Raw genomic sequence first — 72,089 nt, 5'->3', positions numbered from 1 at the left:
TATATTAAATCAGCTATAATTGTAATATGTTATGTATATCTTAAGTATAGTTTTGTCAAAATTATGTATGTGCGCACGTGCGTGCGTGCGTGCGTGTGTGTGTGTGTGTGTGTGTGTGTGTGTCCGACTCATTGTCTGTGTAAAAAGGTAGTAGATAACTATATAACTCACATCAGAACGCACAGTTGTTAACCATACAGTTTAAATGGATAGAGAATTGCTGCATAAATATGTATATTCCTGCCTGAGCCTATACTATAATTGGATATCTAGTCTCTCCTGGCGGGAAAGTTAAACTTTACTTAACAAGCTCTTTAGCATTAAATTTAATTCCCGAAGACAGTTTGATCGAAAGTCATTATAAGAAACGAGTTGTTTTAAAACTATTTACTACGCATTTCATTTCTATTGTCCAAGGAATGGGGTTACGGGTTAATGATGCTCTCGAACATGACTATGAACAAAATGAAAATATGAACAGTGACTGTCTGTATTCAGTGAATCTTGTTTATTTATTACACTACAAGAAAATATACTAGCTAAACGAGAAATAAATACGTGTATATTTTGTAACATATTTATATACTACAAGATGTTTAAAAAATCTAATCCTAAGAGGCAAAATAGCGGTGAGAATTACAGGAATGGATCACTAAATATCAGCAAAAACCGTTTTAATGTACGGCATTATGGGAAATATCGCTCTATCGCTTTCTCGCTTTATCGCTTTATCGCTTTCACGCTCTATCGCTTTCTCGCTTTCTCGCTCTATCACTTTCTCGCTTTATCGCTTTCTCGCTCTATGGCTTTATCGCTTTCTCCCTCTATCGCTTAATCGCTTTCTCGCTTTCTCGCTCTATCGCTTTATCGCTTTATCGCTCTATCTCTCTATCGCTTTATCGCTCTATCGCTTCTTCTAATGACTAACCATAGTCATATAAAGGAATCGGGTGTTCTTTAACTTCTTTTGAATAGTATTTACTGTAAATCTTGAAATTAACGTTAAAGTTAATTATAAATGCAAAAAACATCAGCGTAGACATAATTCCCAGATTCGACGTAATAAGCGCCCAGGGCGCTCTCAAAATTAGAATATTTTTTTGGTGTAAAAAAAGTTGAGTTGAAAGATAAATTTCGTGGTTTATGCTGACAGCCTGAAATGTTTATGCACGACAGATATATTTTTCCCGAATTTAATTGCCCATAATTAAGTGTGCATATAACGCACGAGTGCGTATTATACGCGAATAAATAAGTTTTGTGTACATTAATCAATCGGAAGGGGTGCTAATTTGGATTGTTCACTAGCCAATATATTAGCAAATACCGCCGTGGGCGTTTATCAGAGCGCGGCGCTTAATACGTCGAAAACGGTAGTTATACTTTGCATTTATGTCTCAGAAATGACTGTTGATAAGACGGCCTCACTGTGAATAGCGGAAATACCAACTTGAATATAAAACCTATCTACTATCTATTTCCACATTACGGTTACTGAGAACAATATGTCAGCCAAAAAGTAGAAATTACAAAATGGACATCCGGTAGTATTGCCATTGCTTTGTTGAGGACTTCCACTTTGATGACATCTACTCCGCAAACAGAATAAACATTGATATAAGCGTTGTTTTTAGGAAAACACTATTGCTTTTTAGGAAGTACGTACTACTCAGCGCTATTGAGCGGTGCTATATTCATAATGTCTGTACTGTCAAAATATATTTAAGTAGATAGTGAGAACATTTCAACATTCCGTCCATATGTATAATTTGAAATGCGACTGGAAAAATCTCAGCTCTCTTTTATGATTAAAACCCATATCAGCCGCCGCCGCACACACACACACACATACACACTGAGGACAATTAATTAATGTTGTTTTACGTATATACTTTTTATCGTAAAGAAACACATAACGCATGCGACCCATATCGTGGCCAAGAGGGAATATTGCTATACCGCGAGAAAGCGATAGAGCGATAAAGCGAGAACGCGATAGAGCGAGAAAGCGAGAAAGCGATGTCACCTCTCGGCCACCATATGATTCAAGTCTGACATGGCCCGTGTTTAGTGAATGTTGTCCAAACCCTGATTTTTTCCGAGTACACTGATTTAAAGCATTACTTTCACTGTTCAAGCACTGACGGTATACCTGAGCACACAGTGCCGTCCTCAGTTATCACTTCTATGGGGACCACTTTCACGAAGACAACCATGACGAAGAGCACACACACCCCACTGGTGCTAATACAACAAAACATACTTATCAGTGAAATAACTTCTGTCTGTTAATGTTGTTGTCTAGGTCTACGAAAGCTTGATGATGAAGGACAATCCAGGTGAGCTCAACGGTTGATGCCCTCATTACACTCAGTCACGGCATTCTCAAACAGGGGCGGTCGGGTAGCCTAGTGGTTAAAGCGTTAGCTCGTCATGCCGAAGACCCGGGTTCGATTCCCGACATGGGTACAATGTGTGAAGCCCATTTCTGGTGTCCCCCGCCGTGATATAGCTGGAATATTGCTAAAAGCGGCGTAAAACCATACTCACTCACTCACTCATTCTCAAACAACACGACCTGTGTCTGGCCGGTAGGCGCTATAGCGGACAACCTGGTGTTGGAATGTTTGGAGTGGCTTGTCATCCTTCCTGTTGTCCTCGACGTAGAACTTGACATGACTTGTGATGTGGTACACTCCTGCTGCTGGTACTGTGATGGAGCCGTTCTCGTAACTCATTCCGTTGTACAGGAGCTTTCTGTCAGAACCATCAGGGTTGGCCCAGTTTCGTGTGAGGCTCAGATTGCCTCCATCCCCTTCAAATAATACACATTTTATCATGTCAGGTATACAGAAACAATGGTTGTGTGTTGGCTTTGATAATCCTACCCACCATGATTGATCATTATCAAAATAAGTCTAAGTCTTGTGTGGTGATATAAAAATATATTGTACATGAAACCTTAAAGTTACTTTTGATAGGTATCTTCTTTATAGTTCATACAAATCCATGTACCTTGAGTGCCTTCGTCAAAGTCAAGTCCAGAGAAGTGTGCCACTGGTTTCAGCAGATTGAGAAACTGTAAGTCAGGGGGGTCATCCTGCTTTCTGTCCTCATCTGCAGATGAACTGTTGATATTAACGTCCGTCTTAAGGGTGTTCTGTAGCCATAGATCAAAGATGCATATTCATAATGTCTTTTTCTCAACATTACTAAGGGGCACATGTGGCCCGGTCGTCGAAGGAATCGCCATTCGCTGTGCAGAGTTGCGTCCCCTGGGCACTCCAGGAACTTATGATTGGTTCGCCCCGATTATATTTCTAGGTTTGTCAGCATCATACCCGTGCTCGTGGGTTTCACCGAAGTGGTAAACGTCTGAGACATGCATCACTTCGGGCTTTCCTCCCACATCAAGCTGACACGCCGCAATATAACTGGAATACTGTTAAAAGCGGCGTTAAACCCAACTCACTCACTCACTTTCCTCCCACATAAAGCTTACGCGCCCTGATATAACTGGAGCACTGTTCAAATGGGTGTTAATCCCAACTCACTCACTCAACGTCCCTAGAGTAATTCTTGCAAATATGTAGTATGTGCACATGTATTACATAATAACTAAATCCCATTTACCAATAAATCGAAATGATGCCCTAACAAAGTTTCATGGCGAAATAATGAAAGTATATGGATATATGTATTTGAAACATACCCTACCCTTATTTGAACTGGGAGATGCAAACATGTATACCAGATATAACAATTCCTGAAAAGTAAATGTCACCAGGTCACTTTTCTGATATGTATTCAAAGTTTCAAGAAGAAACGGTTGATGCTCTGGAAACAAACCCTTAAGCCCATTTGAAGCCCATCTTGTTACATTGGAAACGCAAACAAATGTATGTTTTTTTAGTTCCCGAACAGGAAAATGTATCATTTACGAGCACGGCGTTTCAGGAAAGCATATTGAAAGTTTATGAGTTCTGCTCCAGGAACGAAAGGCGACGGACGGACCGGCGAAACCCCGTTTCTATATTCCATGCTAAACTCCGTTCAAGTTAGGGATAATAATAGTATATTTCCGCTTATGCAAAATCACCTGTTTACATTATAGCAATGTTATTCAGTTTACGTTCTTGATAACTGAGCTGTCCAGAAAATATGGTAGCAAAAATTGTAAATATATCATGGGAAATCATGCTTTTACCTTCAGGCAGGACCTGTCTGTAGAGGGTGTCTGATTTGGTGTTATAAATCTTGACAAAAAGAAAAACAGTCATGTTATTAATTAAGGTATGTTGTTGAAATGCATAAAAAAAACCTTTTCAAAATCGACGAGACTGACCTCGGTGTAGACGTTTCGTTCATGTGTTTTTTAGATGTGATTAACGTTAGTTTTATTCACAACTCCCTTCTTCCTTGGATATATATTAAAACAACAGTACACGTTTGAATATACAAACATGGTCATTAATTACGGGAAAGCGATTTTCTAAATTGTTTAAAGATATTACGTCATCTGTTCTAAGGCATGGCCCGCCGAGGGTTGGTACTTACCTCAGCAAGCATTTGTCCCAGTCTTGTATCATTCTGTCTGATGTGCGACTGAGGTAAGGTAATGTAATTGTTGATCATGAAGATGGAAACAATTGAAATCACACAGGTAAGGATGTTGATGAAAGCAAGAATACAACTAAAACCTGTTGTTAACTTTCCGCAAGTTTGGTTGTCCATGTTGAAATCTAAAAGTCGATAGATGCAACAGATGTCACACAGGGGCTTGTTGTGATGCTGATCCCGATCAATTCGTGTGTGATTGTACGAGTGACTTAGTTTGGTTCAACGCCGCTTTTAACAGTATTCCAGTTATATCGCGGCGTGTCAGCTTAATGTGGGAGGAAAGCCCGAAGTGATGCATGTCTCAGACGTTTACCACTTCGGTGAAACCCACGAGCACGGGTATGGTGCTGACAAACCTAGAAACATAATCGGGGCGAACCGGGCTTCGCCAATTCGTGTGTGGAGATGGGTGGGGACGTTGATTATGTATGTGAATTTTAGTCAAGAAGTTTAACCAAAGTTTCAGGTCTATCTATGATTTGGTATCGTTAAATAAATGTCAAATAGGCAATTCCCTTCCACTGATTTACTCTCGTGTCCAAATTTCTTTCTGCAATTGCCTCAAAAGGGAAACATAATATGCTCCGTTTTTTGTCTGGCCTTACCACCATGACAACGCTCTCGGCACCCCAGTACCCGGGACTCTTTGCCTTCTTTGGTTGTGGTGATGTCAAATGCTTCCACTGATTTTATTGTTGTTTTTACAGTGGTCCGCACGGGTTTCATCAAAAGACAGACATCGTTGCAAGAACCTTTCTAGTACAGCTTCAATCACAGCTAGAACATCACGACGCACGATGTTGTGTCTGGGGCGTTTTTAATCAGATGTCAAAAGCTTTGGAAAACAACATGCTTTTACTTTCTCCATTGCCAACGTTACTGTGATAATGGAATGTACCCTATCATGGGAAATGCCGACTGAACTGACAATATGACACTCAGTCGTTCGCTGTTTCAGTCAAAACCGTGTATTCAAATCGTGTTTCGGCTCTGTGAGGTGTGTGTAAGCCGTAAATACACTGAAGCATTTCACATTTCAGGAATAACAAACAACAACTGAATTATTCAGGGAAACTTGAACTATAATGAACTGTTATGCTTCACTTCATTTAAGGGGCACACAGATAATCGAATAGTGTTTGGCAGCTAAGACAAGTAACGCCATATATCTTTATGGTCTGATGAACATTCAGCTCTTGAGTTGTATGATGTCCTTGACGTTATCAAACATTTATATAACCCATTAGTCTGTCAAACTGTTCAGGGCGCTCTCCGGTCAGAGAGATCAAGATACGAATGAGTTTTGTCAAACCTCCTGTAAGCGTGTCGGTGCTGAAATTGATATGCATTTGACAAGGAGCACACAACATGTAAACAGACTATCTGATTGGTGGACGTGGCCTTTTAAAAATAATAACAATAGACCAAAGCGAAGTCACCCGTCGCACTTCTCCCGATATCAATTGAGAGCATTAAAATGAATGGCGTTGCGTAAACTTGAATTGATTTCGCATAAGGAGACGGGTATCAGCTGTGGCAACAACATCCCCCATATACGCGCTAGATAAACTGAACTGTCAACTTCTTTATTCCTAGTTTTAAATATGCAGCACAAATACAAACCCAATAAGTAGCTGCCACAGTTTTGAAATATCTTGTCCAAGATGTAACAATTATTAAAATAGTTCTGATGGATTTGTCCTTTGACGGGCGTGCCAGCAAATAAAATTAAGATTTAGATTGCCTCTTAACCCTGAAAGGACGATTGTGTTATAAACAAGCTGTGTGACCCCATTTACAGGTCATCCTAACCTCAAAACGTGTACTTCCCAGTTTGCTGTTTTGCACGGGACCTAGGCCTGGTATTGTGACAGGTAGACAAGTAACAACAGCGTTGCGCTAAGTGATGCTATTCCACACGACCCAATTGCCATCTCAAATTACAGAAATAAACCAAGTATTTCTCCACTACTTCGAGATAATTTGCACTCAAAGCAGTCATCCTATATCCGTGAACTGAGCCCACAGGGAATCGTGTTTGAGGTGAAGCTTATGTCAGGAGGACGATGCTCCATGTTCTGATGTACAATTTCAGTCGTGTCTGGATGTTATTATAAGTGCCGTGTGTGGAACTGAGATATTGTGGTTTTGAATTACACCTCTGTTTGGTTGGTACGCTTCTGTTGGATTGATACGCATCCATTAGATTGAAACGCACCTGTTACATTCATACGCATCAACTACCACACACACGCACGCACGCACGCACACGCACGCACACGCACGCACACGCACGCACGCACGCACACACACACACACACACACACACACACACACACACACCACCCCAAAAGTGAGGAATAAAGCTTTTCATCCGACATCGAACTTTTGAAGTGGTCCCTAAAGCTTTCAAAAGGTTTTTTGGTAGACATGTGGAGGACATTTCCATAAATCACTGACAAAAATTATGTTGCAGTTTCCTAATTTGACTTGTATGTTATGTTCCCGTGTTGTTGTTGTTTTTTCAGTTGAGCAGTTGACTTGCCTTTGCATGTGTTTGTGATAGATGCCACCAATAGGGAAGGATACACTCACCGTTTCGTGAAAACCGATATCATCACTATTTGTGATTCAAAAACACAAACTCATGATAAAGTCGGAATCGTATAATCAAATCGTATAAGAAAATGAAACTGTTGGTGATTCCTGAAATTTGAAATATCATGGGCATGACCTTCAAATCATGATGTTTCAAAGATTTGCTCCCCACCTTGTACATCTGTTCACACTATATATATTATTCTGTTTATAGGATTACAGGTACTATAATGTTGTTGGTGTGGAATGGTGTTCGTATAATATGATCACGAAACTGGTGGTGGTTCCTGAAATTTGAAATATTTAGGGAAAATGATTGTTCATGAGTTATGAAATTGCTTGAACGAGATTTGATTGTATATATAACTTCCCAAGATACATTTTTTTATTCTGGATTTATGTTAATACTCCATGTACATCCATATTGGCTATTGTATAACATACAAACATACAAAGAAATGTACAAAAACATAACTGTATAATACAACTGGAACGATACATTGTTGAAGCTACATTCGGATGTGATTCATTTTTAGTTTTCGAAAGCTATTTAATGGAGTCATTTGGCCCACGTGGCAAATATAGATGTATACAAATATAAGATTAAACACATACTGTGTAGCAGGAATTATGGTTCCTGAGTCAGTTCCAGAGATGTTGCAAATGGTTTCAAGCAGGTGGATGTTTCTACTCGCCTTCCTCACAGAGGGTATATTTGTGGTCAACAGTATTAATTTCGTTATGTAACATTGTGTCATGCTAGCATGGGTGGAGTACATTAAATTATTCACAAGTACGGGAAGGATTCAGAGTAACCTAGAAATGTTCTTCAGAGAAAAGGAATGACATTTTGAAATACAAGATATTCAGATAGCGCCAGCAATGTGATTGTCCAAAATGATTACATTTTATCATCGTTAGTGAATACCTCTTGCTGCTGATATATAAAAAACATTCCTACGTATTTGATATATTGTGGTTTAGTTTTGTCACATGATTAACGTATTAGCATCTCAGATAGAAACACCAATTCTCCCTACATACCCAGAGCACTTCAAAATTATAGAACCAGTTACAAACTACATTGTAAATAGTGAATGAGTGAGTTGGGTTTAACGCCGCTTTTAACAGTATTCCAGTTATATCGCGGCGTGTCAGCTTAATGTGGGAGGAAAGCCCGAAGTGATGCAGGTCTCAGGCGTTTACCACTTCGGTGAAACCCACGAGCACGGGTATGGTGCTGACAAACCTAGAAACATAATCGGGGTGAACCGGGATTCGAACCCACAATCATAGGTTTCTGGCGTGCCTAAGGGACGCAACTGTGCACAGCGAATAGCGGCGCCTTAGACGACTGGGCCACCCGTGCCCCCACATTGTAAATAGTGTTCCTATCTCTAGGCAATATGTGTCCTGAAGTACACAGAATACTTGTACGTGGGTATCATTATGGCGTTGCCTTAAAATATCATAACTAGCGCAAAAAGACCAGAAATGTTATTCGCCGAACACTACGTCATGGTTGCAGGATATGCAGATGTGATCTAGGAGATCGATGGTGTTTGCCTTTATATTATACCTTATCATGGCATCTTCACCGAAACACGTGTCATGTTCTTATGTTGTCCTCATATAAGTACGACGTTGAACCCCATTTCACCTCCAAGATGTTTCAGCTGATTTTTACCCATGCTGTTACCATTATAGCATATAGAAATCAACCTGATCACCAAAGGAGTTTATGTTTATTGCACCGAAGAGAAAATCACAAACGTGAGTCGGCCAGCATGTTACATCGTGGATAATATTTTGGAGTCATCCGGGCGAACCTGGATTCGAACCCACAGTCATAGGTTCCAAGGGACGCAACTCTGCACAGCAAATCGTGACGCCTTAGACTACTGGGCCACCCGCGCCCCCTGACGTACTACACTAACTACACGTGGAGGGTTGTGTATGTGGGGGTACCCATGTGTTTGTACTCGCGGTAAATACCTGTCATGCTTTGATACTTCCGTGTTGTGGCTTGTGACCTACATACAATTTAAAACTTGAATTTGAACGAGCCTAACGGTCAGAATGAGTCAACTGTAATATCGCCTTTCATATAACGCCCTCTCTAGCGATACACTTCATTTTAACTGGGACAATGCCTGTTATAATGATAAGATGTTATCCAGTCACTATTTACTTCACTCCCGTCGTCGACCATGAAGTTCGCCTCGTCGAGGGCGACACCAACCCAGAGTGAGGAGGAGCGGATACAACAGTTAGCGAATGCAATGTAAGGGAGACAACTCTTGCATCCTCATAGTTGATTCGCGGTTTGAAATGCAGTTTTAGTAGTTTGTGTCGTGTATTGTGATGTAGCTTGTCACACGCGGGTGGGTCGGGTGTTGCGAAAAATGCATGGAAATATGACCTATACCATTTGGATGGCTTCGTATTTGAATATTTGTCCGAGACTCGCGCACATTGAGGCTATAAGAGGGAATTTTGTTTTGTTTATGTTTCTTGGAGACTGCTGAGGTTCGAATGATGCTTATGGCATTTAGTTCAGAATGACCATGTTAAGTGTTGATTAAAGTTTGAAATCAAACATATTGGTAAGAATGGCAATGAATGTTTTTCGAGTGTGCTCTTTTTACCACGATTTCAAACAGCGTCATAAGACTCTTGCTAAGAAATTGTTTGATCAAGGTTACCATATTTAAGTCCTCAGTAAAGCTTTCAAAAAGTGTTTAGGTTGACATGTGGGGGACATTTCAAAATTTGACTCATCACTGACAAAAATGATGCAGTTCCCTCTTTTGACTTGTACTATATGTTCCCGTGTTTTTTTTCAGGTGAACAGTCGACTTGCCTTTGCATGTGTTTGTGACGGGTGCCGCCGATGGGAAGGGGTACGCTCACCTTTTCGCGAATACCTGGTAACATTACTATTTAATAATGATTCATAAACGCATGCTCTTGATAGAGTCAGAGTCGTTTCATCAACTCTGCTTTTAGCAGAACTATCTTAAGAATATGGAAATTGTTTTATCGCTTTTGCTCTTATTATTCTCTTGAAATGACTTGAAGATTGTTAAGATAGTTAGAGTGAGTGAGTGAATTTGGTTTAACGTCGCTTTTAACAGTATTCCAGTTATATCTCGGCGTGTCAGTTTAATGTGGGAGGAAAGCCCGAAGTGATGCAGGTCTCAGACGTTTACCACTTCGGTGAAACCCACGAGCACGGGTATAGTGCTGACAAACCTAGAAGCATAATCGGGGTGAACCGGGATTCGAACCCACAGTCATGGGTTTCTGGCTTGCCCAAGGGACGCAACTCTCTGCACAGCGAATCGCGTCGCCTTAGACGACTGGGCCTCCCGTGCCCCTTAAGAAAGTTAGAAAATAACGAGTAAATGACATGAGCCGTTATGTTAAATTAACTCTTATTCTCTGAAAATATATAATTTTGATGGAAACAAATTACTCCATTTAAATTGAAAAGGAGTCCCAGTGAGATGGGAGATCCAGAACCTTAGGGAAATCAGCTTGCTTCTTTAAGGGCTATAGCATTACAGGAAGGGCTGGGAGGAAAGGAAAATAATATGGTTCAGGGACTGTGAGACAGACTACATTGGTGTTAACTGTTTGTTTAAAAATGGGTACCTTCGTGGTATAGCCTCATTTTTGAGTGACCGGTTCAACGTGACGTGACCACATTGATTAATCTTTTGCTGAGTTCGTTTAGCGAAATGTTTAAAACAATAGACAATCAAAGACGCACTGAAATGTGTGAGTGTACATCTTTATTCCCTGAGCTGCTGATCACACAATGAACTGAGGTAGAATCTAATCATTCCAGACCGAAATCATTATATACTCGTGGAAATATTACATTTTGCACGTCGGCACTTTGGCAATCGGTGTTTTACACCTCGCATTTAGTGTATTAAACGAGGTGAATATCAGTGAGTGAGTGAGTTGGGTTTAACGCCGCTTTTAACAGTATTCCAGTTATATCACGGCGTGTCATCTTAATGTGGGAGGAAAGCCCGAAGTGATGCAGGTCTCAGACGTTTACCACTTCGGTGAAACCCACGAGCACGGGTATGGTGCTGACAAACCTAGGAACATAATCGGGACGAACTGGGACTCAGAACCACAATCATGGGTTTCTGGCGTGCCCAAGGGACGCAACTCTGCACAGCGAATCGCGGCGCCTCAGACGTTTGGGCCACCCGTGCCCCCCAGGTGAATATTAACATAGTGCCAGTCCCTGTCATGTTTCAAAAGATTGATAGTGGATACTTTCACCAACACCTGATCTCGAACTTCTAAATAAGCCAGTCCGCCAGCATCAGTCATGACATTCTCAAACTACCCTGTGTCTGGCTGGAGGCGCTACCAACCTGGTACTGGAATGTTTGGACTTTTCGTCCCTCTTATTGTCCTCGACGTAGAACTTGACATGACTTGTGATGTGGTACACTCCTACTGCCGGTACTGTGATGGAGCCGTTCTCGTAACTCATTCCGTTGTACAGGAGATTTCTGTCAGAACCATCAGGGTTCTTTTGGCAATCACTATTAAACCACGCATTTGGGACAGTGCATCAAACGAGGTGAATATCAAAATAGTGCCAGTCCCGGTCATGTTTCAAAGGATGAATATTGGACAGTTTCACTATCACCTGATCTCCAGCATCTAACTGAGCCAGTCCACCAGCATCACTCGGGTACTCCAGGTGAGCTCCGTCGTTGATGCCCTCTTTACACTCAGTCACGGCATTCTCAAACAACACGACCTGTCTCCGCCCCGAGGAGCTGTAGCTGACAACCTGGTGCTGGAATGTTCGGAGTGGCTTATCGTCCTTCCTGTTGTCCTCGACGTAGAACTTGACATGACTTGTGATGTGGTACACTCCTGCTGCTGGTACTGTGATGGAGCCGTTCTCGTAACTCATCCCGTTGTACAGGAGCTTTCTGTCTGACCCATCAGGGTTGGCCCAGTTTCGCACAGCTGTGAGGAGGCCGTCTTGCCCTGAAATATACGGACGTCAATGTAGAAGTGTTCAGTGAGAGAGTTAAGATATGGCGGTTTCACTGAAATATATTTCGGGGATTATGGTAAGTTTCGATGAGAGAAATGACAATATTGAGTCAGTATATTACAGTTATGAAAGAAATGATACACATGTTATCATTATACATGTAAAGTGTTTCGTGGGTCTGTCTGTCACTAGTTTTATTTAAAAGCAGTGTTGCAGCTTAAGTTGTAATGGTTGTATTGAAAGTCAGCCATGTATGAACACAAACCTGATGTTCTCATGTCGAAATCTAGCCCTGAGAAGTGTGACACTGGCTTCAGTAGATTGAGGAACTGTAGATCAGGTGAAGCATCAGCGTCACTCTCTGTACAGACCAACAGAAATCCATATTGTTATCATATGTGTTCCATCATAGTGTTCGACAATAAATCAATTTCAGTATCTGTTTTGACTTTATTGTATACAACGGACGACTATGCTATGCTATGCTATGCTATGCTATGCTATGCTATGCTATGCTATGCTATGCTATGCTATGCTATGCTTTATACTCGAATACTCTTAGTATATCTATCTTTATACACACACACACACACACACACACACACACACACACATATATAGCATATCATTGTAGTATAATAGTCGTATATATATACATACATACATGCATGCGTGCGTGCGTGCGTGCGTGCGTGCGTGCGTGCGTTTGTGTATGTATGTGTGTATGTATGTATATATATATATACGACTATTATACTACAATGATATACTATGCCATGCTATTGCAAAAACTCGGATAATGCCATGACATGTACCCATGCTATATGCTATGCTATGCTGTGCTATGCTCGAAAACTTGTAGTAAATCTATTTATATTTATTTACATATACACATACAGACATACAGACAGACAGACAGACAGACAGACAGACAGACAGACAGACAGACATACCTTGCAACTGCTCCTGATTCATCAATTCCACCTCCTTGTAAGCCTGTAGACAATAAATGTAACAAGAGTTAAGTGCAAAGTGTTACAAGTACATTTGTCAACAAATCATGTAAAATAATGTTGCAGAGACTGTAAACACCGCACACATCAGTCAGACATTATTTTGTATTACTCTTTGTATTTTGATACTCGAATATCATTAACATGTGTTGTGTATGTTTATTTCTACAGAATACTAGTATATGGATTAGTATACTAATCCAAATCATTTATATTCACTCAAATTTAGATCAATGAAACAATAAAGAAAGAAAGCATCTTGTAGAACATGCAAACAGGACGACACGCAAACATAGATATTATATACTTTGCATGACAACAAGAACGTATTAGAGTTTAAAGGATCTTAAATACATTTTGAATTACCCATTCACATATATTTCTCTGACTCTCTGATATAAAAGCAACTGATTTCATCCCCGTATATAAATAAAATGTTCAATGAAAGGTCAAGACCTTACACGTGATTTCGTCATATTTACCTACCTTATCCAAGGCTTCATTCAACCCTGTATGATCCTGTTGTGTGCGCGATGAGGTTGCACTGTTAACGATGGCAAAGACGGCAATAATACCAATCACAAACGTGTTGAAGAGAACTATCCCACTGATGACGACTTTGGCAGTTCTCCTTTCAACTTTGCGACACATACCAAGACAGTCCTCTGACAGAATTCCTTTTGCGTTCATGTTTAAATTACTCGTTTGATACACAAGTAACCACAAAGAATAGCATATGACTTTATCCGATGGCGAAAAACTTGAGAATGCCGAACGAAAGACATTACGATTTCAAATTATCCGCTCTTGTGTCCTGCAACCATCTGATTGGTTAATGTTGCTATTGATTATAGGAACCAGGGTATACGACTGGCTTGCTGCTGATGATAAGTCAATGGGTGTACAGTTATTCAAACCTTATAATAGGCAAGTCTAGATAAACGGATGTTATAGTGACAACTTGTTCTTATTATTTATGTAATACAGAAATTAAGTTTTAAACTAATCAGTTTAACCTAAAAACCTTGTGCAAGTCAAGTATACGATCAGAAACTAGGTTTGCCGGCTACACTCGTGACCTTTTCAAATGCTATAAATATCCTGGCGAGACGAAGCTTCGGTCCGACCCAGAACATGTCCATAACAAAACATGCACGGGAACATGTAGGAACTAAAATTTTGAAGTGACAACAACAAAAATCGCATGAATTGTTCGTTAGATGGTCTTGTGAAAGGAGTTGTTAATATCGTTCATAATACCTCCTACATTATTAGACAGTGACAGTTTGTGACATGTATGCAACATACCGTGTGTAACATCTACAAGCAAGACCCAGACCGTTAAGTCCTACATTTTACAAATAACATTCTTAGGTATGTCACATGCTTGTTAAGCATCCACTGTCAAACCACATCTCAAATGCGCAATCAGTCCTTATTGTCTCCCTATATTCTTGCACCCAGCTTGCCTGGGTCTCACCACGTTGGGTCATGACCTAGCTTTTCCCTCTGACCCTTTGAAATTTGCAAATCACGTGACAGGCGTATTTGTAAACAAACGCACGTGTACTCAAATCTGAGCAGGTTTAGTATAATAACGCATATACTTATCGGTACTATGACTTCTGTTAAATTTTACTGCAATAATTCGTATATAAAATATACATACGTCTGTGTAGAATTAAAATAACACGATAGATAGATATATTATGTTCATGCGGGTTCATCACATTGGTTAAAAAAACAGTGACACAATATTGGTAACAAATAGACTTAGTGACCATTTCTTAATTATATTCATCATCATAAAACATTAATTTTCGTCAATATTTCCAATGTACACAAATAGCATATACGTATTATCGCTTTTACAGTCTGTACAGCTGCTTTATCCACGTAGGCACCTTGTGGTAGAGTTGGACATGCTTACCCTTTCGCGAACAGGGTGTCATTACTGATTTCCATATATCCGTTCATAACATTTTCATCAGTATTTGTATTTTACGCCTATGGAATCTGTTTCGGCAAATATTCGAGACTGATTATACTCCCGCGGTGACGTTTTTGAATGTATTACTCGTACTCTTACCAATGTACACACATAAAAAGTATTCTGTATTTACTCAGTTACCCGTAAAGGAGGTTACCCCGTACAACTGCTTTATCAATAATGTTAATGACATTTACACGGAGTTTTCATAGCTCTTTACTCACTAATCTTAGTAATACTTGTAAATCAGGACATGCTTACCCGTTCGTGAACCTAACCCTAACCCTGGTATCAACACTGATTTTCACTAATTTATTCATATTATTTTAATCACTCCTTTTGTCTCCTGGGCCCAATGGAACCCGGTCGACGGATAATCGAAACCGATTCTCCTCATACGTTGCCGTTCTAATCTTACACATCACTGACGACGATAATCAATAGAAACTTTTAAAATGTAAACTTGTAGACCAAGATTTCTATTGAATCCAGCATTTGCAAATAAATAACCCAAGGGACATACAAGTAGCGTTGAAATTCAAACACATTCACTTTCGAGATATAGGGCGGTCGGGTAACCTAGTGGTTAAAGCGTTCGCTCGTCACGCCGAAGACACGGGTTCGGTTCCCGACATGGGTACAATGTGTGAAGCCCATTTCTGGCGCACCCGCCGTGATATTGCTGGAATATTGCTAAAAGCGGCGTAAAACCATACTCACTCACTCACTTTCGAGATGCTGTCCTATGTACGATATTGTTTACTCAATCAACCATACCTTTTTCTGAACATAATATTATTTAGTTTTGTGTTACTTCCATGATGCGTAGAAATGTTTGTTTTAAGATTAACAACATTCTTTCTATTTGATATTATCAATAATGTATCAGTAAATATACTCATCTTTACTTGTTTAAAGCTTTGACTGTATGAATTAGAGGTTGTATACAGAAAATGATAGGTACATGCAAAAAAGACGTCTGAAAAATAGGAGAAATCTCTCCATAAAGCAGAGTCGATTGTACGATTGCGAGTAAATCATGAGCATGTGTTTATGAATCACTATCAAATAGTAATGATACTAGGTGTTTTCTGCCCAATCGGTGGCATCCATCACAAACACATGGAAAGGCAAGGCAATTGTTCACCTAAAAAATCACTGGAACATATGGTATAAATTGCATGTCAAAATAAGGAAATGCATCAGACATCATTTTATCACGGATGCGTACAATTTGGAAATGTCCTCCACATGTCTACCATAAAACGTTTTGAAAGCTTTACTGAGTCCTTGAATGTTGTTACTTCTTGGCCAAATTACATCGTTTTGACTTTATCAACCCGAGCAGAAATTCCGATCCATAACGCATAGAGAAACAGATCCACAAGAAGGGGAGCACAATTGGTGCCCATGGGGATGCCTCGTTCTTGCTTAAATGTCTTACATTTTACGTAGATGTTATCAATGAGCGAGTGAGTGAGTTGGGTGTGACGCCGCTTCTAACAGTATTCCAGTTATATCACGGCGTGTCAGCTTAATGTGGGAGGAAAGCCCCAAGTGATGCAGGTCTCAGACGTTTACCACTTCGGTGAAACCCACGAGCACGGGTATATGATGCTGACAAACCTAGAAACATAATCGGGGTGAACCGGGATTCGAACCCACAATCATAGGTTTCCCGCGAACCACAAAAGAACCATGGATCAAATTCCTTACGTTTCCATGTGGAGTAGTTGTGTACAAAGTTAAAAAATCAAATTTTTTTTACAGAATTGAACTTGGTTCTTTTCTGAGATTGCAAAAAGTCAAGCAAATCCTTTGTGTTTTTGAGAATCCACATGGTATTAATTCCACTTGTACCAAATACTTTCTATAAAGATAATATAAAGAAAAACCTTCCATGATTGTATTGAGGATTATGGTGGTACATTTGCTGGACCCAGAAATATATCTCTCTTTGTGCGGATTTTTATGGAGCTTTGGAATCCAGTACAAAAGTAAATGGGCATGACTTCGGGTTTTAGAGTCAAGTCAAAAGTTGACAGTACTGATTTATGGTTTTGGTAGATTTCATCCTCAGTTAACATACTGGCCTTATGTGTGGCATTATGTGATATGTTATTTATACCAAGTTCTTGTAGTGATGCTTACACATAATGTTTATGTTATTTTATGCCTAATCAGTAGGAACAATTACAAACTTTTCGTGTAGGGCAGCCAGACTTTGGATGACAGATGGCTTGGAAAGAATGGGTTTATTCCAATTCCATTTCATCTTTTAAAGTGTGTACATTCTACCAATGATAACATCCTCACTGACTCAACCAACTCTGAAAAAAAGAGGTTCCGTTTCTTTTCTTTACTTCTTTTTTTTTTTTTTTTTTGGGGAGGGGGGGGGGGGGGCGCTTTTTTGGGGGAGGGGGGGAGCATATTCTTCGACAGCTTCCATAATGATTTAATCGCAGTTAAGCAAAGTTGTTCGAGGAGATAAGGTCATACGGCATGCTAAACTCTTGATATTGTCTACTTCGGGCCTGCCCCACATTAAAACACATGTGGTGTCATCTGAGGCAAACGATTTTCGAAATTTACCTCTATTGACCCAGCAGTGGTAAAAATAAAATGGTAATGTTGTATAATCACAGGGAGGTGATGATATAATTCGAGTGCACACTGGTCCGTTGACCGGGATGATAATAACGTAGCGCCATTACAAATCTACTTGTACCACAAGAAGAAACAGATCAATTATTACCCTGTGCACGTCAGCAGAACACGATAAGATGATCATCTTCAGCCTTTTAGAAACAAAGTGGGCGTATTCTTTACCTCTTGAAAACAGAAATAGAAAATCTAAAGTGCATTCTGTACTTAATGGTGCTAAGGTTGCTTAAATAGCATCATATCCTGAGCTATCATTAAATTTATATATCAATTCCTTACAACACAGTTTGTCTGAAATGTATTCAAATAAAACGATCGTATTACGAACACCTTGCTTCAACCAAACATCTCCATAACAATGTGCATATTAATGAATAACGGCACACCTGTGTGACTTTTCCTAACTCACCCGGATCAGTAACCATCCTATACCAGTTCCTTGGCATATTCTTCATTTCCAGAAGCTTGAACCGGCTTCCCCTGAACAATGCAGGCAGATTTTGAAACTCTATTTGACACTAATGTTAAGGACGTTTTCCCAAACTTAGAGAACCTTTCCAAGACCATCATCATGTTATAAGCACATCTACCAACTAGAAAACATAATTAACTGTTTGAGTTTACATGGGGGTGTTTATATATTGTCATAAATAACATAAATGATCTAATGGGCTTTATTTCTCGACCACCTACCATTGTAGTGCTTAGTCTGCGATATATATATCATATAACTTTTATAGTGCAACTTTTCCACTTTTCGCAACAGCGTGACCTTTCCTAAAAAGACATTCAGAATCATAATTCTAAGTTTGAATTAAAAAATCTAAATGAATTTTAAATTCACTGTTTATTCCGTTCCAGTGTGTACTGCTTCAAGATATTGTCCTGGGAATGCACTAAGACATCTGATCTATATCAGATATCGGCAATAACGACAAAAGCAATAATAGGGTATTAAATATATATCAATGATATCTGGAAACAACTGAAAGCCACGTTTGTCATATGTTCTTCATATGCATATTTCAGTTAAATCACGGCGTGTCATGTTGATGTTGCAAGTTATGTAGGTCCCAGGCGTTACTACTTTGGGTGAAACCCACGACCACTGGTGTGGTGCTGACAAACCTAAAAGCATAATCTAGGATTAAAACCGGCGATAAAAGGCTTCAAGTACCCCAAAAGGACGCAACTCCACACAGCAAATTACATGGAATATGTTATTCAAATTCCATTGTGAACATTTTGTACACAAGGAAGATAAAGTATCTCATGAGCTGTAGTTATTTACATGTCAGTGTTTAAGTTCGTGTGTTGTATCTATTTATATAGTTAAATCTGTGGCGTTGAAACGTGAGTATGACTTATGAATGTGTTTTGTTAGAATATCAATAGAAATTCATTGTTGAAAACTTCATCGGTAGGTTAGATTTTGTTGGGAAATATAACATGTAAACACCATCGGGGACCTATTACCTTCACCGTCTGAATATTTGTTTCGTGTTTGTAGCTATGTCTGTGTCGATATTCGGGACAGCCTTGGAAGTATGATTCAAGTATATATCTGAACATACATACATTCCATGACCATAGAATGAGGTAGGTGTGACAGCATTTGTGTTAGTATGATCGTGCCAATGCAAAACTATTTCAAATCTACACTAGATATATTACTGAAAAACATGAGAAAATATGTGATTTCTAACAAAGAACAATGTCAGGCCATCGTGGTTGTCTTTCTATTGACATGTCATCTTAACTTAGAACAATATCTAGAACCATATCAGGGCTGAGTTAATACTGAATGAAAGGCAAGCGAAAGAAATTGGAGCATGAAGAGAGAATATTTGTAACAAGTCAAATCGTTATGGCCAAAAGTAAATCTACAAACACGTTAAAAACAATGCAAGAGCATAAGTATTATCATGCTGAGGCATGCACCATGACAACATAGATCTTTAGCGGATTTGTGCACAGCACGATTTACCGAGTGTGCTTTTAAAAACGCGTATCGTCCTCGTGATACAAAATCCGTCTCGGTCAATACATACAGGATATGAGATATGAATGTTCATGTTATACTACGTTTATGACACGAGTGTCAAAGTCCTGTTCTTCCCGAGCGATAACGAAGGAAAAACCGGAATTTAGGCACGAGTGTCGTAAAGATAGTATGACACGAACATGAATATAATGTTCTGTTTATTACCGAAGAAGGTGGTTACATACAGAGACGAATTTTAGTATTTACCTATAAGGACAGCAAGTTGCAACAACAGCGGAACAACAATTTGTCGAATGACGTCGATAATCTTCAGCTGTGACATTATTTCTAGCGTGACGTCATTCCGACCTCACGTCACAATGAGATTCGAATGACGTTAACAGTGCCGTCCTGATGAAGGAAACAATACACTGTTGACGCGATATGACCCTAGGGTACATATGATTTTTATGAACCCCGATATGTTTGCCCTGTAAATTACAATTAAATAATTATACAACATTGCTTTAGTTGAACAATCTAAACAATGTAGAGTCATCAAGTGGTGGGGTTTAACGTCGTTTTAAACAGTATTCCAGTTATATCGCGGCGTGTCAGCTTGATGTGGGAGGGAATCCTGAAGTGATGCAGGTCTCGGACGTTTACCATTTCGGTGACACCCACAAGCACGGGTATGGTGCTGACAAACCTAGAAACATAATCGAGGCGAACCGGAATTCGACCCAACGATCATAGGTTTCTGGCGTGCCCAGGGGGCGCAACTCTGCAACGCAAATTGCTCCGCCTTAGACAACTGGGCCACCAGTTCCACATCAAACAGTCACGTGTCATGTGTAATGTCACTTGTGTTATTTTGTTCAATTTCTCAGTTGTGTTGTCTTTGTATTTACGAAAATATTGTATTTTATTCACCACATACGCAACTCTACAAAGCGGCGCCTTTGACGACTGTTCCAACCGTGGTCATAGCTATACAGTAAACTACGGTTATAACGAACACGCTTATAACGAACTGACGGATATAACGAACTTACTTTTTGGTCCCGACTATTTACTGTAGTTATGTTGTATATATGCTTATGACGAACTAAGGTTATAACGAACTAAAATTAGTAGTCCCTTTGAGTTCGTTATAACCGTACTTTACTGTATATCAAATACTCCAACTATCCACGCAAACACCTCGCCATTAGGTAGCAGTAGGATCTGCTCAAGATTATTATTCGTGGAATACAATATATTATTTTCGTTGTACATATTGTTCTCTATTATCACAAAAGAAAACACAATTGAGTAGTTGAACAAAATGAGACATTAAACATGACACGTGACACATGTCACATGTCACATGTCACAAACTAGTCGACCTGTTTGAGATAGCCAATACATCGGTTATTCACGACACTCTTTGAATGAGACGCCGAGGTCATCAGTGGCCACCCTTTTAGTAACATGCGATTTATACAACGCACGAGTATGTGATTAAATGCCATCATGTAAATTACATGTTTTTTAATTATCATCAACACATGTATTCGCGTTACATAGCATGTCTAGCGTGTACGTCCTAGGTGCACGTGTCTATACATGCGTACATTCTATGTACAATGAGGTATTCGAGACAGGCAGTATGTACATGCGTTAATATCTATGCGGATCTATTTCAAACACTTCTACACTTTCTTTGTATCAGTATTACTGAAATACATGGGAATATATGGGATTTCTATCAAAACGCCATTGTAATATAGTGTATACCATAGCGATGTATTGTTATTGGCTTTATATACTGATTAAAAGTTACAAATCGGTAATATTTTGGGGATTGTTTTAAGTGAAATTTGAGCCTATATTTCATAAAAATATCCCAAAAAATATGTATGATCCCTAACTATTTCCGTTCAGTATATTAACATGTCATCCTCACACAGTACAATTTTGCCAACAACTGGTATCATCACTATTTGATAGTGATTCACAAACACATACATTTGACATCGGAGTTAGATCGTACATACATCCTGACAAATAAGCTTACACTGTGAATGTCAAATACGGGGTCAATTATTTTTTTCGATAAAATCCCAGCCCCAAGTCCCAAGCTCCACACCCCTCCCCAGAATATCAAATAGTCCTTTATGTGTGTCTCCAAGCAATTTAACTACGGCTATACTATACATTTATGTTAGCAATTAAAGGAAAACTTGTTTGAAATGTTTCTTAGAATGCTACCTTCCAATAACATTGCAGATGACGGAGAAAACACGTCCTGCTTCAAAATACAGGAAAATGGCTGAGTCAACTTTGGGCAACAATTCTGATGTGGTCTTCCTGGTCGGACCTGAGGAAGTTGCCATTGTGACCCAGAGAGATATTTTGATAAATCAAAGCCCTGTCTTCCGTGCCATGCTTTGTGGTCCCTTGTCAGAGAAAGGCGAGATCAAAATACCAGATGTAGAGGAAGCGGTATTTGCTATATTTGTGGGGTAAGAGTTCATCGTATTAATTAATAATTTCATTCCCATTGTCAAAGTGCAAAGACATATTTTGTATTAGAAACGTAATATTTTGTCAAGGAAATGACAGATCATGATTGGTTACGTACATGTAGAAGAGTTTAAAGCCATTCTGGTTTGTATTCTAGTTCATCACAAGAGCTGTATTGCTATCGTGAAAACCAAGGAGAGCTTAAGGATCATAATCTGAAACAAGAACCCGTGGATACTTGCAACTAAGGCTCGCACATTTCTCCACCCCACCCCCCTACCACTGAGCAGGGGGCACGGGTGGCCCGGTCGTCTAAGGCGCCTGTGCAGAGAGTTGCGTCCCTAGGGCACTGCAGAAACCTATGATTGTGGGTTCGAATCCCGGTTCGCCCCGATTATGTTTCTAGGTTTGTCAGCACCATACCCGTGCTCGTGGGTTTCACTGAAATGGTAAATGTCTGAGACCCGCATCACTTGGGGCTTTCCTCCCACATCAAGCTGACACGCCGTGATATAACTGGAATACTGTTAAAAGCGGCGTTAAAACCCAACTCACTCACTCACTCACTCACTCACTCACTGAGCAACTTGTGTCTCCAGAAAGAAAAATGGATGCACATTGTAGATGCATTTATGAGAAGCATAATTTTCTTGTTTTCAGTTATCTCAATACAGGAAGATGTGAAGAGTTGCCAGAAAACGTTGGTGATTTGCTGTACATAGCCGAGAAGTATGACATTGAGAATCTGTCAAACCTATGTGTTTCGCATCTTGAAAACAATGTATGCCCTGAAAATGCATCCGATGTAATGCAACTTATGGTAATGTTTGACGAAGGCAGTCTCCTCTATCACAAAGCCATGCATATCATCATTGAAAGCATTACACATAGTTCGGATCCTTCTGGGTTTACAGATCTCTCTCCCGAATTGTTTGACAGGATCATATGTTCCCCGGATCTCGATATCAATATCGGAAACGTGTTGAGCGCTGTGTCGGCATGGGCAGAAGCGGAGTGCAATCGAAAGGATTTAGAAGTAACATCAGACAATATACAGGCAGTCATAATGGGCACATCGTCTGTTCCTGAAACTCATGATATCACTTTCTCGCCTCCAGTAGGATGGATATCCTTGCAAAGTTCTCACGACGCCGTATTTCACTCTCTAAAATGTTACGTTTCTCACAAAGAAACAAGCCTCTGCCATATTGAGGTGGGAGCTTTCAGGAACAGTGAAATAGTGTATCTCCTTAACATGCAAGTAACGATACCGCCAAGTTCTGATGAAAACGGCATTGTCACCGTCCGTTTTTCAAAGCCAGTTTTTATCAAACAGGAAAACTTACACTATGTGCAAGTCAGGATAAAAGGAGGTGGGGAAATACAAAAAAAAAAAATCAAATCCACCATTCTATCTGCAGGTTATGCTTTCGTCATTTCGCCAATGCCACTACGAGTAAGAACGGGCTTGATAGCCAGCATCACCTTCAGTGATGGGGCATTGTGGCAACAGTGGCATCAGAAGCGTAACTTGGCTTCAGCGATCAAGCGTCAAAGCCTTGCCATTGAGTGAATAGGTCCAAATAAACGGACACCTTATCCATAGTTGTCCGCATACACCAGACACATCGTGTCCAATATCATTCCACTTATTTAGCGACGTGCATGTGTGTGTGTGCTCTACCACTCCACCACGGAGGCGATCCCAGTCATTATAAACTTTATTCCTATAATGGAATTAACAGTTATATCAGGTTCTGCAACTTGCCACCCATGGTGTATTATGTATTCCCTTCCATATTTGTGTATTAGTTATAGCAACTAAACAAAAAATATACGCAACGGTATGTATCTATTGCCAGTTTGGACTAAATGAGGACAGTGTCATTTAGTGAGTGAATATATGCGTGTAAAAGTCGGCAACGCCGTATCCATCAATCGAGCCTGGACTGACTAACAGAAGTTCCCGGGAAACGATTGTAGGGGGCAGGGTTTCAATGTTAAATGTGTTTTCATTTAATGTTAAGTTCCTGGTGTTTCAAATTTCATTTTTTTATATAATAGAGTAGGATATGACCTACGTACTTACGATAAAGGATCTTGACATTCATACAACCAGTCACCACCCATAAGCTTCACCACAAGTCCACATGTTTAATACCAACTAATAAAAACCCGCTCTTCATAACTGTTGACGCAATATAAAGACCATTGTGTATGCACTACAGAGACAATTGTTGTTGAAATACAGACACCATCGTGACGCAATAAAGACACCATTGTGACGAAACAGAGACACCATTGTGACCAAATACAGACACTATTGTGACGAAACATGGACACCATTGTAACGAAATACAGACACCAATGTGACGAAATACAGACTCCTTTGTGACCAAATACAGACACCATTGTAACGAAATACAGACACCATTGTGACCAAATACAGACTCTTTTGTGACCAAATACAGACACCATTGTAACGAAATACAGAAACCATTGTGACCAAATACAGACACCATTGTGACCAAATACAGGCACCATTGTGACGAAATACAGACACCATTGTGACCAAATACAGACACCATTGAGACGAAATGCAGACACCATTGTAGCGAAATACAGACACCATTGTGACCAAATACAGACACCATTGTGACCAAATACAGACACCATTGTTGACGAAATACAGACACACTTCTAAAGTTACTGAGGCAACATTGTTGATTCAGCACTATACTGCTGTCACTATCAGTAAATATTGCCTTTTTGTGTAGTGTAACTGTGATTGTGATGTATGTGAAGCCCTCCTACTGCGACCTGATTTTCGTCTGTCTGTTAGCCCGGTGCAGATACGACAAGTATCGAACATCACCGGTATTTCTTCCTGTTTCCAACACTGGTTCCTGGATTCAAGTCGGACCTCATGACTCATCCAAGATGCAATTACTGGACATTTGTGTTTCTTTGATTGTTTCCTTGTTGCTAAACGTCGGACTCAGCAGTATTCAAGCTATATGACAGCGGTCTGAACACAATCGAGTCTGGACCAGACAATCAAGTGATTGATATCATGAGCATTGATCCACACAATTGGGATACGATGACATGCATCAGTCAAGTCAGTGAGCCTGACCACCCGCCTTTTACGACAAGCATATTCGCCTCTTGTCGCAGATATCTTATCCATTGTATTGCCTTGTGTGATGTAAACCTTATCCTGAGTATTTCACTATAATCTGTTGATTAGTCATTTTGATCCTGTGTGGTTATTTACTGATCTCTGTACGTACCGATTTCTGAATTAACTTTCGAGTTTCCATTTGGGAATCTACACGTAACAATAGAGACAGCATTATTGACAATTGATCATTGTAACAAATGTTATATTTGGGATAACATTTTCTTTGTAAAGTACAGATTCTCGATTAGGTGCCTCACTCTGGCAGTGTGGGTTCGAATCCCGGACTGGACTCAACCCAAAAATGTACGAGAATCTGTACTTTACTAAGACCACATTGGACCACTTTCTAAATGGCATTGTTTTCATAGCTTTCGGCTGTGGGAGCCGGGCCAATTTACACTTTTCAGAGGGGTACACAAAGTACGTGATCTAGACTATTTTTTGTGGAATCATTTGTGGATTTTTGTGGAATCATCGGCGGCTGAGTGGGTTAGATCGCTGACTTTGTGTGCTGGCGATTAGGTGCCTCCCTCTGGCAGTGTGGGTTCGAATCCTGGACGGGACTCAACCCCAAAATGTACCCGAATCTGTTCTTTACAAAGAAGGTGTTATCCCAAATATAACATTTGTTACATTTGACCACTTTCTAAATGGCATTGTGTGTTCATATTGATCATTGGTTTCCTCCCTGACGCCTGTCAGTTGTACTCTTACCTCTAAATAAACCTCTATGTCGGTACTTGCCATTGAACCAAAATATGCTTTCTACAGTGGACCTGGGATACAATTCTACTTTTCCTAGTAAGACCGGATATGACGTTTTACTTTATCCTTGTGAGACATCATCTTTGCTATGATGAAGTTGTTGTTGTTGTTGTTGTTATTATTATTATACTGATTGCGAAACTACTGGCATACACACACTCACGTACTCATCTTCCATCTATGTTTATATGTGTTCTTGGAGTGAATGAGTGAGTGAGCGAGCGATTTGAGTTTGAACGCCGCGTTGGAGTGAGTGAGTGAGTATGGTTTTACGCCGCTTTTAGCAATATTCCAGCAATATCACGGCGGGGGACACCACAAATGGGCTTCACACATTGTACCCATGTCGGGATTCAAACCAGGGTCTTCGACGTGACGAGCGAACGCTTTAACCACTAGGCTAACACGCCGCGTTGGACAGTATTCCAGTTATACTTCAGTTTAATGTGGGGGGAAAGACAGAAGGGATGCAGGTGTCAGGCGTTTCCAACTTTGGTGACAAACCTAGAAACATAATCGGGGCGAACCGGGATTCGAACCGACAATCATAGGTTACTTGCGTACCCAAGGGACGCAACTCTGCATAGCGAATTGAGGTGCCTTAGACAACTGGACCACCTGTGCGTCCTTGATCAAGGAAATACCATGTAACATACACAACAGATTAACTTGTTGAAATGTACGATTATGCTACATAGTGTCATTTGCAGTTTCTCATTATACTGTTAGCATCCTCAAGACGACGAAAATGAAACAAAAAAATAGACTAACCTTATGTGTTTTTACGGACCACAGTTTGTTTAACACGCTGACATTCTTGCTTTTATATGATCTATTACGATTATGTCTGGGAAGTTGGATCACATTTTTTTCAAGTGAACAATCAGAAAGTGCGAGGAGATACGAAATCAGCCATGTTGCAGCTTCAAAACTGGTCACTGGCACAAAGCTGAAATTTTTGTTCTGTGAAAGAAGCCGAATTTTTGTTTCAGGACATCCATCATGTCCAGTGAACACTTTATGTTTTGTTGTAAAACCTGAGGCAAAATTATCTTCTTTTTAAAAATCCCTGACTTCCGGGTCCTCCTCCAACACCCCCACCCCCTCCTCTCCCTCTTACAATCATTACCCCCAGACCCATCCACCCCCAGCCCGCACAGAGATAAAAAGTCGCACTGTAATTTATGAAAAAAACATTTTCAGTTTTGATTTCATATCCAGTTTGAATATTCACGTTCACACAAAACTTCCGCCTTTCTTGAATATTGTGTGGTATAAGCACTGTTTTCAAATATCGCAAATATTAAGGGCCAGGGTTGAAATTGATCACAGCGATTTCGATCTGCATCAGGGATACGGAAGATCACGGAAACGCTGGTCGCTAGTTAGTGAGTAAAAACTATAAAACTGTTATAAGATGAAAATTCATCCTCAAAACCCTAGACAATTATGACAAATTCAACCCTTAAATTGACTGTTTCGTGATTGCTATAATGTTATCATGTCATGTAATGTTATCATTAGCATATTACTTTTACGCTTGCTTCGCTGCTGTTGTTGCATGGTAGATAAATCAGTGTCTACAGAACATAAAAAATTAGGACATTTGAACTACAGAAGACATAAGTAATAAGATATAGAATACATAAGACCATTGATATATAAGGGAATCAGTAAACGGTGTATTACATGTAAGTAAATTAGTTCTCAGTAATTCGCCATCACTACACAATCGCGTGTTCATCGTGTTGTCTTAACGAAGGATGTATAAGGACACGTGACAAAAACGGGTTCAGACTCGAATACTTTAAAAAGAAGGTTTTCATGTTAGGAGTGTGTGCGGGTTTTACAATCAGTCGATCGAGTCGAATCTCGGTCGTTATTGTTACATGCTCCTTGACGAGCCTGTCCTGACTCTCCAGAAATGACGTCATAACAGGAAAATGTATTATCGTGAAATAAACGACGCCTCGCTCTTCATTGTTCTTTGCGATAAATCGCGATTCTATCTCATATATAAGCGTATGAACTACACATTTCTTTCATAAGTATAAAACGAGATTGCATTCTTGAAATGACGTAATCATTGACGGACTACTTTCACATTCCTTGGGAATTGGAGTTTGACTGCATACCCGTGTATGAATATCCTCACTACGACTCATCCAAGTGAACAAAATGAAGAAACGCACATTCACACTATCGACTCGATCCGTGTCAAGACTGACAGTGTCAGTCCTCAGCAATCTATGCATTTATCTCAAAATATATTTGACACATCTTCATAATTCCTTTCGATGATCGGCCAATCTCTCCCGTCGCAATTATCGCGTCGGACCTGTTGACGTTCTGCACTGTAAATGTATTACTCCGCAACGACTGTGACTGACTTACTGGGGTAGTTAACAGACCTTTCCCATCTAATGATGATATTATTTGAATATATTTTTTAGCCAAACTACAAAAAAATGTTACCTTTCCTTTTGAGGACATATTTTATTCCTCGGTACAGCTTATATTTATATGGCTGACGGTGTAAACATTAAATCACACTAACTACATGAAATTCTTTCGAGGTATAGAATAGTTATATCTAAAGAATTGACTTTCACTTTGTGTGAGTACATTGGAGTATGAACCTGGGCGAATGAGGGCGAAACTGTATTTACGTCATTAGTTTCTAGTGCTAGCCCACTGAGATACCAGGCCGCAGTTAAACATGAATATCCCACTGGTGTCTAGCCGGGAGAGCCACATTTCAGAAATGGCTATTGCCGGTAAAGCCACATTTTCAGCTGAGTGCATTTCGCCTATTCTAGCGGGTAATTAATTAATCCGATTACCGATACCTTTACATGAGTGTCCCACATTTAAATTATTAAGCGCGGTACTCCCAGACTGAGGGAGGCGACCAGTTCCTACACCGTGTTAGTGACGACATCATCATCTTCACTACAGACAAGAACATTGAACATTTGTGTACTGCAGACATTGTATTTTGTGATGGTACATCTTATGCCTGTCCCAAGTTGTTTGATCAGATTTATTGTTTACATGCTGAGGTGTTTGGCCATATGTTTCCATTAGTTTACTGTTTGTTGTCCAATCGAACAAAAGTTATGTCAACATGTTTCAGTACCTATGCGACTCTCACACCAGTGATCAGAACCTTCACGAAGAAAGAAGTACAAGGCAATTGATGCACGTATTGCGTCCCTCAAGATCCAGCTTCTGAACCCACACCTGAGTGAGATGGAATTTGCTGACCACGTGGGCGACTTCCTTCATCTGCATTATGATATTCATATGCTATTCATATTCATCAATGTAAAGTTTTGATGAATATGTTATGCTTGTTGAATAGAAAATGAGAAAACGAGACTTGTTTTGTTATATACGGTAACCTGTTAGAATCACAAAGCATGTTTTGACTGCATAACCGCGAGAGCCACATTATACAATCACGCAACCATAACCATTGCCGCGAGAGCCACATCAATTTGGGCTATCTATTTTCGAAATGTGGCTTTGCCGGCCTGTAACCATCCCACTCAGGCACAGTATACTGACTCCGAGGCGACCAGTCCTTGTTTTATCCCCGTCATGCCGAACGTCAGGCAGGGTAACAACAAGTACCACCATTTAACGTATAACACGTCCCATTTTAATTCCGGAAACCCAAAAGTCCAGAAACTCTACGCTCTTTGCCCAGTCTCGGTTAAAGGTATTTACAAAATTAAACATGCCGTTTTCATGGGAACATACCAAGGAAGAAAAAATGAAAAAAAAATTGTTTAAAAACTCAATATTAAGACTATGTCGCCCAAGTCTGGCCCATGGGTCATTTTCCTCTACTTAAAACTCATGTTTTTGGGCGAGAATATGTTCCTTTACTTAAAACTCATGTTTTTGTTTCGCAAATACATTTAATGTATTCATTCAAGTATCAAGACACAAAATTAAACTCATTTTAACTTAATTCAACGATTTTATAGCGATATTGAAATATTTCGCCCATGGGCGAGAAAAAGGTTTGGCCCATGGGCAGGCCCATGGGCGAGAACATGTTTCTTTACTCAAAACTCATGTTTTTCTTTCGCAAATACATTAAATGTATTTATTAAAGTATCATGACACAAAATTTAACTAATTTTTACTTAATTCAACTATTTTACGGCGTTATTAAAATATTTCGCCCATGTTTTCGTCAGTCCCTTTCAAGCATCAACTAACTGTTTGCAAAGTATATTGTATCATGTGAAATATACTTTATATTATATCATTACATTACTATTTAAAAAGGGCTTTTGGTTGGATGTTTCCTTTAGTTCTACAAATTTCACCTGTTTTACATATTGTAGCGATCTTTAATGAACCCGGCCTTACCTCTCAAAACGTTTTGACAGTTTATTATACTAATTCATGTGCGTGTACTCCAATTCATTGGAGTTATTTTCCACAACATTAAATTTTAGTTAGTTTCTATTTCATTTCCGATTTTATGTCCTGTTGATACATCACACTGGGCAATTACGTGACACTAGGTATGCAATATACAGGTACGCGTGCGCGTATTTTAATGAAAAAAACTATTCGTCTTTTATTGCATAACGTTTGGCTGAATATCTTAGATTCTAACGAAATCTCGAAATAATTATTTAATTACATGCGGTTTCGAACTGACCAGTAGGAATTATGTTTCAATGCGATTGAGGAAAACGTGAGTGAATATTGTGACACTAAAGCAACTTTTAACTGCATTGTCACTTTTGGTATGAAAATGGTAACAGTTCAGAAAAAACAACAGCCTTCTTATGATAATTCTCATTAGTACGTTGTATCTAATTACAGTGTCGGCCTTATTTACAGGTGATTCTACAATACCTGCTCTCGGTCAATTACGATCTACCACACCACGCGTGAATAAACAGTTATGCAGGTGTTGCTGTGGGCAAATACCTAGCCTGAAAATGTTTTTTTTTTTTAGGATACATGTTTTACAAATGTTCGTTGATATGTGGATATATTAAGCACAAAGACAAAAAAAATGTTTATGAAAGATGAATTAGTGCCTTGATATATTCATCGAGATGTGTATCATCGTTTAATGGAGTCATTCAATAAACGTATGTTTGGAGGAGATATCAAAGGAGCCGCCCAATATACACAGTGTCGTCCGGTGAACTACCACCCCACCCTGTCCATTAGAGTTATGTAATCGGTACACAAATATATTTGATGCGGTGTCAGTGCGGAAGGAGTTTGAATTACGTCCGCCACTTGCCACAGAAATCCTCAAAGTATAGAAACAATAAACAAGGTCAATCCGTACTAATTACCTAGTGACGCACGTAACAACGACTGTCAATAGGGAAAATGGTGAAAACAAATTGAAATAGATTTTGATAAAACATTATAGTACTAAATAACTCGCAAAAGCGGTGCCTAAAATTGTTTGACCGTGTAATGTGTGTTGTAAACTGACGAATAGCAAGTAATTGTCATGCTGTATGCATGGTTTCATATACAAATTCAGTTATACAACCGGTATGAAACTGAGAACTGAGATACCAAGTACAACCTGCATTCACACACGGAAGCAATATACTTGTGTGTATGCCCTCTCCTCTAAAAAATGTATCACTAAAGTATTTACATTGTAATAAATATAGTAATGATAAAACTTGGTAATTTGGTAGGTCTCCGACAGATATGATTTTCAGTTTTTTTACACCTTTGATTGATACGGATTACGTACCTGTAGTCTAGTCACTGTATCTAATGTATCTGCTTGTTAGAAATTTCAAATGTCTTGTTATAGCACTGTTCCTAAAATACGGCAGTTTCTTTTATCGGGTATAAATAGTTGATTCGTCTTGTCACGCAGTCATTTTTACTTGATCGAATAAACAAGTCAACTTCCGGTCATCATCAGATCAACATCCGGTCAACATCAGATCAACTTCCGGTCAAGATCAGATCAACTTCCGGTCAACATCAGATCAACTTCCGGTCACCATCAGGTGCAGATCCTATCTGAATAACTCCTCACTGGGGGCTCCAAATGTTACAGCTGGTTTGACGCCAAGATATGACTCGCTGTGGGGTTGTGATCGGTTTTTATTCAGATGAAGAAACGTTGCAATGACGGAATGGAGAAAGGGAGAAAATGGAGAAAATGGCCCTGAAACAATTACAACAGAATAGAAACGGCCATACATTATATCAGTTATACATTCATATCACAAGTAGCTTATATAAAGAATATATTAATACTATGGTATCTCATAATACATTGTAAATTGTTACAAATTAATCCATTAGTGATGACACATGTTATCACGCCAAGGGAGAAAATTTCCCGCCAAATACAACATTTTGCCCACATACTCAAAATTAAAACAATATTTACACATATACCTAACATACACATAATTCCACAAGTAAGCTGACGTACATTTAAATAAGCACGTAGTAACCATCAAAAGCTACATACAAAGTGTACATGAAGATAAAATATATTTAAACATGCTAATGAGCCTTACCTATTTGTGGAATGAGCCATGTAATTGAACGTGGTGACTCACGTCCGATGACCATAGATTGCCTGTAATTCATAAACACAATCATACAACATTGTGACAATGCATTCACCATCACTCAGGGTCTCCGCTCACACAATTCAAACAAAACCATTTTTACATATATATACACACACAACCAACTGACAAAAGCAGACGTTTACTAACTATTTTTAACTCTAATCAGAACATTTGTTGCAACTTTCTACACAACCACATGGACTTAAGGTTTGACTTAGTTGACAAAACATCAGATACTTTAGATACTTAAATACATTTTTTAACCTTATCAGTTTTAACAAGATACAAAATGACATTTATTTCTAAGAAACAACATACTTAATGAACATGTAAAAGACATAATAAATCTAAACATAATTTAGTGTTTAAGTATTTAACTGACCTGTTGAATCCTACTGCCACCTTGTTGTTGCCTGTGCGGTGCTGTGATTGTGAGTTGGTTAGATTGGTGCAAAGAAGACTATCTTAGTTTTTTAAATTAGCCAATGAGAAGTTAAGAATTAGGGTCAGGTGATACACAACTTTCATCCTGGATCCAGAATGAGGCAATACTCTTGATCCAGCATTATACTTTACATAACTCTGACGTCATAACCATTCAGATGAATGAAATTCATAGGAACTAATGATAAACAAAATCAAATGTCAATCTAATTGATATTTTGCTTAAAACCACAAACATTAGAATACTGCCACCAACCATCAATATTTTTAACAACCTTTTTATGACTTATACATTATTTTTATTCATATTTTACCTTTAAACCATAAAATATAAAACACCATGTTACATCCAATACTTGTAAAATAGATATATACAATGAAACCAAATTATGACATTAAAATACCCTCAAAATGTCACTGCTACACACTACCCCCCTATCAATAAATGACGTCCCCGTCATCTATCATTTATCTTTGACGACGGATAAAAGAACATCTGATACCTTAGAAGGCAAGGTGTCAAAAGTTCCACTGGTTGCCAGATGTTCTAGAAATCTTGCTTTCTCCAGCCAGTCTGGTGGTCGACCTGTTTGTGACATGACAAACTCACCACTAGTTTGCCATGCAGGTTTCCGTGTAACTCTGTCTGATCGTCTGGGCCGACTTGGGGGAATAGGTTGCACAGGATCTCGAGTCCTTGCATTGTTCACTCCAGATGTCTCGGGACTACTTTTAGTCTCTGTTTCAAGATTTTCTGGCATGACGTCCATGACAGTTGCAACATCACTGATGTGGTCTACATCAGCCACATCCGGGACAGTTGCAAGATCTGTGACATGAGCACCATCCGTTGCAATGCCATTGGCAGCATCGGAGACATGTGTGATATTGGCAAGATCCGAAACGACCTTAACATCCATTACATCTTGATCTTCAGTGACTGATGTGGACTCTGATTCTGATGGAGAATCACCAATACAGTCAACTTCCACTGATTCAGTTTCTTCCTCAGTTCGATCTTGTACAAGATCTTCAACATGGATTAAATCACCTTCATCCTGTTGCTTCATTTCCGTCAGTTGAACTTCAGCACCAACCATGTTACCTGTGGATGTATCACTGGCTGAAGAGACAGAATCAATATGAGGAGTAGATGAAACTGACAAAATAACCTCGTCATGGTCTTCATCATGTTCCAGTATGTCATCTGGTTTGTCTGTCACAGTTTGAATACTCGTTCTCTTTCTTGGTTTTGGTTTAGGTCTTACAGTTTCCGTAGCAACACTTCCAATAGGGAGGAGATGATTCCGATGCAAAGTTCTTATTCGACCCTCTCCATTCTCTGGCTCCACTACAAACACGGGTATAGTGGGATTTGGGTGTCCTTTGACAATGTATGCATCATCCTCCCACCGGTCTGCAAGCTTATGTTTACCTTCGAAGGCAAGGGCTTTTACCAGTACTCTATCCCCAACATGGACAGCTGCTCCTCTTGTTTGCTGATCATAGTTCTGCTTTTGCTTTCTCTTAGACTTCCTGGTGATGTTAGAGGCCAATTCATATGATTTCTTTAGTCTGTCACGCAGAGACTTTGTGTATAATTGTAACGACTGGTTGGCATGGTCTCTGTCAATTCCAAATGCAAGGTCTATCGGCAATCTTGGATGACGTCCAAACATTAAATAAAAGGGAGAATGACCCGTAGTTTCATGTTTGGTACAGTTGTAGGCATGAACTAGAGGAGAAACATGCATCTTCCAATCCTTCTTTTGATCAGGTTCAAGGGTGCCAAGCATATTCAAAAGTGTTCTGTTGAAGCGCTCTGTCTGGCCATTACCCATAGGATGGTACGGTGTTGTCCTCGACTTCTTCATTCCGGTAATTGTACACAGCTCCTCAATCAGACGACTTTCGAAGTTTGCACCTTGGTCCGAATGGATTCGGGCTGGTAAACCATAATGTACTACAAAGTGGTTAAGAAATGCTTCTGCTGTTGTACGGGCAGTCATATTTCTTGTTGGAACAGCCTGAGAATACTTAGTGAAGTGATCCGTAATTACAAGGATGTGCTGATAGTTCCCCTTCGAAGGTTCCAAGGTAAGAAAGTCCATAGCAACTAACTCCAATGGATATGTGGTCTCGATATTCACTAAGGGAGCTCTGGTATTTGTTGTTGACTTTCGGCGTAAACATCTCTGGCATTCCTTCACCCATTTCTCAACTTGACTTGCCATTCCAGGCCAATAGAATCGCTCTCTTACCAAGGCCAATGTTCCATCCCGTCCTAAATGACCAATATCGTCATGAAGACTCTTGAGAACTTGGGCACGGAGATGATAAGGAAGTACCAACTGTTCTGCAAGTTCATCATCCATGGTAGTCACTCTGTATAGCACACCTTGCTTGAGTTTAAGGTTGTCAAATCTGCGAGAAAGGGATGTAAATTCACTGGATTGCATGTAATCATTTCTTGGCTTTTGTCCTGTTCTGACCCATTTGATGACATCTGCAAGTGTCGGATCACAAAACTGTTCATGTCTCCAATCCTTTGGAGACATGCTCTTCAGGTCATGACCTGTATCACCAACATCTACCGACTCTGAGGACATGCTTAAACACTCAACATAATTGGGTGCAGAAACAGACTGACAGATAGCCTTGACAGATTCTGAGGAAATCTGATTATCTGCAGGCTCTGTTGCATGATCTCCTGGAATCCTTGACAGCACATCTGCATCAATATTTGATTTTCCAGGTCGGTATTTGACATCAAAATTGTAAGCTGACAAGGCAGCTAGCCATCTGTGGCCAGTTGCGTCGAGCTTCGCGGTAGTCAGAATATATGTCAGTGGGTTGTTATCTGTATATACAGTGAATTGATTGCCAAAGAGGTAATCATGGAACTTCTCAGTGATTGACCATTTCAATGCAAGAAACTCCAATTTGTGGGCTGAGTAGTTCTGCTCCGACTTTGACAATCCTCGGCTGGCATAGGCAATGACTCTCTGCTTCCCGCCTTGATTCTGGTATAGAACAGCACCTAGGCCACGTTGACTGGCATCGGTATGGAGTTCAAAGGGGATTGAGTAATCACAGTAACCGAGTACCGGCGGCGATGAAAGTCTATCCTTCAACTCCTGGAATGCTGCTTCCTGAGGATCTCCCCAAATCCAGTCCACTGAAGATTTTCCTTTCTTGTCTTTCGGGCTAGGCATTAACTGGGATAGAGGCTTCAATATCTTAGAGAAATTCTCTACAAACCGTCTGTAGTATCCTGCGAAACCTAAAAACTTCCTTACATCAAAAGGGTTAGTAGGTCGTGGCCAATTTCTGATTGCTTCTACTTTTGCAGGATCTGGTTCAACTCCATCCTTGGAAATGACATGTCCAACATAGGCAACTTTCTCTTTGAAGAATTCACACTTATCTGGAGCCAGTTTTAAGTTGCATTGGCGCAGGCGGTCAAAAACTTTGGTGAGACGTTCTAAGTGTTCCTCAAAGCTATCAGCAAATATGATAAGATCATCAATGTATATCACACAGATTGATAAATGCAAATCTCCAAGACAATCTTGCATGAGACGCTGAAATGTTGCCGGACTGTTGCAAAGTCCAAACGGAAGCCTATTATACTCAAAGAAACCTAAAGGGCCAACTGTAAAAGCAGTGCGCTCCTTATGTTCTTCTGCAAGTTCGACTTGGTAATACCCAGACTTCATGTCCAACTTAGTGTAAAACTTACTGCCAGCTAGACAATCTAAAATTTCCTCTATCCTTGGTAAAGCAAAACTGTCCTTAATAGTGGAATTGTTTAGTTGTCTGAAGTCCACGCACATTCTAAGTTTTCCATTCTTCTTCCTACACAGGACAATGTTAGAAGCCCAAGGACTATGTGATCTACGTATAACTCCACATGCTAGCAACTGTCTAAGATGATCTTTCACCTCTTGAAACATGGCTGGGGGAATACGTCGATGCCTTTGTTTAAAAGGAGTTTTATCCATTAACTCGATACGATGTTGTACTGCAGTTGAATGACCAAGATCTAATTCCCCACTTGAAAAGACATCAATGTACTTTGAGATAAGTTTAACACCTTTATCTAGTTCTTCGGGGGTAAGTCCTTTATCATTGACATCAATAAGGCTCAAAATAGACTCAGTATTGTATGACTGACTCAGCTTGGACTCTTCTACAGATACTGGTTGAATTTCACAGAGTACAGCTCTGGGTGGAATAACAACAGTACGAGTGGTAACATTTGACAAGTGCACCTGGATTGGATCCTGCTTCCTATACTTGTACAACATAAGTGAAGGAGAAACATCGATGTCTGATGGAATAGTTGAACTCTGACATGACTGTAGTGCACCAAGAGCTTGAGGATAACTGATTTCCTTGTCAACATAACCCTGGATAATGACTTGTGAATTTGGTGGAATAACTATGTTCCTGTCTTCAGCATTCTTGACCAGTCCTAACCTCCAATCATTCTTCGCTAGCTCCTTCTCACTAATGACCATATTCCTAAATGTCAAATACCATGGGGTATGAAGTGATGCTTTCTGAAGAAATCTAGTACCCACTGTTGCCTTACATCTCTCCATCAAAGATGACAAGATATTAGTACCCAACAAGATTGGCACTGACAAGTTATATCTACTGTCTGTGACAACTAATAGTAAACAAGGCATTGAATCAAGGCCTGGGGCTAACAACTCACTCTCAATATACCCTAGGTATGGCAATGTTCCACCATCTGCGCACTCTATGTCCAAAATACGGTCAAGTTGATGCATTGGAAGATGAGATAATTGATGCCTGTAGAATGATTCACTAACAGTAGACACTGTGGAACCTGTATCAAGTAAAGCTTTGCATACTTTACCTCCCACTGTGACACTGGCTTCATTCGCTTTCCCGATCAATCCTTCTGGAGTTGTGGTAGGCGTTGTCTCTGGTTTGCTTGTGGATTGGCCCATGAATCGCCTGCCTCCATGGGCCTGTGCATGTTTAAAGTCCAGTTGTGGTCCATGATAACCCTACATCCACGCCACAAATGACCTATCTGTCCACATTTCCAACAGACAATACCCTGCCTACCATCTGGAGGAACAGCTCCCTGATAAGGTAAGTGTGAAGGACCATATGTAGGATGACCTCTAGCGCTGAACTGACCCCGTCCATTATTGTTCCAATGAGACATATTAGATCTGCCACGAATAGAAAATGAGCCATGATCTGATCTGCCTCCTCCTCTAGCTCCTGAAGGAGATGGCGTGGGAGTGAGAGTGGGAATGTCAGCTAATTGCCTTTTAATGGCACCAAACTCTGCTGTTAATTGTTGAACCATACCCTTCAATTCCTGGTAATCACTGTCAGATTTAGCAGCCATTTTAGAAGGAATTGGCTTCTTTAAAGATTCTAGGGGCTTCCTCTGATTCAACTCAAATTCAATCCTTCTAATCGCTACACGCAACTTATCAAAGTCCTCAATAGCATCGTACTTGTGGCCAGATACATCCTTCAAATTTGGTTTAAGACCTTGCCAGAAAACACTCCTGAGGGCTTGGTTAGTCTCACTAGGTGATGACTTACTACTCTGTCTAGCCTTAGCATATAGGTCTTCAAGTCGGCAACCCCAAGAAGAAACATCTTCTTCTGCCATCTGTTTGGCACTATAAAACCTTGCCATCAGGGATTCACTTTCCTCACAGCTGCCATAAACACTTGTAAGTTTAGCTAACACGGAATCAAGGGAAGACTGCGGACCTAAAAGTGAAGCAGCTTTACCAGCTTTACCCTTCAGAGAGCGCCTAACAGCCTCAAATATGACATGCTTAGGATAAGCACTCTCAGCCAAGAGACACTCTACCTCATAGCGCCATAAATCATAAGAAGCCTCACCCTTACCAGCTTCACCAAAGAAAGATGACAACTTAGGAGTCTGACTTAAAGTGACTACAGATTTACTAATGTCTGCCTGAGTAACAGGAGTAAACTGAGGACCTTTACTCTCTAATGGGTTAGCATCTGATTGAAAAGCCTTAGTAACCACAGAACCTTTGTTACCCCATGTACCTTCAGAATCAGCCTGAATACCACCGGGCAATTTCCCTACCGACTGCAAATAGGAAACCATCCAATCCTGAAAATGTTCAGGGCTATCTACCACAGGTACTACACCCATCTGCTTCAAAGTATCGCTAAGTCCAGTGAGACTAAGATCGCCTACATCTGACTCTAAGGCTGGCATGATATCAGACCCTGGTTGCTTCTTCTGTTCTGGATCCTCCTCCTTGAGACCTGCAAATCCCTCCATGTCTTATAGACCTAACTGCCCAACTACAAAACTAAGTACCAGTACACTTATCCAAACACCACTAAAAGCCGTCTACAACGCAAAACAAATGCTGCATGGGAGTTAACTTAAAACTTAGGTGTACTGTACCAACTAAAGGGTTAGTTGAGGGATGAGTGCCTAAACAAGAAGAGTAAACGGGCAACAACAAGTGTAATATTGGGTGCCTTGAAACTAAACTGTATTATTACCTAGTTGAGATTGGATAAATAATTAAATTGACTAAGTACTATTTAGGTAATTTAGTTAATATAAAACCAAGTTTGTTTTGATATACTAATTAAAGTGTAATTAAAGTGTACCTATATGTAACTATATAACTGACTAAGACCTAACACAACACAGGGACTACACACCAGTGACCAAATTCATCATTCAATCACACATGTCACAATGTAACCATACGCATACCACACATAACAAAGGCAAAAAAACGAACCTATAAAATAAACATGGGCAATATGAGGTCAATCAGGGCAACTACTAAATTCATTTTTGTTTCACAACCCGTAGATACACAAATATCACAGTCTTCAGATACAATGTAAATATATATAAAAGTCAGACAATATAAAATATCACAGAATCAGTAAATGTCCAATACACCATGTCAATCTGTAATGTTCACTGGATCCCTGCTGTACGTTAAAAGTTCAATGCTGTAAAATGTTCACATGATTGTATAAACAATCTATTGATCCAGTGTTCATGGTGAGTTCAGCAAAGTAGCATTATCACAGCACGCTAATTAAAACAGGCAAAATAGATATCACAAGGCAAAGACAGGTAACTCACAGCAAGGCAGATCACATGATGTAAACAAGTCAACTTCCGGTCATCATCAGATCAACATCCGGTCAACATCAGATCAACTTCCGGTCAAGATCAGATCAACTTCCGGTCAACATCAGATCAACTTCCGGTCACCATCAGGTGCAGATCCTATCTGAATAACTCCTCACTGGGGGCTCCAAATGTTACAGCTGGTTTGACGCCAAGATATGACTCGCTGTGGGGTTGTGATCGGTTTTTATTCAGATGAAGAAACGTTGCAATGACGGAATGGAGAAAGGGAGAAAATGGAGAAAATGGCCCTGAAACAATTACAACAGAATAGAAACGGCCATACATTATATCAGTTATACATTCATATCACAAGTAGCTTATATAAAGAATATATTAATACTATGGTATCTCATAATACATTGTAAATTGTTACAAATTAATCCATTAGTGATGACACATGTTATCACGCCAAGGGAGAAAATTTCCCGCCAAATACAACATTTTGCCCACATACTCAAAATTAAAACAATATTTACACATATACCTAACATACACATAATTCCACAAGTAAGCTGACGTACATTTAAATAAGCACGTAGTAACCATCAAAAGCTACATACAAAGTGTACATGAAGATAAAATATATTTAAACATGCTAATGAGCCTTACCTATTTGTGGAATGAGCCATGTAATTGAACGTGGTGACTCACGTCCGATGACCATAGATTGCCTGTAATTCATAAACACAATCATACAACATTGTGACAATGCATTCACCATCACTCAGGGTCTCCGCTCACACAATTCAAACAAAACCATTTTTACATATATATACACACACAACCAACTGACAAAAGCAGACGTTTACTAACTATTTTTAACTCTTATCAGAACATTTGTTGCAACTTTCTACACAACCACATGTACTTAAGGTTTGACTTAGTTGACAAAACATCAGATACTTTAGATACTTAAATACATTTTTTAACCTTATCAGTTTTAACAAGATACAAAATGACATTTATTTCTAAGAAACAACATACTTAATGAACATGTAAAAGACATAATAAATCTAAACATAATTTAGTGTTTAAGTATTTAACTGACCTGTTGAATCCTACTGCCACCTTGTTGTTGCCTGTGCGGTGCTGTGATTGTGAGTTGGTTAGATTGGTGCAAAGAAGACTATCTTAGTTTTTTAAATTAGCCAATGAGAAGTTAAGAATTAGGGTCAGGTGATACACAACTTTCATCCTGGATCCAGAATGAGGCAATACTCTTGATCCAGCATTATACTTTACATAACTCTGACGTCATAACCATTCAGATGAATGAAATTCATAGGAACTAATGATAAACAAAATCAAATGTCAATCTAATTGATATTTTGCTTAAAACCACAAACATTAGAATACTGCCACCAACCATCAATATTTTTAACAACCTTTTTATGACTTATACATTATTTTTATTCATATTTTACCTTTAAACCATAAAATATAAAACACCATGTTACATCCAATACTTGTAAAATAGATATATACAATGAAACCAAATTATGACATTAAAATACCCTCAAAATGTCACTGCTACACACTACCCCCTATCAATAAATGACGTCCCCGTCATCTATCATTTATCTTTGACGACGGATAAAAGAACATCTGATACCTAAGAAGGCAAGGTGTCAAAAGTTCCACTGGTTGCCAGATGTTCTAGAAATCTTGCTTTCTCCAGCCAGTCTGGTGGTCGACCTGTTTGTGACATGACAAACTCACCACTAGTTTGCCATGCAGGTTTCCGTGTAACTCTGTCTGATCGTCTGGGCCGACTTGGGGGAATAGGTTGCACAGGATCTCGAGTCCTTGCATTGTTCACTCCAGATGTCTCGGGACTACTTTTAGTCTCTGTTTCAAGATTTTCTGGCATGACGTCCATGACAGTTGCAACATCACTGATGTGGTCTACATCAGCCACATCCGGGACAGTTGCAAGATCTGTGACATGAGCACCATCCGTTGCAATGCCATTGGCAGCATCGGAGACATGTGTGATATTGGCAAGATACGAAACGACCTTAACATCCATTACATCTTGATCTTCAGTGACTGATGTGGACTCTGATTCTGATGGAGAATCACCAATACAGTCAACTTCCACTGATTCAGTTTCTTCCTCAGTTCGATCTTGTACAAGATCTTCAACATGGATTAAATCACCTTCATCCTGTTGCTTCATTTCCGTCAGTTGAACTTCAGCACCAACCATGTTACCTGTGGATGTATCACTGGCTGAAGAGACAGAATCAATATGAGGAGTAGATGAAACTGACAAAATAACCTCATCATGGTCTTCATCATGTTCCAGTATGTCATCTGGTTTGTCTGTCACAGTTTGAATACTCGTTCTCTTCCTTGGTTTTGGTTTAGGTCTTACAGTTTCCGTAGCAACACTTCCAATAGGGAGGAGATGATTCCGATGCAAAGTTCTTATTCGACCCTCTCCATTCTCTGGCTCCACTACAAACACGGGTATAGTGGGATTTGGGTGTCCTTTGACAATGTATGCATCATCCTCCCACCGGTCTGCAAGCTTATGTTTACCTTCGAAGGCAAGGGCTTTTACCAGTACTCTATCCCCAACATGGACAGCTGCTCCTCTTGTTCGCTGATCATAGTTCTGCTTTTGCTTTCTCTTAGACTTCCTGGTGATGTTAGAGGCCAATTCATATGATTTCTTTAGTCTGTCACGCAGAGACTTTGTGTATAATTGTAACGACTGGTTGGCATGGTCTCTGTCAATTCCAAATGCAAGGTCTATCGGCAATCTTGGATGACGTCCAAACATTAAATAAAAGGGAGAATGACCCGTAGTTTCATGTTTGGTACAGTTGTAGGCATGAACTAGAGGAGAAACATGCATCTTCCAATCCTTCTTTTGATCAGGTTCAAGGGTGCCAAGCATATTCAAAAGTGTTCTGTTGAAGTGCTCTGTCTGGCCATTACCCATAGGATGGTACGGTGTTGTCCTCGACTTCTTCATTCCGGTAATTGTACACAGCTCCTCAATCAGACGACTTTCGAAGTTTGCACCTTGGTCCGAATGGATTCGGGCTGGTAAACCATAATGTACTACAAAGTGGTTAAGAAATGCTTCTGCTGTTGTACGGGCAGTCATATTTCTTGTTGGAACAGCCTGAGAATACTTAGTGAAGTGATCCGTAATTACAAGGATGTGCTGATAGTTCCCCTTCGAAGGTTCCAAGGTAAGAAAGTCCATAGCAACTAACTCCAATGGATATGTGGTCTCGATATTCACTAAGGGAGCTCTGGTATTTGTTGTTGACTTTCGGCGTAAACATCTCTGGCATTCCTTCACCCATTTCTCAACTTGACTTGCCATTCCAGGCCAATAGAATCGCTCTCTTACCAAGGCCAATGTTCTATCCCGTCCTAAATGACCAATATCGTCATGAAGACTCTTGAGAACTTGGGCACGGAGATGATAAGGAAGTACCAACTGTTCTGCAAGTTCATCATCCATGGTAGTCACTCTGTATAGCACACCTTGCTTGAGTTTAAGGTTGTCAAATCTGCGAGAAAGGGATGTAAATTCACTGGATTGCATGTAATCATTTCTTGGCTTTTGTCCTGTTCTGACCCATTTGATGACATCTGCAAGTGTCGGATCACAAAACTGTTCATGTCTCCAATCCTTTGGAGACATGCTCTTCAGGTCATGACCTGTATCACCAACATCTACCGACTCTGAGGACATGCTTAAACACTCAACATAATTGGGTGCAGAAACAGACTGACAGATAGCCTTGACAGATTCTGAGGAAATCTGATTATCTGCAGGCTCTGTTGCATGATCTCCTGGAATCCTTGACAGCACATCTGCATCAATATTTGATTTTCCAGGTCGGTATTTGACATCAAAATTGTAAGCTGACAAGGCAGCTAGCCATCTGTGGCCAGTTGCGTCGAGCTTCGCGGTAGTCAGAATATATGTCAGTGGGTTGTTATCTGTATATACAGTGAATTGATTGCCAAAGAGGTAATCATGGAACTTCTCAGTGATTGACCATTTCAATGCAAGAAACTCCAATTTGTGGGCTGAGTAGTTCTGCTCCGACTTTGACAATCCTCGGCTGGCATAGGCAATGACTCTCTGCTTCCCGCCTTGATTCTGGTATAGAACAGCACCTAGGCCACGTTGACTGGCATCGGTATGGAGTTCAAAGGGGATTGAGTAATCACAGTAACCGAGTACCGGCGGCGATGAAAGTCTATCCTTCAACTCCTGGAATGCTGCTTCCTGAGGATCTCCCCAAATCCAGTCCACTGAAGATTTTCCTTTCTTGTCTTTCGGGCTAGGCATTAACTGGGATAGAGGCTTCGATATCTTAGAGAAATTCTCTACAAACCGTCTGTAGTATCCTGCGAAACCTAAAAACTTCCTTACATCAAAAGGGTTAGTAGGTCGTGGCCAATTTCTGATTGCTTCTACTTTTGCAGGATCTGGTTCAACTCCATCCTTGGAAATGACATGTCCAACATAGGCAACTTTCTCTTTGAAGAATTCACACTTATCTGGAGCCAGTTTTAAGTTGCATTGGCGCAGGCGGTCAAAAACTTTGGTGAGACGTTCTAAGTGTTCCTCATAGCTATCAGCAAATATGATAAGATCATCAATGTATATCACACAGATTGATAAATGCAAATCTCCAAGACAATCTTGCATGAGACGCTGAAATGTTGCCGGACTGTTGCAAAGTCCAAACGGAAGCCTATTATACTCAAAGAAACCTAAAGGGCCAACTGTAAAAGCAGTGCGCTCCTTATGTTCTTCTGCAAGTTCGACTTGGTAATACCCAGACTTCATGTCCAACTTAGTGTAAAACTTACTGCCAGCTAGACAATCTAAAATTTCCTCTATCCTTGGTAAAGCAAAACTGTCCTTAATAGTGGAATTGTTTAGTTGTCTGAAGTCCACGCACATTCTAAGTTTTCCATTCTTCTTCCTACACAGGACAATGTTAGAAGCCCAAGGACTATGTGATCTACGTATAACTCCACATGCTAGCAACTGTCTAAGATGATCTTTCACCTCTTGAAACATGGCTGGGGGAATACGTCGATGCCTTTGTTTAAAAGGAGTTTTATCCATTAACTCGATACGATGTTGTACTGCAGTTGAATGACCAAGATCTAATTCCCCACTTGAAAAGACATCAATGTACTTTGAGATAAGTTTAACACCTTTATCTAGTTCTTCGGGGGTAAGTCCTTTATCATTGACATCAATAAGGCTCAAAATAGACTCAGTATTGTATGACTGACTCAGCTTGGACTCTTCTACAGATACTGGTTGAATTTCACAGAGTACAGCTCTGGGTGGAATAACAACAGTACGAGTGGTAACATTTGACAAGTGCACCTGGATTGGATCCTGCTTCCTATACTTGTACAACATAAGTGAAGGAGAAACATCGATGTCTGATGGAATAGTTGAACTCTGACATGACTGTAGTGCACCAAGAGCTTGAGGATAACTGATTTCCTTGTCAACATAACCCTGGATAATGACTTGTGAATTTGGTGGAATAACTATGTTCCTGTCTTCAGCATTCTTGACCAGTCCTAACCTCCAATCATTCTTCGCTAGCTCCTTCTCACTAATGACCATATTCCTAAATGTCAAATACCATGGGGTATGAAGTGATGCTTTCTGAAGAAATCTAGTACCCACTGTTGCCTTACATCTCTCCATCAAAGATGACAAGATATTAGTACCCAACAAGATTGGCACTGACAAGTTATATCTACTGTCTGTGACAACTAATAGTAAACAAGGCATTGAATCAAGGCCTGGGGCTAACAACTCACTCTCAATATACCCTAGGTATGGCAATGTTCCACCATCTGCGCACTCTATGTCCAAAATACGGTCAAGTTGATGCATTGGAAGATGAGATAATTGATGCCTGTAGAATGATTCACTAACAGTAGACACTGTGGAACCTGTATCAAGTAAAGCTTTGCATACTTTACCTCCCACTGTGACACTGGCTTCATTCGCTTTCCCGATCAATCCTTCTGGAGTTGTGGTAGGCGTTGTCTCTGGTTTGCTTGTGGATTGGCCCATGAATCGCCTGCCTCCATGGGCCTGTGCATGTTTAAAGTCCAGTTGTGGTCCATGATAACCCTACATCCACGCCACAAATGACCTATCTGTCCACATTTCCAACAGACAATACCCTGCCTACCATCTGGAGGAACAGCTCCCTGATAAGGTAAGTGTGAAGGACCATATGTAGGATGACCTCTAGCGCTGAACTGACCCCGTCCATTATTGTTCCAATGAGACATATTAGATCTGCCACGAATAGAAAATGAGCCATGATCTGATCTGCCTCCTCCTCTAGCTCCTGAAGGAGATGGCGTGGGAGTGAGAGTGGGAATGTCAGCTAATTGCCTTTTAATGGCACCAAACTCTGCTGTTAATTGTTGAACCATACCCTTCAATTCCTGGTAATCACTGTCAGATTTAGCAGCCATTTTAGAAGGAATTGGCTTCTTTAAAGATTCTAGGGGCTTCCTCTGATTCAACTCAAATTCAATCCTTCTAATCGCTACACGCAACTTATCAAAGTCCTCAATAGCATCGTACTTGTGGCCAGATACATCCTTCAAATTTGGTTTAAGACCTTGCCAGAAAACACTCCTGAGGGCTTGGTTAGTCTCACTAGGTGATGACTTACTACTCTGTCTAGCCTTAGCATATAGGTCTTCAAGTCGGCAACCCCAAGAAGAAACATCTTCTTCTGCCATCTGTTTGGCACTATAAAACCTTGCCATCAGGGATTCACTTTCCTCACAGCTGCCATAAACACTTGTAAGTTTAGCTAACACGGAATCAAGGGAAGACTGCGGACCTAAAAGTGAAGCAGCTTTACCAGCTTTACCCTTCAGAGAGCGCCTAACAGCCTCAAATATGACATGCTTAGGATAAGCACTCTCAGCCAAGAGACACTCTACCTCATAGCGCCATAAACCATAAGAAGCCTCACCCTTACCAGCTTCACCAAAGAAAGATGACAACTTAGGAGTCTGACTTAAAGTGACTACAGATTTACTAATGTCTGCCTGAGTAACAGGAGTAAACTGAGGACCTTTACTCTCTAATGGGTTAGCATCTGATTGAAAAGCCTTAGTAACCACAGAACCTTTGTTACCCCATGTACCTTCAGAATCAGCCTTAATACCACCGGGCAATTTCCCTACCGACTGCAAATAGGAAACCATCCAATCCTGAAAATGTTCAGGGCTATCTACCACAGGTACTACACCCATCTGCTTCAAAGTATCGCTAAGTCCAGTGAGACTAAGATCGCCTACATCTGACTCTAAGGCTGGCATGATATCAAACCCTGGTTGCTTCTTCTGTTCTGGATCCTCCTCCTTGAGACCTGCAAATCCCTCCATGTCTTATAGACCTAACTGCCCAACTACAAAACTAAGTACCAGTACACTTATCCAAACACCACTAAAAGCCGTCTACAACGCAAAACAAATGCTGCATGGGAGTTAACTTAAAACTTAGGTGTACTGTACCAACTAAAGGGTTAGTTGAGGGATGAGTGCCTAAACAAGAAGAGTAAACGGGCAACAACAAGTGTAATATTGGGTGCCTTGAAACTAAACTGTATTATTACCTAGTTGAGATTGGATAAATAATTAAATTGACTAAGTACTATTTTGGTAATTTAGTTAATATAAAACCAAGTTTGTTTTGATATACTAATTAAAGTGTAATTAAAGTGTACCTATATGTAACTATATAACTGACTAAGACCTAACACAACACAGGGACTACACACCAGTGACCAAATTCATCATTCAATCACACATGTCACAATGTAACCATACGCATACCACACATAACAAAGGCAAAAAAACGAACCTATAAAATAAACATGGGCAATATGAGGTCAATCAGGGCAACTACTAAATTCATTTTTGTTTCACAACCCGTAGATACACAAATATCACAGTCTTCAGATACAATGTAAATATATATAAAAGTCAGACAATATAAAATATCACAGAATCAGTAAATGTCCAATACACCATGTCAATCTGTAATGTTCACTGGATCCCTGCTGTACGTTAAAAGTTCAATGCTGTAAAATGTTCACATGATTGTATAAACAATCTATTGATCCAGTGTTCATGGTGAGTTCAGCAAAGTAGCATTATCACAGCACGCTAATTAAAACAGGCAAAATAGATATCACAAGGCAAAGACAGGTAACTCACAGCAAGGCAGATCACATGATGTAAACAAGTCAACTTCCGGTCATCATCAGATCAACATCCGGTCAACATCAGATCAACTTCCGGTCAAGATCAGATCAACTTCCGGTCAACATCAGATCAACTTCCGGTCACCATCAGGTGCAGATCCTATCTGAATAACTCCTCACTGGGGGCTCCAAATGTTACAGCTGGTTTGACGCCAAGATATGACTCGCTGTGGGGTTGTGATCGGTTTTTATTCAGATGAAGAAACGTTGCAATGACGGAATGGAGAAAGGGAGAAAATGGAGAAAATGGCCCTGAAACAATTACAACAGAATAGAAACGGCCATACATTATATCAGTTATACATTCATATCACAAGTAGCTTATATAAAGAATATATTAATACTATGGTATCTCATAATACATTGTAAATTGTTACAAATTAATCCATTAGTGATGACACATGTTATCACGCCAAGGGAGAAATTTTCCCGCCAAATACAACATTTTGCCCACATACTCAAAATTAAAACAATATTTACACATATACCTAACATACACATAATTCCACAAGTAAGCTGACGTACATTTAAATAAGCACGTAGTAACCATCAAAAGCTACATACAAAGTGTACATGAAGATAAAATATATTTAAACATGCTAATGAGCCTTACCTATTTGTGGAATGAGCCATGTAATTGAACGTGGTGACTCACGTCCGATGACCATAGATTGCCTGTAATTCATAAACACAATCATACAACATTGTGACAATGCATTCACCATCACTCAGGGTCTCCGCTCACACAATTCAAACAAAACCATTTTTACATATATATACACACACAACCAACTGACAAAAGCAGACGTTTACTAACTATTTTTAACTCTTATCAGAACATTTGTTGCAACTTTCTACACAACCACATGGACTTAAGGTTTGACTTAGTTGACAAAACATCAGATACTTTAGATACTTAAATACATTTTTTAACCTTATCAGTTTTAACAAGATACAAAATGACATTTATTTCTAAGAAACAACATACTTAATGAACATGTAAAAGACATAATAAATCTAAACATAATTTAGTGTTTAAGTATTTAACTGACCTGTTGAATCCTACTGCCACCTTGTTGTTGCCTGTGCGGTGCTGTGATTGTGAGTTGGTTAGATTGGTGCAAAGAAGACTATCTTAGTTTTTTAAATTAGCCAATGAGAAGTTAAGAATTAGGGTCAGGTGATACACAACTTTCATCCTGGATCCAGAATGAGGCAATACTCTTGATCCAGCATTATACTTTACATAACTCTGACGTCATAACCATTCAGATGAATGAAATTCATAGGAACTAATGATAAACAAAATCAAATGTCAATCTAATTGATATTTTGCTTAAAACCACAAACATTAGAATACTGCCACCAACCATCAATATTTTTAACAACCTTTTTATGACTTATACATTATTTTTATTCATATTTTACCTTTAAACCATAAAATATAAAACACCATGTTACATCCAATACTTGTAAAATAGATATATACAATGAAACCAAATTATGACATTAAAATACCCTCAAAATGTCACTGCTACATATATTTTTAGAAGATTTTAGAAGATGCTTACATCACTGTATCTCAGAACGTAAAACTGATAACATTCAAACATGTAATTAGTACACAGTTAATTGTTACATATAAATTCCTGCATATTCCTTTTTGAACAAAAAGCCTACATGTATACTGATATCGGTGTCCACTGTTAAAAGGGACACCGATATCAGTGCAGTCAGCCATGGTATATGGAGAGACAATAATAAGGTGATTAATTATAGTCTGTTGCAGAATATGCGGTATAAGTGTAGTCATTGATACATATACACATTACACATATACAGATGAAATACACGATATGATGCAGTGCAAGAACAAATTAAGATACGGTTTCTATTAAAAATAATTATACGATTTTGGATTTAATTAGCATGTTTACATTTTCAGGCCAACACGGCTGAGATACAGCATCGGCATACTCAACTGGAGTTGTTTTCTGCCGGTCGTAAGTTCATTGTTTGACCGGGCACACTCGTGTCGGGGTTGCGATATTTTCTTCTCTTTGTTGGCAGCCTGCCAGCGGTCTGAATTTTGAGAAAGGTCTCAGCATGGGACTGTTAATTACTTCTTAATGATGTCTACAAGCTTACAAACTTGTAGATGTTGGGTGCGGTTAGGACCAAACTTTTTCAGCTCAGAGTGTTAGTGGTCCTGGAACCCATAGTGTCAAACAGGTTCTGCACAAAACGTCCATCAGATTCTACTGTTCAGCAACATTGTCACTGAATTTCAGAACTCTGGCATGATATAATAATCAAGGATTTCGAAGGTGAACGAGGGGAAAGGCAGACGCACGTGGATTTACCCTCAGGTTAATATTGTCTGGAGTTCACATTTTGGGGCATTTCATATACTAATTGAACGGAGTTCACCTGCACATGTCCACTTTAGTGATACAGACCGTTAAACCGTGTCCAACAGACAATCTGAGGTGGCTATCTCCCATCAAGTCAGCTCTGTTTTTAAGCGCATAGTTATGTTTTTGAAATTGAAATAAAAGGAATTTAAAAAATTATATTTAACAAACCTACACATTACCAAATACAAAACTTTATAACCCTTTCTAGACTTCGTTCCAATTAACCTGGATCATTCAACTCGCTCGCGAAGGTCGTATGCGACTTTAAAGTGAATACGTCTACAGTGTACAAGTAACTTTTAACTGTATCATATATACTCATGATAAGCAATTATTTTCGTTCCTAATTCGAATGAGCACATTCTGAGGCTAAATCTGCAAAAGGACAGATAAAACATTTCTTTGTACAATGCAAACGATACAAACGTAGCGGCTGATAATAGAGACAATGATTTAATAATCTGCAATATATCAAGTGTTCTCGTTCAATCTATTGTACATATTGAAGTGATTGTTAAGTTTCAAGGAGGACTAAAATGTTGTGGTATTATGAATGTATTTAGAATATGAATAGCGAAAAGCAGTCACCATATCGGATGTACATGTATAACTTGTCTTCCAACACCACGCTTGTGCCGAGGCCCATGGTCATAAAACTAATCGGTCCCATAAAAGGAGCAAATAGTTTCGCAGATACTTCTTGCTATGGTTCACTCCCAATTGTCAGACGACCTAATCATCAGTCAGACCAGTCAAGTGTGACCAGCGTACCTGCCTGGTTTTGGCTCCTAATTACTGAACTGCCCAATACTGTCATACTGTGGGCAGAGTAAGCGGCCTCGTTGAGTGATACAGACTAACCAGATTATGATTGTGTTTGTAAGTTGCGTTTAATCTGTGTCGGGTTGCAGTTGTTTTATTTGTCAAGACTAGGGGTAGTTTCTTCAATGAAACCTTTTAGCCGTTGAGTTTGTTTTGCATTCATTTCATTAAATACATTGTTAGGTAGAATAATAACACGTTATATGGATTAAACATCTCCCTATTCTGAGTATAATCTCACATGTACTCTAAGTACCGTACTATATTACTTTGCGGAGACACTGAGTATAATTTTTTAGTTGGCATTGTATGCTGTCTGAATGACTTTACACAAATCCCTGCATTCAATAGACCCGTGAAGATCTTCAACAAACCATTCTTGGCGTAAAAGGGCGACAGCACTTGTCGTAAGAAGCGACTACCGGGATCGGGTGGTCAGGCTCGCTGACTTGGTTGATGCATGTCATCGTATCCCAATTGCGTGGATCGATGCACATGATGTCAATCACTGGATTGTCTGGTCCAGATTCGATTATTTACAGACCGCCGTCATACAGCTGAAATATTGCTAAATGTGGTGTTATACATCTAACAAACAACAAAACACAAAAAGAGAAAGTGTATGAGTACTAAAACTTGCAATAGATATGCGTACCCTACGTACACACATGAGTCCCATTCGACAGTCTACAACACACGAATAACTGTCAAACAAATTTGGGTACCCCTTCTGTTCAGGCAAGTTATTTAGTTCGATAATTTTGTATTAAAATCCTTTTCAATTTGTTTTCATCCTTTTTCCCTATTCCATGCATGTTTATGTTGCTACATCTTATTGCTCATGTTTCCAAGTATTGTAAAACACTTTAATGTTTCTCCTTCTTAATCTAACGTTATAACATTTCCGGTCATTGCCATCATCTAATACACAAGAGATGATACCAAGACATATTTTATTCGGTTTTATTGTCTATGCGGTCTTACAATTGATTTTATTAGTCTTTAAATCTTATGTCTAGTAAATATTTTCACAAACAGGGCTGGTAACAGGAATGTAACATCCAGTTGAGGACTGAATACGACGTACGTTAGTCTGGTAACGACATTTCTACAATTAATATTTTGAATAAGCCGTTAATACCCCATTTGTGACAGGGATGATGGTATGGTAGATGTAGCAGACATATTGTCAGCCGTTGTTACGCGAGTCACTAGGTTATTAGTACGGCATTGGCCTTGTTGATTGGTACTATACTTTCTGTGGCCACTGGCGGACGTAATTCAAACTCCTTCCACACTGACATCGCACCAAATATATTTGTGTACCGATTACATAACTCTTACTGACAGGGTAGGGTGGTAGTTCACGCGAAACGGACGACACTGTGTATATTGAGCGGCTCCTTTGATATCTCTTCACAACATACTTTTAATGAATGACCAATTAAACGATGATACACATCAGGATCGCGGAGAAAATACAAGCTTCGTTCGCGTTGAATATATATATCAAGGCACAAATTCATCTTTCATAAACTTTTTGTGTCTTTGTGCTTAATATATCCACATATCAACGAAAATATGTAATACATGTATCCACAAAAATATACATGTACAGGCTAGGTATTTGCCCACAGCAACACCTGCATAACTGTTTATTCACGCGTGGTGTGGCAGATTGTAATTGACCGACAACAAGTATTGTAGAATCACCTGTAAATAAGGCCCACACTGTAATTAGACACAACGTACTAATGAGAATATGAGAATTATCATAAGAAGGCTGTTACGTTTTTCTTAACTATTACCATTTTCATACCAAAAGTGACAATGCAGTTAAAAGTTGCTTTAGTGTCACAATATTCACTCACGTTTTCCTCAATCGCATTGAAACATAATTCCTACTGGTCAGTTCGACACTGCTTGTAATTAAATAATTATTTCGAGATTTCGTTAGAATGTAAGATATTCGGCCAAACGTTATGCAATAAAAGACGAATAGTTTCTTTCCATTAAAATACGCGCACGCGTACCTGTCACGTAATTGCACAGTGTGATGTATCAACGGGTCATAAAATGGGAAATGAAATAGAAACTAACTAACATTTAATGTTGTACACGCACATGAATTCGTATGATAAACTGCCAAAACGTTTTGAGAGATAAGGCCGGGTTCATTAAAGATGTTGGGTGCGGTTAGGACCAAACTTTTTCAGCTCAGAGTGTTAGTGGTCCTGGAACCCATAGTGTCAAACAGGTTCTGCACAATACGTCCATCAGATTCTACTGTTCAGCAACATTGTCACTGAATTTCAGAACTCTGGCATGATATAATAATCAAGGATTTCGAAGGCAAAACCTTTTCTCGCCCATGGGCGAAATATTTCAATAAATCTGTAAAATAGCTGAATTGAGTAAAATTGAGTTTCATTATGTGCCATGAAAATAGTAAGAACACCTGCATGTATTTGCGAAACAAAATCATAAGTTTTAAGTAAAGGAAAATATTCTCGCCCATGGGCCAAACCTTTTTCTCGCCCATGGGCGAAATATTTCAATATCGCTATAAAATCGTTGAATTAAGTTAAAATGAGTTAAATTTTGTGTCATGATAGTTAAATAAATACATTTAATGTATTTGCGAAACAAAAACATGAGTTTTAAGTAAAGGAACATATTCTCGCCCATGGGCCTACCCATGGGCCAGACTTCGCCCATGGGCAGGCCCATGGGCGACATAGTCTAAATATTGAGTTTTTGAACATTTCTTTTTTCATTTTTTTCATTAAATTTTGTGTCATGATACTTCAATGAATACATTTAATGTATTTGCGAAACAAAATCATGAGTTTTAAGTACAGGAACATATTCTCGCCCATGGGCCAAACCTTTTTCTCGCCCATGGGCGAAATATTTCAATATCACTATAAAATCGTTGAATTAAGTTAAAATGAGTTAAATTTTGTGTCATGATACTTGAATGAATACATTTAATGTATTTGCGAAACAAAATCATGAGTTTTAAGTAAAGGAACATATTCTCGCCCATGGGCCTGCCCATGGGCCTACCCATGGGCCAGACTTCGCCCATGGGCTGGCCCATGGGCCACACTTCGCCCATGGGCAGGCCCATGGGCGACATAGTCTAAATATTGAGTTTTTAAACAATTGTTTTTTCATTTTTTCTTCCTTGGTATGTTTCCATGAAAACGGCATGTTTAATTTTGTAAATACCTTTAACCGAGACTGGGCAAAGAGCGTAGAGTTTCTGGACTTTTGGGTTTCCAGAATTAAAATGGGACGTGTTTGTATCATTATTGAGTGAAGAAGATTCAAAACTACACTTAACTTTTGTCCCGGCTTCTTCGTGATGGACTTCACCTCGTTGATTGTTTGTCTGAGTTGAGCTTGGGCTGGGTCTGGCCGTTGGCGAGTGGACAATTTCGTCTCCAATGCGAGAAGTCACCGCAGTGAAAGCAGGCCCCTGTTGACCTCTGACCTCCACGGGCACGAAAAAGCTGAGAACCACCAACAGCAGACTGACCGTGCATGCTGTCGCTGACCGCTGTTGACGCTGGAATGGGTCGTGGTCCATACCTATATGGACGCGCACGTGCATTACGAGCGTTTTTGGCCTTGATTTTCTTGATGGCCTTGTTCTCGGCCCTCGTGATGCGACGGTCATCATCGGAGTCATCAGCCAATTCACGGGACACGTAGTTTCTCACGGTCTCCCAGCCTCCCTCGGACGAATCTGCAATCTTGATGTGTTTGTTTCTGTTCTCGATCCTGGCTATCTCATTCTTGACTAACTCAGTTACATAATCACTCTTACCGTACTGAATTCCAAATTCAATTTGTTTAAATGTCTCTAAAGTCTCTTCATTAAAAGAATATTGAATGCGATTTCCCTCGCGTGACCATACATAATCTTTCTCTGCTTTCAGTTTCTGTAACTCCTTGTTTGTCTTTGAGAATTCTTCTCTTAAACCAGCAACTCTCAGTTCTAATCGTTCATCTATACTTTTCGCTATCTCTTCTTTAGATGAATTCAGCTGTTTCAAAATGGCGTCTAACTTGTCGTTGATAGGTGTTTGGGCTTCCATAACAAAAGTAAAGTTTTCAGTGGCGCACTGCAAGCGAGAATGACCACTCTATACATGCTTAACCTTATATAGCCCCTTATAAGCGCCCTCTACTATTACACAACACCATGTTGTATTTTCCTACGGTAGGAGAAAGTAATTTCTTTCTTATTCGTACCTCAAACGAAAGAAATAATATTTATCGCGTCGGACCTGTTGACGTTCTGCACTGTAAATGTATTACTCCGCAACGACTGTGACTGACTTACTGGGGTAGTTAACAGACCTTTCCCATCTAATGATGATATTATTTGAATATCTTTTTTAGCCAAACTACAAAATGTTACCTTTCCTTTTGAGGACATATTTTATTCCTCGGTACAGCTTGTATTTATATGGCTGACGGTGTAAACATTAAATCACACTAACTACATGAAATTCTTTCGAGGTATAGAATAGTTATATCTAAAGAATTGACTTTCACTTTGTGTGAGTACATTGGAGTATGAACCTGGGCGAATGAGGGCGAAACTGTATTTACGTCATTAGTTTCTAGTGCTAGCCCACTGAGATACCAGGCCGCAGTACAACATGAATATCCCACTCAGGCACAGTATACTGACTCCGAGGCGACCAGTCCTTGTTTTATCCCCGTCATGCCGAACGTCAGGCAGGGTAACAACAAGTACCACCATTTATGGTATTTAGATTTGACGCTGCAGCGAATCGAAACTTACGCTCTCCGATCCGTGCGTGCGTGTGCGTGTGCGTGTGTGTGTGTGTGTGTGTGTGTGCGTGTGCGTGCGTGCGTGCGTGCGTGCGTTCGTTCCCTCGTGTCTGCATGCGTGCATGTGAGTGTGACGATGACATACGGTGTATGACAAGTTCGTAGTATTCAACAGATCATATTTTTCATAATTTCATATATATTCATACAGTAAACTAAGTTTATAAAGAACACGCTTATAACGAACTGACTGATATAACGAACTATTTTTTGGTCCCGACTATTTGTTGTATATATGCTGTGTGTATGCTTATAACGAACTACGGTTATTACGAACTAAAATTAGTGGTCCCCTCGAGTTCGTTATAACCGTAGTTTACTGTATCTGTACATTGTAGCCTTCGTGCATATATAATATAAGTGCAATGATGTTGAGTAGATATAAATGTCGGAAATGGGAATCATGTGATCTTTAACGTCCTGTCAACGGAAACCCTGGGTGTATTTTAGTATGTAATGTGACTGTTAGCGTGTGACTGTACACATACAGGGAAGTTGACAGAGCCATGTAAGTATACAGATATTACTGCGTAGCTATGTTTCTCTCATGTCTTTTCTTGATTTGGATACATTTCTTCCCATCATAAACTTGTGTCGTTAGCTGGGCAATCTTTAACATTCGATCACGCGAGCATCCTTGAAGATTAAGATGGAGGACAACGTGCCATGCATTTGTACTTGGTTATAATCTAAACACTCGTCTTTATGCACTGCTATATACACTTGTGACGTGTTGTGACGTTAGGACCGTATTCCACTTTATAGTGTGTACCCAAGCGCTTACTTTTCCTAATATTTAGATTAAAACACAAATAAAATACACAAAATGATTTATCTTCATGAGAAGACGAATAACGTGTTGTGAGTCCAAACAAATGTATTTTGCCAATCCTTTCAGAGAAAGTAAACATGTCTTGTTTAACGCTGACTGAAAAATGTTAATATAATCTGCCTCAAATATAGCCCAGATTCCACTCGAAATGTCAAAATGTCGGTCTGTTGCATTATGTGTCACAAACAACGCATTGTGTGGTCGCAATTATATATACATATCCGTGTCATAAAGTTGTGTCGACATGACTTGACTACAGCATCCACAGTGACTGCTCAAACAGTATTTACAGCACTTTGTGTTAATTAGGGTGAATGTATGTCCCACTCATCACGTCGTTGGTCTGTATGACAAAAGGAATATGGCATTGCTACTTTTTTATCACTGGGTTTATGGATTTATTGTTCTAGAACCTTAGAGGCAATGTCGAAAGACAAATTATTTTTATATGTGTCCTCTTAAGTTATCTCATAAAAAATATGTCAAATAAAATCAGTAAATAAAACTTTTCATTTTTAATAATAAAACAAAAGAGTTATTTCCCATAATTTATTGGTCTACTGCTGTAGTTTACAGACGCGACAAGGAGAAAATTTACATTTCACTGAGTTGGAACTTTGGTGGATGTTGACGGGAAATTTAGGCTCCACAATTTCTTGACATACCTGATGCCAATTTCTGGCCGGTTATAGCGTGGCCGATAATGACTCACAAACATAAATGTCAGAAGCACAATAAACGTCAAATATGTTTTCTATTTCAGTTCCTACTGCCATGTGGTCGGAGGAACGAACGCCGAGGTTGAAGAAAAATATCAAAATAGTAGCGTGCGTTTTGATAATTGCCAACATCGTCGTTGGAGTGGTGGTTATCTCTATTACTAACATAACACTAGTAACCCCTCAAACACAGAACATACAGACAAGGCTGAGAGAGGTTCTAATATTTTTAATTCCATTATACACTTACATGCTCATGGTCGAAGTTATTACATATTTTCACTTTCTTCACAGTATGTTTAAATATTCACCATCATCATCAGTAACAAACTGATAACATTGCAGAAATGGCTGGTGGTATTTTGCAAAGGTTGTAGAGATATTTCTGTATTCATGACTGTAGTTTTCACAAACTTATCACATTTCAATTCGATGGCAGATACGTGTCTGGTGAATACATGCTGCTTACTACCACAATATGTACAAAAGTGTTTCTCTTTGTCTTCATTTTCAGATCTACAATAGGTTGTATAACAACCTAGACTTTGCAAATGAACAATTCGGTAGATTATTTTTTTCTGAAGTTCTATCTAACCTGTGGAATGAAACATTTCGTGAATGGCTGCATTGATAACCTGTTATAAATTATCTACTACTAACGTGAAATATTTTTTATTTCTCTCAAAGATGCGTGTTTGCAAAACTGAACCATCCGTCTCTCAATATCTCTTTGCAGTGTATAGAGATGCTTGTCCTGGAAGTCCTCTAGAATGAGTATCTGAAGAGAGTGTGTCCTCATTTAATATGGCTTGAATATTACTGGGAACGGCATCAAAGAACATTCACTCCATTGAAAATGTTACTTTTGTGTCGCCGGGTCGTAAAACCAAGTGATCGACGCTCTTCCCTTCAAGTCACCCATTGTCTTTGCGCTCATTAGGCTATCGCTATCGAATTTGTTGCCGGCATATTTTATTCTCTCGCATTTTGTTCTTATGTTCTTATCATGTGTCGATTTGATATACGCTATATCATATGTGTATGCAAGCTCACTGACATATTGAAATTGTTTAAGTAACTTTGAGTTTCAAGCCGTAGCGGGATTTTCTAGTACTGTGTAGATATTTCGCATGTATTTTTGTCATTTTTGCCAACTTACTAAATGTACATATCTAGGTAGCTATGTTCATCCCTTTTATTTTGACAGTTTGGTCCCAAGTCTTTAGATTGCCTCTCTTTGATTGCATTTAGCTGATCATAATGATACTATGCACTTTTCTACTTTGTCTAATATTCGTTTATATACTTATATTAACACCCTAGCTTCAGGAGCAAAGCTCTTTGCATGTATTCCCCCAAATTTAGAGACAGTTACACGTGATGACCAGACAATACAGTGATTGAGCGAGCCCGACAAGCCGATCCCGTTGGTCGCCTCTTACGACAAGCATAGTCGCTTTTTACGGCAAGCATGATTTGCTGAAGACCTATTCTACTGATAATTCTCACTACAGTTACACTAACCTATTTCGTATTGAATGTTTGTTTGTTTGTTTGTTTATGGTTTAACGCCGCACTCGCAATATTCCAGCCTTATGACGGCAGTCTGTATATAATCGAGACTGGACCAGACAATGCAGTGATTGATATCACAAGCATCGATCTACATAATTGGGATACGATGACATGCATCAACCAAGTCAGCGAGCCTGACCACCCGATCCCGTTAGTCGCCTCTTACAACAAGCTTAGTCGCCTTTTACGGCAAACATGGGTTGCTGAAGACCTATGATCAGTGTTGAAGACTACATACATTTCAAAGCCAAGTTTCACCGAGACTGTCTTATCACACATACTAAAGTCATAATGTCATATTTACTGAACATAGCTCAAGACCATTCTTTCCCTTAATCAGAAGAGACCAATGAGGGTGGTGCACCGGACCTACAGCTCCTAAATCTCCTGAAGCCAGTTGTGCATTTCTCTGGTCTCGACTTCGACCTAGCAGGTAACTCAGGCGACATCAAAATATGATTTTAAGGGTTTGGTTCTTTAACCAACATTTATTTGATGTTTTACTCAAATGGTAGAAAATGATGAAATGATATATAAATATTATGTAAAAAAACGATGTTATGAAAGAAGATTGTCCTGTTATTGTTAAAAAAATAGTTAGTCTTATAAAACACACAAAATATTTATTTATTAAAATATATTTATCCTGATGTTACTTCTAGCAGGCAATGATAACCGCACTGTGGCTGTCAGAAACTGGGCCAATGCTTTAAAGTAGTGTACTTATATATATGCATTGAAATACCAGAATATGTATTATCCATTTCGGGATTGTAATGTTTTGATGCAATTCTGTTATTTCTCTCATCGTAAGGTACTATCACTCCCATCTTATATTGAAACCGTCTTCTCCAAGCTCTCTAACTATCTCTGATATAAGCGTTCTTTTTAAAGTTACACTTTTCTCCCAGCTTAAGATCACCTTATAATGTAACCGGCCTGAAACGTATACACATATGTTAATGATGTTATTATTTACATTTTATGGTGCTCTAGAACGAGAAATGAACTCGACCACGCTCCGAAACTGGGCCAACCCTGATGGTTCGGACAGAAAGCTCCTGTACAACGGGATGAGCTACGAGAACGGCTCCATCACAGTACCGGCAGCAGGAGTGTACCACATCACAAGTCACGTCAAGTTCTACGTCGGGGACAACAGGAAGGATGACAAGCCTCTCCAAACATTCCAGCACCAGGTTGTCCGCTATAGCGCATCCAGCCAGACACAGGTCGTTTTGTTTGAGAATGCCGTGACTGAGTGTAAAGAGGGTATCAACGACGGAGCTCACCTGGAGTACCCGAGTGATGCTGGTGGACTGGCTCAATTAGATGCTGGAGATAATGTCATAGTGAGGGTGTCTCATTTCGATCTCCTGCAACATGATAGAGACTGGCACTTTGCTGACATGTATCTTGTTTAACATGTTTATAGACCTTACCTGGGAATGGTTTCTGATTATACATGGTATAAGGATCCTGGACTCATTTCCTTTCGGGAAACCTATGATCTCCTTTCGCCCCGATTATTTTTCTACGTTTTCCAGCACTATACCAGTGCTCGTGGGTTTGACCAACATGGTAAACGTATAAGATCTGCATCATTTCCTCCCACATTGATAACGAGAATACTATTCAAAGCGGCGTTAAACCCAACTCTCTCAGTGATAAAGAAAAATGTTAACTGTTCGTTGCTTATTGTTTACATTCATACGCGGGCGGTCGATTAGCCTAGTGGTTAAAGCGTTCGCTCGTCACGCCGAAGACCCGGGTTCGATTCCCGACAAGGGTACAATGTGTGAAACCCATTTCTGGTGTCCCCCGCCATGATATTGCTGGAATATTGCTAAAAGCGGCGTAAAATCATACTCACTCACATTCATGCGCAGTATATAACTTGACAACTAAATGTTTAGCAACAATAACATCTAATGACGTTTTGAGTGAATGGAACAAGTTACATTTTAGTACGTGTTGTTTTGGTTTGGTTTTGTTTTTAATAAAAATAGGCTTTATGCACCGGGTTATTTTGTTTTTAGAGCATGCCTAGAAAGTTTATATAAATTCTAAAGTACACTCTTTTACCAATTTGTTGGTTACTGAATGTAAACGCATGTGCCGCAGATGTAAATATATTTTCAGGGAACTTGAGATATGGAATAATTAGCCAGGGACACACTAACCAAACATTATTCAAAATATAAAGAGGCATCAAACCAAACTTTTTTTCACCTTTATTAACTATTAAACAAATATGATTTACACAATGGCATCAAACCCAACTCACTTAAAACAACCTTTACTAGACAAGCCACATTTCTTTTCATAGTAACTGGAATTCTTAAAACAGCAACAACCGTGAATGAACTGAAAGAGCTTATATTACATCCGTGACCAAAAGATTTAACATACAATACTTTAAAAAGTATGTGCATAATTTACATCTCTATATGTGGCATTGTCGTGAAATTCACGTTTCATAACACAATAAATGTTACACCAGTCTAACTGACCCGCCATCAGCACAGAGTGTGTACAAAACACTGAATCTGTCTAAGCCAGACTTGCGTGGGACAGGGATCAAATCTTCTTTAGCTGTCCGATTAGTCAGAAATTCTATCCAAGCAAATAGTTACCTCATGCAAAATGAACGGTCAAGATTGAAAACAATAATTACTAAATGAGGTGACTTGTGAAAGGGCGTAGTGTGTGCTTGTGTGCATTGTTCGACTTTGTTAGTTTGTGTGTTGTTTGACGACATATCAAGATGGCCTGTGTCAAAGCGTGAGCAGCCTGCGCCCGTCGGAGTACGTATAACACACAATCAGCTTGGTCATGATCAACCAATCCCCATTACAAACGGGGGTAGGGGTGGCCCAGTCGTCTAAGGCGCCGCGATATTCGCTGTGTAGAGTTGCGTCTCTTGGTCACGCCAGAAACCTATGATTGTGGGTTCGAATCCCGGTTCGCCCCGATTATGTTTCTAGGTTTGTCAGCACCATACTCGTGCTCGTGGGTTTCACCGAAGTGGTAAACGTCTGAAACCTGCATCACTTGGGGCTTTACTCCCACATTAAGCTGACACGCCGCGATATGACTGGAATACTGTTAAAAGCGGCGTTAAACCTAACTCACTCACTCACTCACTCTAATGACAAACATGGTGTACTTTGGGTTGATACTAACCCAAATTCCACTTCAAAGACTATATTCACATCAGTATGGAGCTGTAAGACAGAACTATCACAGAAACACATTCTGAGTATGTGTTACCTAGGCATGAGTGTAACTCGTCATGCTGAGTTAGTCAAATGGCTGTCACATTGATCCATAGTTACACAAAGTAGCCCATAGCAGGTGGAGTGGAAAGGCATTGTCCTGCTGTTTTTTTTTAACGATTCACTCAGCAATATTACAGCATTGATCTACACAACTAGGAAACGATGACATACATCAACGAAATCACCGAGCTTCACCAATGCCGTTCATTACAGACTTGGGTTGCTGAGGACCAATTCTAACCTGGATTTTCATGAGGGTAGGCTCTGATTTGAATCAGTACCTCACTAAATCACCGAGCTTACCCAATGCCGTTCATCACCTCTCATAACAGACTTGGGTTGTGGAAGACCAATTCTAACCTGGATATCCACGAGGGTAGGCCCTTGAAACAGTACCTCACTAAATCACCGAGCTTAACCAAAGCCGTTCATCACCTCTCATAACAGACTTGGGTTGTGGAAGACCAATTCTAACCTGGATATCCACGAGGGTAGGCCCTTGAAACAGTACCTCACTAAATCACCGAGCTTAACCAAAGCCGTTCATCACCTCTCATAACAGACTTGGGTTGTGGAAGACCAATTCTAACCTGCATATCTCCGAGGGTAGGCCCTGATTTGAAACGGTACCGCACCACGGGATCGGTTGCGACAATCGTTGTCGCATGAATGATGATGCTGAGATTGTGTATTGCGGACGAACCAAGAAGTACACCAGTTTCGGTGAAACCTCGTCAGCCCAGATCAGCGTCATCACCCTCCCTAAAAATTTAATGTTTCAGGTGGCCCATTCAGCTACACATAACGGTAATGATAACTTCTTAAAAACGTCTGGAGATAGTCTATGTTACATTTGTTGTTGACTGCTTTCATAAAATACCGTTTTCCATAATAATAAGAAATCCATTGTTCGATTCCGACTATACCTGAAGCATATATTTATGAATCACGATCAATCGGTGATGATACCAGGTGTTCGAGAGTGTGAGCGTATCATACTCCTTCACAAACTTAAACAAAAGCACATGCAAGTATTCACCTGAACAAACATATGCTACAAGTCAAAATAGGGAATACCGACGGACATCATTGTCATTGATGCGTCAAATTTGGAAACGTCCTCCACGTGGCTATCATAGTTTACTAAAGCCTCGCATGTCGCATCCTGGTGTGACAACTTTTGTAAGAGTTGTATAATGCTCTTTCAAATCTTCGATTGTGGCTCTTTAGTTTACACAAAGGCTAGAGCTGCTGGCATATTACTCGACATGAAAATGGAGAGGTAATAAACAAGAGTTCTATACGTTTATACTTCACTCGTGACACAGTGGCAAGCTGGTGGTGCATTGTTGAAATTTAAATCAATAAACTAGTCTATAATCGCCCATCATTTGGCAGTCATATGATTTAGGCCGCCAGAGGGTGGTTCGACTCTTGTTACCTGTCGACAATATTCATCCGTACAGGTAATGAACATTTTTCATCTCTTGAAAATATATACTTGTATTTGTACAATAAAGTCTTGAAATGGTATGCGTTTAATCTTGAAATGATATAGTTTTGTATCTTCACACAGGAAGTGGGTACACATTTCAAATGTGTTACAGAATGTCTCTCTGTCACGAAAACAACCAGCGACTACAAACTGCGAAAGTCTGTGCTTGTTTTCTTCTGCTCCTCAACCTGGTGTTTGGTATAGCTGTGATCACAGTCTTCTCCTCAAAGTCACCCCACACACGACAGAGATCAACAGACTGGGAAAAGGTTTTGGAAGAGGTACGCATTCATTCTGGTTATGCAACACTGGAAGTATAGCTGCATCGTGTGGCGATGAAAAATATTATTGTTTGTTTGTTTTCTTGTTGTTGTTTAACGCCGCACTCAGCAATAATCCAGCTATATGACGGCGGTCTGTAAATAATCGAGTCTGCACCAGAAAATCCAGTGATTGACATCACAAGCATCGATCCATGCAATTGGGATAGATGACATGCATCAACCAAGTCAGCGAGCCTGACCACCCGATCCCGTTAGTCGCCTCTTACGACAAGCATAGTCGCCTTTTACGGCAAGCATGGGTTGCTGAAGACCTACTCTAGCCTGGATCTTCACGGGTCTGAAAGAAATGAAGTAATATGGAAATACTTATGTGTTATTTGCATTATCTAGAGTCGCAAAATGGCTGAAATAATGCCGATGCGACGTTTAATTTTAACTCACTCACTCATTATCTACATACTTCGGGATTATCATCTCAATAAACCAGTCATGATCAAGTATTCATATATTCATATTCATATTCATTCACAATGCAATCATTGACAATTACTTCTAGACATTACATGATCTAGTAAGAAAAGAAGTGACTACAGAACTAGTACACACTACCCAATGAAACAGCACTTGATACTGAAACTTCTCACGTCCTTGACTCCTTTGCCATTCTGTAACGTATGGCAGCAATTGGTAGGCTATAGAGTCACAGAGAACAAATACAGACAGAGAATGTGACATTTATTTCATATACAGCGTTTGGGCATATAAATTGATCACTACCTTGACGTTACATACACAATGTGATGATGTGTAGCTCGGAATCTATAGTGAACTGTCACTATATGTGATTATGTTGGTTTTAGCAGGGAACTGTATAACTTTTAGACAACATTGTGTACTAATACAGTTTGCTATTACATAAATTATTATTATTCTAGTATCGAAATTCCCCTATTCTCTTGCTTATAAAATTTTCTGATTTGCTGAATTAACTGTATGGTAGGTGTACCTGGACACAGTGGATGTTTCAAGACAAAGGATTCCTGAACGTATGGGTTTATATGTTATGGATCATATTTTAATCATTTGTGTCTCTCTTTATTTCGGTAAATGGAGCCAACGACCCATGTGTACATTTCATTACATACGCGTGGAAAACATACAACACATTTAAGTAAAATATTTGACAAGGTACTTGACCAAAAGAGTAACTTGACTCTCCATCGTAAATAGTTTTAACTAAAGTGTAACTCCATACTAGAGTATGTCAATACTAGATTAAAACTGACCCGTAATTACTTACGAACGAAACGAGTTTCGAATGACCATAAAGTAGCAAGACGTTCAGTAAACGGTCAAAGTTCGAAGATCAAAGCTATTAAAACATTTTCCATACATGAAGAAGGTAGCAAACATATATATAATAATATATCTCATATCAATAAATGATAAAAGCATGCGATTAGACCGCTAGAGAATAAGATTGACGGGAACCAATGCGGTCACTAGACCGTGACTAAACTGCTTTTACGACTCTGTGACAAAAGCTAGAGTTGGAATACACGTACCGCTTCTTGGGGCCATTAAAAGATCAAATTTATTCTTATAAGGGTAAAGGCTATATGTTTCATGTATACATCTTGAACGTAGCTGTGTGTACGCAGAGCAAACTAATAGGAAGTGATATTCATCCTCATTATATCCATAATTACATTTGGCATAATCGACCACTTTGTGGTGTATTACCATGCATCTACATGTTTTAATACGCAGTTGGTGTGAAAAGCATCGAAATTGCAAGGACCACTTTGAATTTCATGACAAATATGCAATTGAGGTACTGCTCTGTCCCAAAGTATCTTGGAAACATTATAAATGATGTTTCGGTACCGTTTAGGCCATGAATTATTCCTTTGCAAAGCTGTATTTTCGATGTGTAGATTTCGCAGAAGATTTCGAGAAAACATAGCGCCTAAGTAATGTAAAGCGATACACACTTAAGTCTGCCCTTTGTAAAACCACTTTTCAATCCTTGGTAGGTAGAGATTTCTTATGAACATGGAAAGGGCTTTGTCGCTTTTATTAATATCAACCTACTTTTAGTAGTTTACACAGTAAACATATATCGTTTTCCTTTCTTTTCATGTAATTCCTTGAATATTTCCCATTGACACCAAGACACAGCCACAAATCAACCCTCATTTAAACCCCATCTTTTTTCCCTTATAGGTAATGGATAATATGTGTTACATTTATTTGGTTTTCGGTTTACAAAAAGCGTCGTCATATCACAGTCTTTACATAGCACCAAAGTAGTACATCGATAAGTTACGTATTTCATTTGGGATCTTACCAATGGTCCACCTGAATGGTCTTGTACGTGATCTTTCAGTTGGTAAAATCCCCTACGCCCATCTACTGACACATGGAACAAATTTATTTATCATTGTGAGTTCAAACGGTACAAAGTCTGATGTTCGGTACGTTTGGGAGACATTATGAGTGAGTGAGTGAGTGAGTATGGTTTTACGCAGCTTTTAGCAATATTCCAGCAATATCACGGCGGGGGACACCAGAAATGGGTTTCCCACATTGTACCCATGCCGGGAATCGAACCCGGGTCTTCGGCGTGACGAGCGAACGCTTTAACCACTAGGCTACCCGACAGCCCCGGGAGACACTATGATCTACATTGTGTCCTAAGGACTCTCAATGTGGAAACAAGTGTAACGTGACAGGCAAATGACGCTATGACGTCATGTTGTCCAAACAGGCCGGCCGGGCAAAGACGGTGACTGACCAATCAGATAGCTAGGTGTTTTGACGAGTAATGATAAAATTGCTAAGACATATTTCAGCGACCGTACCATCCTACAACGGTGTTCTTGTAATGTTGCCAGCCAACCCGCACCAAATGTCATGGGGACACTTTGGAGTAGATAATAGTGAGTGAGTTGGGTTTAACGCCGCTTTTAACAGTATTCCAGTTACATCACGGCGTGTCAGCTTAATGTGGGAGGAAAGCCCGAAGTGATGCAGGTCTCAGACGTTAACCGCTTCGCTGAAACCCACGAGCATGGGTATGGTGCTGACAAACCTAGAAACATAATTGGGGCGAACCGGAGTAGATAATAACATTATGTTAATGATATTACTGTAGTTGTTTATGGTCGATATTTTCATGCCTCTGTGCGTTGGATCTGTAGACATAAATAAGTATAAACTTAATTTAAACACTCATTGTGTTAATTGTTGTGTTGGCCTAGATGCGGACAGAGACGAGCATGATGACAGTGATCCTGACCTGCAACTTCTTAATTTGTTGAAACCGGTTTCTCATTTCTCTGGTCTCGATTTCAACATTGAAACTGCAGGTATGTAGGACACATTGCGTGATGGTATAAGCGACCCTGTCAAAGTTACATATTGCTCCCAGCTTAAGATCATCAAATGGAGTAATCGGTCTGAAATGTATACAGATATCTTCGCAAAATAAAAAAAATATTTACATGTTATGGTGCTCTAGATCGAAAAAGGAATTTGACCACACTCCGAAACTGGGCCAACCCTGATGGTTCGGACAGAAAGCTCCTGTACAATGGAATGAGTTACGAGAACGGCTCCATCACAGTACCGGCAGCAGGAGTGTACCACATCACAAGTCACGTCAAGTTCTACGTCGAGGACAACAGGAAGGATGACAAGCCACTCCAAACATTCCAGCACCAGGTTGTCCGCTATAGCGCCTCGGGCCAGACACAGGTCGTGTTGTTTGAGAATGCCGTGACTGAGTGTAAAGAGGGTATCAACGACGGAGCTCACCTGGAGTATCCGAGTGATGCTAGTGGACTGGCTCAGTTAGATGCTGGAGACCAGGTGATGGTGAAGGTGTCCCACTTGCAGACGCTGAAGCATGATCGCGACTGGCACTCTTTTGACGTTGTACTCATCTGAGGATACGTGAAAACCAAAGGACATGACTTATTTCATATGTGGCCCCTAAAGCACAATTGTAGAAGAACACTCTAAAATGTCAAGTGAAGAATTTATATTAGCGTAGTACAAAAACATAAAACATTAATAGAAACATGTCTCATTACATCAACATGTGTTGTATTTCGAATATTATTATATATGTTTAGCTTAACAAGAAGATATTTTAAGAGAAGGTTGTTGTATTTTTCAGAAATATATTTACTACTGTAAATCTTGAAATTCTCCTCTCAAGCATCAGAGGATTTATATCTAAATAAAATGTCTTCTGTCAGGTTTACAGGAGAATTCTCACCTTAATCCAACCTTAGATTAATCCAATCACACACCAAATAGCACCGCTTATTAGCGCTGAGAAGAGTTTTTCCGCTGAAAGAAAACAAGGCTCATGTCGGCCTTTGAGGCAGTCGCAAAAAATGAGACACCGTGTTGCGTGGGTGGCGTCTGTCTGGACTTGCAGGTGTTATCAGTGATGACATAAGTGAGTTGAACTCTTGCCTTGACCCCAGCAGTGACAATTCCCAGGATGTAATTCTTGTTTGAATGACATTGTTTATATACTTGTTACAAGTGCTGCTCAATAAACAGTGATGTGGAATACATAGTTGTTTGTTTTCAGCGTATGTCTAAGTTGGTATTTCTGATATCCAAAATGTCTTATCGTTGATATAAATGCGATGCAGAGGTTTCTGGCGTGTCCAAGGGACGCAACTCTGCACAGCGAATCGCGGCGCATTAGACGACGGGGCCACCCGTTCCCCCAATTTCAGTTGAGAAAGAAGAAACGTCAATTTTAATTATACTACCGAAATAAATGGCAGCCGTTTGTAAAATCCCTTCTTCTTAATGTTATAAGTGAATGATTTCTAATGATAGATGAAGAATGTCAATCATGAAAATCATCGAGCTTTTATTATTTATTGAGTTTTCATATACGAGTTACGTAACAGTTTTCACATTCTCATGTTGATGTTAATGTTTAAGTCAGTTGTGTGTCAATGAATGGTTGGTTTGTTTGGTGTTTAACGCCGCACTCAGCAATATTACAGCTATATGACGGCGGTCTGTAAATAATCGAGTATGGGCAGTGATTTACATCATGAGCGTAATTGGGATCGATGACATGCATCAAACAAGTCAGCGAGCCTGACCACCCGATCCCGTTAGTCACCTTTTACGACAAGCATAGTCACTTTTTACGGCAAGCATGGGTTCCTGAAGACCTATTCTACCCGGATCTTCACGGGTCGGCAGTGAGTGTTAAAGTGTAACAGCAGGGACCGATATCTCACATCAGTAAGTTTGGTATTACGCTGTTTTTAACAGTATTTCAATTTTACATTCTCGTTCGCCCGCTTCAGCGGTGTTCAGGTATCCCTGGTCACGTGCTATCACGTGCTTCCACGTGCACACGGAGAACTGTATTATGACGACCACTATTAGCAACTGACAGGGACGGTGGGGTCGCCGGGTTACGCGGAAGACTCGGTGCAAAACCATACTCACTCATTCACCCACTCCCCACTAACGACTGCAAATGTTCTGCTGGTAGTGGGAATGTCACGTGGGTTGTGTTGTGTGGAATTCCCAACGCCCCTATCGAGAGAACACCCACCACCAATTTTGGTTTAATGATTTACATGTTACATACTGAGTGATGCATTCATTCATATCTCGGAGGTACTATCATACGGTCCCAATCCATCTATTGATTCTAAATTTAAGTATTCAATTAGAAAGGAATGTCTTTGTACACACCGTCCTGCTTTAAACGCTTTTCACCCAAAATAATGGTGGGTGTTTATAATGGAGTACAATAAAGTGTATGGAATTGTCTTTCCACATGGTGATCGTGAACATTTCAGAGCGTCATACGTGATATTACATACTGTCAACGTGCAACGGGCCAATGCATGACTATTTGCAACAGATGGGTTCCGTCTCGCAGCTCGACAATATTGACATGTCCACGAGTAAAGTTGGATAGGGGGTCAGTGCATCACGGGTACAGGTGCACCTTTCCTTCGAGGTGGTGGTGTTTGTTGGTTAACGCTGCACTCGGCAATAATCCAGCTATATGACGGCGGTCTGTAATTTATCGAGTATGGACCAGATAATCCAGTCATTGACATCATGAGCATCGATCCACACAATTGGGATACGATGACATGCATCAACCAAGTCAGCGAGCCTGACCACCCGATCCCGTTAGTCGCTTCTTACGACACGCATAGTCGTCTTTTTTGGCGAGCATGGGTTTCTGAAGACCTATTCTACCCCGGATCTTCACGGGTCACTTTCTCTCGATTTCTAGGACATTTCATGTCAGAAAGAATTCCTTAAATCTGTCCAGGTTATATGAATTATGACAGATCAACACTTTCAATCGATCCATACCATTGCAGAATGTCGTTTTTACAAAGTGCATATTATGCAGTTCCTTTAATCTGAGAGAATGGAACTACTGTAAAATACGTTTATAACGAACACGCTTATGACGAGATGACGGATATTACAAACTTAATTTTTGGTCCCCGCCATTTCCTGTATAGATTTTGTGTGTATGCTTATAACGAACTACGGTTATAACGAACTTAAATCAGTGGTTCATTTGAGTTCGTTATAACCGTAGTTTACTGTAGTACGGCAGGATCTCGAAGATGTTATTGTATCGTACCTCAGGTTGAACCTGTCCCTTTATTTATTTTACAAACCTCGTTAGGTGATCGAAATGTGATGCGTTTTGGTGACACAATCGCAATTACTGGATCCCATCTTCCAATCAAGCTATTTCACGTCAGGATTGTCGTCAGTAACAACACTAAAGTCTCGTTTCTGGGAAACTCACTTGAAACGTTGTTAGGTTTTCG

General features: G+C 39.7%; 4 protein-coding genes and 1 pseudogene across 5 annotated transcripts; 3 read left to right on the top strand and 2 right to left on the bottom strand.

Moving 5' to 3' along the window:
• Positions 1–2,288: 2,288 nt before the first annotated feature.
• LOC139461648 (uncharacterized) lies at positions 2,289–11,740 on the bottom strand (annotated as a pseudogene).
• LOC139462074 (uncharacterized) lies at positions 11,027–14,013 on the bottom strand. The gene is made up of 4 exons (XM_071243576.1): positions 13,759–14,013; positions 13,213–13,255; positions 12,525–12,620; positions 11,027–12,249 (listed from the first exon to the last, which is right to left on the bottom strand). The coding sequence occupies exons 1-4, from the start codon at positions 13,960–13,962 to the stop codon at positions 11,822–11,824; spliced, it is 771 nt and encodes a 256-aa protein (XP_071099677.1). The 5' UTR covers positions 13,963–14,013; the 3' UTR covers positions 11,027–11,821.
• Positions 14,014–22,220: 8,207 nt separating this feature from the next.
• LOC139462136 (BTB/POZ domain-containing protein 6-A-like) lies at positions 22,221–23,991 on the top strand. The gene is made up of 2 exons (XM_071243640.1): positions 22,221–22,417; positions 23,079–23,991. Exons 1-2 carry the CDS (start codon positions 22,221–22,223, stop codon positions 23,989–23,991), a joined length of 1,110 nt encoding a protein of 369 aa, XP_071099741.1.
• Positions 23,992–27,673: 3,682 nt separating this feature from the next.
• On the top strand, positions 27,674–62,170 carry LOC139462073 (uncharacterized). Of its 2 annotated transcripts, none has more exons than XM_071243575.1 (5): positions 27,674–27,755; positions 58,639–58,811; positions 59,109–59,157; positions 60,510–60,602; positions 61,166–62,170. In XM_071243575.1, the coding sequence occupies exons 2-5, from the start codon at positions 58,650–58,652 to the stop codon at positions 61,591–61,593; spliced, it is 732 nt and encodes a 243-aa protein (XP_071099676.1). In that variant the 5' UTR covers positions 27,674–27,755; positions 58,639–58,649; the 3' UTR covers positions 61,594–62,170. The 2 variants fall into 2 exon arrangements, with proteins under 2 accessions (XP_071099676.1, XP_071099675.1); XM_071243574.1 differs by lacking the exon at positions 27,674–27,755 and adding an exon at positions 57,506–57,551.
• Positions 62,171–64,851: 2,681 nt separating this feature from the next.
• LOC139462072 (uncharacterized) lies at positions 64,852–69,817 on the top strand. Its single transcript, XM_071243572.1, has 5 exons — positions 64,852–64,916; positions 65,027–65,226; positions 66,230–66,275; positions 68,493–68,600; positions 68,753–69,817. Exons 2-5 carry the CDS (start codon positions 65,047–65,049, stop codon positions 69,178–69,180), a joined length of 762 nt encoding a protein of 253 aa, XP_071099673.1. The 5' UTR covers positions 64,852–64,916; positions 65,027–65,046; the 3' UTR covers positions 69,181–69,817.
• The last annotated feature ends 2,272 nt before the right edge of the window (positions 69,818–72,089 follow it).

This window comes from Haliotis cracherodii, unplaced genomic scaffold, assembly GCF_022045235.1.
Source record: "Haliotis cracherodii isolate W230 unplaced genomic scaffold, xgHalCrac1.p SCAF_15, whole genome shotgun sequence".
Taxonomy (NCBI): Eukaryota; Metazoa; Mollusca; class Gastropoda; order Lepetellida; family Haliotidae; genus Haliotis; species Haliotis cracherodii.
Note: the sequence above shows the minus strand (reverse complement) of the source record. Positions and strands in the feature narration are given on the sequence as shown.

What these genes read in the sequence shown, in the direction of transcription:
- LOC139462074 (XM_071243576.1), bottom strand. Translation starts at nt 13,962, where the DNA reads ATGAACGCAAAAGGAATTCTGTCAGAGGACTGTCTTGGTATGTGTCGC. An exon ending in TGAATGAAGCCTTGGATAAG is followed by an intron (nt 13,256 to 13,758) that starts GTAGGTAAATAT and finishes TATTGTCTACAG; the next exon opens with GCTTACAAGGAGGTGGAATT. An exon ending in GAATCAGGAGCAGTTGCAAG is followed by an intron (nt 12,621 to 13,212) that starts GTATGTCTGTCT and finishes TGGTCTGTACAG; the next exon opens with AGAGTGACGCTGATGCTTCA.
- LOC139462136 (XM_071243640.1), top strand. Translation starts at nt 22,221, where the DNA reads ATGGCTGAGTCAACTTTGGGCAACAATTCTGATGTGGTCTTCCTGGTC. An exon ending in GTATTTGCTATATTTGTGGG is followed by an intron (nt 22,418 to 23,078) that starts GTAAGAGTTCAT and finishes TCTTGTTTTCAG; the next exon opens with TTATCTCAATACAGGAAGAT.
- LOC139462073 (XM_071243575.1), top strand. Translation starts at nt 58,650, where the DNA reads ATGTGGTCGGAGGAACGAACGCCGAGGTTGAAGAAAAATATCAAAATA. An exon ending in TACAGACAAGGCTGAGAGAG is followed by an intron (nt 58,812 to 59,108) that starts GTTCTAATATTT and finishes CTTCATTTTCAG; the next exon opens with ATCTACAATAGGTTGTATAA. An exon ending in CTTTGCAAATGAACAATTCG is followed by an intron (nt 59,158 to 60,509) that starts GTAGATTATTTT and finishes TCCCTTAATCAG; the next exon opens with AAGAGACCAATGAGGGTGGT.
- LOC139462072 (XM_071243572.1), top strand. Translation starts at nt 65,047, where the DNA reads ATGTGTTACAGAATGTCTCTCTGTCACGAAAACAACCAGCGACTACAA. An exon ending in GGGAAAAGGTTTTGGAAGAG is followed by an intron (nt 65,227 to 66,229) that starts GTACGCATTCAT and finishes ACTGTATGGTAG; the next exon opens with GTGTACCTGGACACAGTGGA. An exon ending in TTTCAACATTGAAACTGCAG is followed by an intron (nt 68,601 to 68,752) that starts GTATGTAGGACA and finishes ATGGTGCTCTAG; the next exon opens with ATCGAAAAAGGAATTTGACC.